Genomic DNA, 72,089 nt, shown 5'->3' with positions numbered 1-72,089 from the left:
AAGTCCATTAGACCAAATATGAAACATGTTTGGGAAATCTTACATATACAAATCAAAATTTCAAAGTTCTCTAATGTTTCCCAGGTTTTCCTGAAACATTAGTGTCTGACTCAGTTTTGAGCATATATTGAACCTAACTAGATTGTTATACTGAACCAATATTACCAGGAAGGTAAGTTTTTCTTATGCATGTGCTAATATTCTTCTAAAACAAGGAATGTTGTAAAGAATTCTATAATAGCAGTTCTTTAATATAATTTAATTTTTAACTCTATTCACTATGGACAATCCCTCCTTTGAAATTATTTCAAATCTTAAAGTATGTTTTTTGCAAGCATATAAAAAAGATCAATTTTCTAACTTACATTATAATGAATTTTTAAGAAGGCAAATAAAGTTTCCATTTTTTAGCTTAAAAAACTTAAGACATATGTGAAGTTAAAGCTTTAGATATATTATCAAATAGAGTGAATATAGAATGCAAAAAAAAATTAAAGTAGCATTTATAATGATAGGTATAAAATAAAAAGAAAAATAGATTAGTAAATAAAGACATGTATAATTTGATAGCATGTATTTACAAATACATATATATATGTAATATATGGAGTGCTGTTCAGAAAATGATTTTCAAATGAAGGTTCTTATGTAAATCATTAGTTTTAGCTCTATTAAAAGTAAGTGATAAGTAATAATTAACACTTTTTAAATGAACAACATGTTATATGCTTCATTCAGTCTGTTTGCAAAAAAATTAAGAAATATTTCATGCTTTGTCAGAACTACACACCATTTATAAATTCCATGGTCAAAAAAGGAGTTTGAGACAACATTGTTAAAAGTGATGAGAATTTGTAGAATAGTTATATACATGCCTCAACACACTGGGAACTGTAATTAAGCAACTCATGAAGCTAATAACAAGAATTTCTATAGAGGTAAAAGAAAGGTTTGGTCATAATTGCTTCCAGATGGTTTGAGGGGCTACACAGACCTAACTATAGAAGCATTGGGTTACATGACTGTGTTAGAATTTTAACATTGTGTTAAGAATTAAATCACCGGTTATTTCTTTAAACTTAGGAAAATTTTTCTTTTCAGCACAAACTGGAATCTAGTAAGAAGCTGTCAAATAAGAATGGAGAGCAGGTCAGACAATTAAATCCTTGAAATGGATGAATACTTGATTGAATTTTCAGTTGCGGGGGGCAGGGTTCTCCCTGAAGATAATGCCTTATATTTTCATCTTAATTTGTTTGATATTGATTCACCAGAATCAGAAATTTAGTGGCATGTAAAGAAATACCAGCCATGATGTATACAATCTATTAACCTTCACTTTTATGTTGAAAATTCAGTGTTTAAATTTAATGGAGCACATGTTTGAGGAGGAAAAGGGGAGGGGACTGGCCAATGAAAAAGTAGTAGAATTTCATTTCTTTTCAACCTTACTTTCCCTTTCTTTGAATTATAAAAGGAAGGGGCCAATATCAGGAGAAAAAGCTAGGAATCTTATTTTCTGTTCACTGAGTGGACACTACCACCTGCTAAATGTCTCCATTCCTTCCCCCCTTTCTCTTATGATTTCTCCTAGCATTGTCGAGTGCATGCCTATGTGTATGCACATCTTAGACTGACAGGACCTCATATGTGTCTTCTTGAAGAATACAGTCTTCATGGTTATGAGGGAATGGATGTATAATGCCGTGCTGATACCAGCCAAGTAATATAATGTGCTGCCGTTAGGAACATTATTCATAGTTGATGAATACATACCTTTTCTAGTGAAACACATACATTTCAGAAAGAAATGCATAGATCATTTGCTGAAGCACATTTATTATAGCGAAATGTGTACCTCAACTAATGAAACACATAGATCATATAGTAAAATGATTATATTTCTTTTGAGTAGATTTAACCATTTATGAATGTTTGCGGCCAAAACAGTTTCAGTGAGTAGACTGAAACTGATCGAACTATCTGTCCACTGGGATTATTTCCAAAATCATTCAAACTTTTCTGATGGCCAAAACCCAAACATTTTTATGCATCTGGGTAGACTCAAGCCACAACTGTAGATGGGAAATTAACAGATTATCTCTATTAATAGTTTTATTTATATATTGTCTAAAACTATGCTATGCAAGTCTATGAAGAATTATATGTTCCATTTGAGCAGAGAGAAGACAAGGAGTAGAAAGAAAGAGGATTGCTGGTTTATTGTTTATCCTCTCAATGTAATTAAGCACATGTATTGTTTTACAATTGAATTCTGGGTCCTGAATACCACATGATACAAATGACCTTCACCTTCAACAACTAATGTTAGGAGAAACTAGAAACAGGTTGTGAGTCAGTGCCCTAGCCCCTCCAGGGTCGGCAATAAACTATCAATTCCCACTATATAAATTTAGTTAGCTCTAGCTTTCTATCACTCTAAGGAATAGAATAGATCAAATACTTTGTTTATGACTAAAGAATTCCATAGTACACCCAATTCTGAACATAACCCTAACTCAACAGGGCTGGGAAATGGATATGAATTCCAGGTTCATGTTTTAGGATGGACATAATTCACATATACACATATCGCACTGAAAAATTTCAGTCATTGACCTGATTTGTATCATTACAGTGGATAGTACATGCCTGCATCAGTCTCAGTAGCACTCAGAGCCTTTCAAATAAGCAAACACTGGCATAGTGGGGGCATGAGGATGGGAGAGATGTTCATATATTACTATGTGTACTTTGTTATGCCTGCCTCTCTCCTGTTCTCTTCCTTTTGGGTTAAGTCAGAGTGAAGGAAGTAAAGAGAACACTTAACAGTCATATTAAGGAAATAATTAGAAATGTGAAGGAAGTAAAGGAATACATAAAATCTGAAAGAACATTTCCTTTTTTTAACTCCACATATTGACTGAGAAATCTTAGTTTTAAATTTATTTGACTGTCTCCATTCCATTTATGATCAGAACCCAGCTCTTCTGCCTCTTCAGCACTTTCTTTCTGTGAAACGAATACTATTATAAAAAATAAATTTTCGCTTAGTTGGCATTTGTAAAAGTCCAAACAAGACTTTGCAAATATTGCTGTGGTCACTTAGCTAGTTATTTTGCTTAAGCTGCACAAGGAGAATATGTGAGAATATGCTTCCAATCCTTTATCAATCACTGTTTTGATTTGTTTGTTTTTATTGTTTTCTACACTATCCCCTCATTCCTTCGACACTCGAGGTGACAAAGACAGAATTGGATAAATCATAATATTAGGTAGTGTTTGATGTGTTTGTTTTTCACTGAGATACAGGACTTTTCCTTAAGTTATAGAAGCTTATTTAATTATTCAGTGAACCTTCCAGTGAACCTAGGATTTCACTATATAATTTATGTTTCCTGATACAATTCAACAGTATAATCTTATGATTTATGTGCTTCATTTATAATTTGACCATTTCTCTATAATGCATGTTTTTCTACATGATTTATGAACTTTATCCCATAATGTATGTGTTTCATCATATGATATATGTATTCATCAGCTATGTATTATGCCCCTGATGGCACTTTCCTAGAAAGGAAGGTAGAATACCCTAGCCTTAGAGCAAGTCCTGAGGTTAATTGCAACCAATTTACCTTCCATGAAATTACACTTTTCATCTTCCCAATGCTATGAAATGAGCATGCTTAGCATGGCATTAGCAGGGAAGCAAATATGCTACAATTGTTTTTTATTCTCAATGAACATATGTTCATATGTATATATATTCTCAATGAACATATACATATGTATATGTATGCAAATATGTTACTGCATAAACATACATGTGTATGTATGCATGTATGTGTATAGATGTATTGTGTATGTAAATATGCATATAAATGTATACTTGCATAGATATATATGTAAGTAACAATAAAATTCCAGTGAGGTCAGAGTTTTTTCCTTCTTTGATTTGCATTAAATTTTTTTTTTAAGGATAATTTACTATCACCTTTCTGCTTTAGCTTACTGTTAGGTAAAGGGTGTACTTCACAAAGATTATAACAAATCCATCCTGATCTCCAACGAGAACTTTTGAAAAAAATAATTACTTTAGAAGTAAGATGAAATACCTGAAGGAAAATTTTGTGTATATCAGTTAGTAGAAGTCCCCACCATATTTCTTGAAATTCTAGTCTGCATCATAATGTCTTTCTTGACAAGTGTCTGGAAATATGGGCAAAAATCCAAGCTTTATACATTGGGGAAAGGGTCTTGTGGCCTGGATTAACTAGATCGGCAGTTTATATTGATTACTTCTTAACTGTAGCTCAAACTTAAATGTTTAATTATCAAAGCTATTCTGTTTAGCTCTTGACTTCATTTTTTTCATAATATTTATTTATATAACCCAAAGTCTTAATCTTAAATTTGAAAAATTGGTATTAATTGCTGTGATGCACAAACTCTGCTTTTGATTCAGTAAAGAGGCTTCAATTCTTTGTTTTTAGTTGGACATTACAGAGGAAGAAATTTTAGGGGAGGAGATAAACAAAAAGGAATCTGTAGTATTATGTTCCGTTTTCTCAATAGGTTTGGAAAGTTTTACATATGCTTTATAAATGTTTCAACAATCCATGTGAACAACAGTAACAATGCATACAACCGTAAACATTTACCTCTCAAACTTCTATCAACTGAAAACCATAATAAAAAACATATATTCAGTAGGATGGTTACATGAATTTTTTTGGCTCCAAAGGTCCAAAGATTGAAATTATCTCATATTATATTTTATCCAATCCAAAGTTATTGTCAAAATACTAATTACCAATAACTAACTACCAAATTACTAATCCCACTGCAAATATCACTATTGATTCCTAAAACTCAAAGGGAAAAATAAAGTTTGTATATTCTTTTGATTTGAATCTGTTCCATTTCACACATGTTCCCAATTTAAACTTTAAGCATTAACATCTTAAACTGGACGAAAACTGTATAATTGCTATTATAGTATATATGAATAAGTTCAAAGCAAAGATGAAAAAATATTGCATTTTTTGGCTACAGATATATAAATGAAAAAAAAAAAAGGATATACCATTACTAACCAACTTTTTCCCTTATTTTTTAACTAGGGAACTGGCTTTAAAAAAAAAGGCACTAATCACTCCTTAGTGAAATATCCTTCTGAAATATTGGTTTTTCTCAGTCCAGCTGGATCGATTTCAACACAGGCTTTCATCACATCTAATTGTCAGCAGAGGTTTCTTAAAAATGGTGCCTGTTTGGTTGAGTTATTAACTTGGGAAGAAAGCATATTTTCATTATTTGCATTCATTATTGTTCTATTATTATTCATACAGCTTTTTTAAAGTACAATGACCATTGCCTACCTGTAAGTTAATCCTAAATATTATCCACAAAGCAAAATGATACATTAGAAACTCAAATATAGAAACATTTCTTGTTGCCCTGCATTCTATTCTTAGTGTGGAAGTAATGGGCATTTTTAAAAATTTTGTTTTGGAGTTGGGGATCCAATCATTGCACCTTTTAAATTTGTTCTGTATAAAATAAAAAAGAAGAGACAATCTGAAAGTTAGGGTGACATGGAGTCAAGCCCTATCTCTGAAATATACTGGCTCTTTGATCCCAGCAAGGAATTTAATCTCTCAGTATTCTAGAGATTTTCTAAGACAATAACAGATAAAGTTTCAAAAAAATGTTCCAATTGGCATTGGAATTGGCCGAAGGAATCATTTCTCCAGAATTACAAGTTCAGGCCCTATATATACGTTACAAAATAAATCAGGATAGACTTGCCATAGTTTCTGAATCAAAAGAAGAGGTTTAGAGTTTTTGTTTAATGTAATATCATGATAAAAAAAAAATTTAGAATGTCCAAACTCTGACTCTCTCTTGTCTTCCCTTCTACACTGCTCATTTATGCTTCAAGTTCATGGACTCTTGCTCCTTTTTTTATCAGTATTCCAAACACTTTTCTCCAATGACACTAATAAAAACTGGAAAATCATGGTTTTCTGATAGATCAAAAAAACTATTAAATTAATCATTGATAGCAAACAAAACCTGAACCAGAAAAATATTCTAACCAATGCTGTTTACCATTTTCAAGAACCACAGTATCCAAATGGAAGCAGGATTTTCTATAGTTACAAGGCTAACTAGATGTTCTTATTTGCATATAGATACAAAGGTGATCTAGAATTCTCTATATGCAGATGACATTGTGCTGATTGCATTAACCAGAGAAATTTTCCCAGGCTTCTCAAATCATATTTCCAAAATTACAGAAAAATATTTGGCCTAACCATCCACATAAGAAAAAAGAAGTGGATGATGTATATCTATTTTGCAGACTTTGATATGCAGTTAGATGGTCATGACATAGGGCTAATCACACATATCTATCTTTGATAATCATTCTAGATGGATAATGGCTTGTTCATAGAATTGAAAAGATAAGAGAGAGCAGGTTAGAATATATTTGGGAAATTTCATAGTGTCTTTATTTAATGACACCAAACTTCTTCCTGAAACAAAGACCATTCTTTTAATACTGACATTCCTCCAGTTATATTATATGACTGTGAAATTGGAAAGCTACCATGGCAGAAAGCTAAAAGTGTTAGGTCATCCAAAGGACAAAAGAAAGATGAATGAAAAATGTCAGTTGGCTATAAGATATTGCCAACAAAGAATTACATAGAAGTGTTGTACAAATCAAAAAAACAATGTGTTCTCTACAGAAATCTTCTTTTTCAAGTTCAAGTCAGCCCCATTTTGTTCTGTACTCTGTGTCTGAAACATTGAAAGGTCCAGGTCATATAGCCAGTTGTTTTTGTTCTTTGTCTCACATTTTTTGAACAAATGACATCACTGATTAATGTCTTGACTTACAAGTGAATTGGAATTAAGTGAGACAGAGTTAAAGTCATCAGTCTTTCTTTTCTAGAGTCATCAAAATACAGTGACAAGATAAAATTTAAGTTGATTGGCTCAGGATATATTCAAAAGCAAAATTTCAATACTTATCTTCCTTACTCAGAAACCCATTCTAACTCTGTGCACTTTTCTCATCTCTTCCCTCTATCTTTAAAATTTGTGAATATTAAGATAATGTCTGCTCTAGGAGGTAGGCAATTGAGTGGATGGAGAGTAAAGTCTGGAGTCAGGAACCTCTAAGTTCAAATTTGGCTTTACATACTTACTTACTAGCTTAGTAACCATTGGGAAAGTCACTTAATCATGTTTGCTTAAATTTCCTCATCTATAAAATGAGCTGGAAAAGGAAATGACAAACTACTCCAGAAACTTTGTCAAAAAAACCCTTCAAAGGGTCAGGAAGATACTTCTGAAAAACAACTAAATGACAACAAAAGGATATAACACTGTTTAATTCTTTCTAATATCCTTATCCAGGTTGCCCTAATATAGATATAATTTTGAAAATTCATAAATTATATAATTAAAAATTATTTTAAAAATTATATTGATGGAACAATAAGAAGATAGTTTGCTTATTATTGATTTTTCTTGATAGATTTGGTTTTAATAGTAATAAGCCCTTTGAAAATTTCCCAAGTCTTTGATATCTTTTCTTACAAATATCTTGAGAACTAATCCCTCAATACACTCAAATGCCACCTCCATCAGAGACTTCTTTAATATATACATGGTTTAATCCAGTTGTTCTTCCTGTCTGTGAATTATTTAGTTTTATTTCTATCTTCTTCTCCCAACACATCTACTGTGATGTTAGGGTGAAATGTGATAATTCCAGTCCTGGATATAGAAAGCTTTGCTTTGACTGATCTGCTTGTATGCCTTTATTGTTGTTCTCAAAAAAGCTTGTTATAGTTGAAAGAATGCTAGATTCTGAATCAGAAATCTTGACTTCAAATCTCTACTCTGACTTATCAAATGTTTAATATTGGACAAACCCTTATTTCTCATCTATAAACTGAGGGGGTTAGACTAGATTGCCTCTGAACACCTTTCTTTTTTTTTTTTCAATGGATGATCCTGTGATCCTTCAAATTGTATATATTTGTGGCTTTATTTGTTTCAGTTTTCTTTCATGCTTTCTTTTTTCTTTCTTTCATAACTTCTTGATATTTTATGATATACTATATTTAATCTTCTGATAAAGAGTTAGAAACTAGACTTTTGATTTCATTTGATATAATGAAAATCCTCAGAAAGGAAAATTTCTCTCTCTCCCTCTCCTCTCTTTTCTTCTCTTCTCTCTCTGTCTCCTTTGTCTCTCTTTCTGTCTCTATCTCTCTGTCAATCTGTCTCTGCTTCTGTCTGTCTATATTTCTCCTTTAAACTTGTCCATCCTCAGATGCTTACAAGGTGCATGACTTTGGGTAAATCACTTAACTCTGCCTCAATTCCTCATCTATAAAATGAACTAGAAAATGAAATCACAAACTATTAAGTACATCCAGGATGGCCGAGTAAAGATGGGAACTTACTGGGGCTCTTGTAATGGGCTGAAACTGAGCAGATGCACTTGGACAGCCCAGAACTTAAGGCTAATTACTTATTGGACAATACTCTATTATCATATGCTTGGAAAATGGCCCACCCCACTATTCTGTGCTGGCTTGATCTGTTGATGTATAGAGAGATTGGAAGGAGGGATTAGAGGGTGGAGTAAGACAAGTGAGTATGACTCCTGGGGGAGTGAAGAAGAGGAGATTCCTGTGTCCATTCCTTTCATTTTGACCAAGAATAAAGACTAAAATTTTTGCTTATCCTGACTCCGGCTGATTTTAAAGTATCCAGGGTGTTAACTTGGTTCCCACAGGCTCTCAATTTTTTTTTCCTAAACAGCTTTAAAATAATGTCTCAAAATGAATTCTGGAGTGTCAGAATTAACAAAAAGGACAAGGTGAAGTAATTTTCCAGTCCAAAACAATTTAGAAGACTGACAACAAAAATCTGTCTTACTGGGGTTAAAATGGAATACAGTTCAGCACAGATAAAACCCTATGAAGTTAGCAGCAGGTCTCAGAAGATGACTGAATTGGCACTTGCAGCTTCTAGAACTCTCAGTTCCCACAGATGGTAAGGGGACTGGACAACTCACCAGAAGGAGATTGCATGGGACCTTTTGTGCACTGGATGCAGTCACTCTGATGCATTGTCACAGTCTCAGGACAAGGAATAACACCAGCACACTAAAGCATGCATCCACAGGGAATGCTACCTTGATCACAGGTCTAGAGCAACAACAACAACAAAAAAAGAGTACATGTAGTTGCTCACTGATCAAAGCATAGGCCAGGAGAGCAGTTACCACACCTCTCCTTACATCCTATCACTTTGCAAAAAATGAAAACCTACCAATCCCAGGAACTAAATCTGAAAACAGCAGTACAAAAAAATCTAAAACTTGGCATAGTGCTACTTATATTTTGGGAGGAAAGCTCAACTTCAACATAAAGTTAAAAGTCAAGAAATATACTGAAAAAATAAGAAACAGCTACAAGTGTTTTATTTCTATTGCCATTTGAGGAAGGACAAGTTTAAAGGAGAAATACAGACAGACAGAGAGGCACAGATAGAAGGACAAGAGAGATAGAGACAGAAAGAAAGAGACAAGAGAGACAGGGAAGAGGGGGGAGGGAGAGGGAGAGAAGGAAACAATAAACGGGAAATTAGGATGAAGGGAAATAACTTAGTAATCATATCTGTAAAAAATATTTTGTAGCATGATTCTCTGAAAAAGACCTCATTTCTCAAATATATAGAGAAAAACTCAAATTTATAAAAATACAAATAAGTTTTCAATTGATAAGTGATCAAAGGATATGGGCAGTTTTCACATGAAAAAATTAAAGCTACCTATGTTCAAATGCTGTTTGAACTAATGCTGTTACTACTAATATTCACTACTGATTAGAGAAATGTAATTAAACAACTCTGAGGTACCACCTCATAATTATCAGATTGGCTAATATGCAGAAAAGGAAAATTATAAATATTGAAGGGGAAAATTGGGATACTAAACCATTGTTATTGTAGTTGTGAATAATGATTGTGTAAGACAATGTGGAATTATGCCCAAAGGACTATAAAACTATGCATATTCTTTAATACTGCAAAAATCCTATTAGGACTGTCTCCCAAAGAATTTTTTTAAAAGTTGGAGTGGACACTTATACATAAAAAAATATTTATAGCAGCATTTTTTTTTTGTGATGGCAAAGAATTGCAAATTAAGAGGATAGCTCCTTATTGGAGTATGGCTGAACAAGTTGTGGTATATGATTTTGATAGAATAATGTTGTACTATGAGAAATTATGAGCACTTTTCTTCTTTTTTATTAAAGCTTTTCATTTACAAAACATATGCATGGATAATTTTTTCAACATTGACCCTTGCAAATTTTTTCCCTGTTTCAAATTTTCCCCTCCTTCCCCCAACTCCCTCCCCTAGATGGCAGGTAGTCCAATACATGTTAAATATGCTAAAATATATGTTAAATCCTGCTAGAGAACAGGATAACAAGGGTCTTTAGTATTCTCATCAATGTGTACCCTGCATGCAATGCCCCATTTGCGTAAACAAGTATGTGTGAAAACAAATCTTGTGCAAACCTGACCTTGTGATCTGTAGCTGGTTAGTTCTCAGCACATTCTTGGGAACAGATGTTGAGGTCCTCGGGTGTATGTTTTTTCCTGGCTGACTAAAGGTCTGGATTATGTTCTGTTGACACATCAGCTCAGGCACTGAGCACGCACCACACCGAGATAACCTCCATTATCACAAGGGTTGGACTCTGAGATACACAAGCTATACTCATACTTGTTGCTGGATCATGTGAGCAGGAGCAAAAGAGACGGATATAAATACAGGACTGCAGAGAGAGAGAAGGAAGAAGCAAACATGAGAAGTAGACAGGACGAAGTAACCAAGCAATAAAGCTTCTTAACTGCATAGTGGTGTCTGTCTACTCTGTTGGATCCAGACACGTCCAAAAGTTGTAGAGGCGATGATAACTGTTAGGTAAGTGCTCAGACCTCCACTGTTGTCAACAGGTCTGCACCAGCCAAGGAATCCAACAAAATCCAATATATGATTAGATATTTATACAGTTATCTTGCTGCACAAGAAAAAATGGATCAAGAAGGGTTAAAAAAAAATCCTGAGAAAGAAAACAAAATGCAAGCAAACAACAAGAAAAAGGGTGAAAATTCTATGTTGTGTTCCACACTCAGTTCCCACAGTCCTCTCTCCGGATGTAGATGGCTCTTTTCATCACTGAACAATGGGAACTAGTTTGAATCATCTTATTATTGAAGAGAGCTACTTCCATCAGAATTGATCACCGTACAGTCTTGTTGTTTCTGTGTATACTAATCTGGCTCTGCTCATTTCACTTGGCATTAGTTCATGTAAATCTCTCTAGGTGTCTCTGAAATCATTCTGTTGAATGAATCCTCCATCGAGCATCTCATTCTTATTGGGAAAAGAGAAATTTTGATCTTGAACTTGAAAAATCATTAGAACCAGAAGTTAGAAAGACTTACGTGGGCAAAAGCAAGGAAACTAAGGGGTATGTTACTAATACAAATTGCCACATAATCTAGGATGGGAATGTGAAATTAAGAGTAGAAAATAAGGCTTGGCCATACTATGAAAGGCCTTGAAGCATTTGGACATTATAGGCCCATGGTCTCCAGATATTTTTCATTACATACCTTTAAGGTTAAAAAAGTGAGCATTTTCACATAAAATTTACATACATACACACACACACACACACACACACACACACACACACATTTATAAATTGTATGTGCTGGATTGTACCTAAATGGAGGCTGCCAGAACCATACTTACTAGTCTTCAATGCCCCACCACATACACACAGAGACAAGCCGATTGGGGGGTGCAGTCTGTCTTCATTTAGTCATCATATCAGTAGGGGTAGCAGGAAGCAAGAGTATGAGTTTTGCTCAGAGCTATCTATTTATGCTTCCTCTCCTTCCAGATTACCTGTGCCCAGCCCACTCAGCACTGTCATAGATAGAGCCAGAGGAAGGAGGAATATAGAGTTGAGTTGCACCCAAGGAGGAGATCTAGCAAGAGGACATGCCCCTCATCACCCCCAGAAACCTATAAAGTTCCTATAACTCCTTCAAAGTACAATCTTTCACCTCAGGGCCATTCCCCTTTTACTTCCCTAGGTCTCACCCTGCTCAGGCTGATGTGGCATACAAGCTACATGGCTTCTCTTGGAGAGAGGAAGGTCTCCAAATCCTAACAATTATATATACATACTATTGTACTCTTTTTTTTTGTTTTTGTTTTTTTACACAAATATAAAAATTTTAAAAGCTCATAATAATTTCATCCTAGGGAGTCACTTAAATTTATTGCATGTGGGAAGGGGAATAAAATGATCAGATCTAAATCTGATTTAAATACACACACACACATATTCACTTAGCTATAAGAATGGTAGAGTGAAGTGGGAGAATACTTGAGATAAGAGAGACTAATTAGACTGAAACATGGCACCAAGATTGTGAACCTAGGGGATCAAAAGGATGATACTTCTTTTGATATTAGTAGGGAATTTGGAAAAGGGTTGGGTTTAGAAGGAAAGATGATGTAAGAAAGTCTATGATACAGAATAACTCGTTGATTTATGCCAAGCATCTGTGTTTCATACATACGGTTTGTTTCACTCCAAATAAAAAGTGGGGTGATGTTCTTGCTGGTAACTAATTTCTCTATGCTATCCTAGGAATACTTGTTACATCCATAAAATGATGGGTGGGAGAAAAGGACAAGATTTTTATAATAGGATGTACAGGTTTTAGCTTCCCTTAAGAAGCCAACAGACTCAAAATGAGAGAAATTTATTAGCAGAGAATAGGAACAAAATAGGAGAAGATTGGAGGATACAAATATGGGTGGTTGTATTGAAGAAAAGTCCTATTATTGGCTATCATAAAAAGGGATTGGATCTGATCCATTGTCCTACCCTCCAAATTGTTAATCACATTCCCAAATGTTGGGGTCAGTTTTTGGCCTCCAATTTGGAAAATGTAGGAAGCCAATGAAAATTGAACAAGGAAATAGCATGTGCAGAAAAATTAACAAGTTGATGGTACAAAATTGACTGAAGACAGAGAAACTAGGTTTGGAGACCAGGGGAATAAGTTATTCTACTCTTTTTTTGTTGGAACTAAAAGTTAGAAAAAATGAAAAAAATTGATGGAATTAATTTCTTGTACTTGATAAAAAAAAAATTAAAAAGTTTGGCCATAACTTGCAAGGCTAGACTAAGGAAAATTAGTTATAATCAACATTTGAGTCACAGGAAATCATGACACTATTTCAAATAAGAATTTTTATTAATGAGGAATACCATCATTATCATTGTCATCAATCTATCCCTATCAGGTAAAATCTGGGTGCTATAAATGGCTATATAGAATTACTAAATTGTTAGCAGAATAAACATTTGGAGCTTCTGCCACTAAAATAATTGTGTCAGAAATTTAACCCATGTGCCTTTATCAGTATATTATTAGCTTCCAGAATGCAAAGTATAACTAGTATTATTTTAATACTAGTTATAACTAGTATAAACTAGTATAACTAGCAATGATAATGAAGATGTTGCATATCTTTTTGGAGATTCAAAACTTAATAGAGTTTAAGATTTTCCTTCATATAATAAGATTGACTTTGTTCTCTCTCTTTTTTTTAAGTCTTAATGTTATCTTTTGATTGCACACTATTAATACTTCTAATTTGATCTCTTTCTTTTCTGCCTTCCCAAAGAAGTATCCTCAGGACCAATGAAAATGCAAACCAACGTATCAACTGTTTTTGCCAGAATGTGCAATGTCCCATAACAAGTCCCATACCTCTGAAAATGTTTTCATCCTTATTTTAAAATGATGTTTTTAGTTATATTATGTGTAATGTCCATTATATAGTTTTAAATTTCGATAAATCTATTAGGTAACTACTTTGGATGGAGCTCTTTATTAGGTGTAATGAAACAATAATTACATAAAAATCTTAGGTTCTCAGAAATTGTAAGGAGCCTCAAAAGCTATCCAGTCCAGCACCTCCTTTCTATAACATTGTAAACTAAGATCACCCAGTAAATGTTTATAGATATCCAGTGAAGGAGAACTTAATGTCACTCAATGGAAGATGCTTGACAAGCCATGTGCATTGAATTCTGGAGCAATATGTTGTGGCCAATCCCCACGGTTTGTGTAAGAGACCAAAAAAAAAATGACTTTTAAAACAGATAAGGGAACAGGCACTAGAAGTGGTTGGGTATAGGCATGCTCTCATAACTTTTTCTTGGAATGTCCACAATTAAAAGAAAGAAACATTTCACCTTTTAAGTGGGCATTTTTGTCCATCTATTGTCTGGGTCCAACCTATCTTTCTGGTATGATTGCCTAAAATAGCTCAAACATCTTAATCCAGAGTACTCCTATCCCAAAAGCTCCATTGGGCTTTCTAATTTCTTTTGCTTTCCTTTCCTTTATAGCCAAAATGTTATCTCTAGTTTTCCATCTGATCTTTAGAATCCAGCTCAAACATCATCTTGTCAAACATCACTTACTGTCTCCACCTCATATAGGGGAAAAAAGCATTGTATTTGAAGGTAGAGGACTTAAGTGGATGTTATTCTATGAGTTATAAGTGTGCATAACCATAAGCAAGTCACATAATTTCTTGGTGCTTCAATTTAATAATTCATAAAATTAAAATGAGAGGAGGAGGAAAAAGCTAACCTAGGATATTAATTCTAGGAGCCAAAATGGTAAGCAGTAAATCTCTATAACTCTCCCTTGTTCACCTCTGGGCAATGATAAAATAGCCCCAAAACAGGTCCTGAAAATAGCAGAAACAGCAAGAAGATAGAGTGAATCAGCAGATCTTGCTGCATAAGAAAAATCAGATCAAAAGGGGGAAAATGAGAAGGTTAAAAAACAACATAAGCAAACAAACACCAGCAACAAAAGATGAAAATACTATGCTTTGATCCATATTTAGTCTTCATAGTTCTTTTTCTAGATGCAGATAGCTTTTTCTATCATAAGTCTACTGGATTTGCCTAGAATCAATTCATTGTTGAAAAGAGCCAAGTCCATCACAGTTGATCATCACAGATCTTTTTGTTGCTGTTTACAGTGGTCTCTTGGTTCTGCTCACTTCATTTAGCATCACTTCATAAAAGTCATTCCAGGTTTTCTGAAGTCAGCATGCTCATCATTTCTTATAGAATAATAATATTACATTACTTCCATATGCCATGACTTAATCAGCCATTCTCCAAATAATGAGCATTCATTCAATTTTGAGTACCTTATCACAATAAGAAGCGCTAGACATTTTATTATTGTTTTTAACTCTAAAAAACAGAATAGGAAAAAACAAAAGCAGAAAAGGAATACAAAACAAAAGAGAAATTGATATAGATTGTTTCCCCTTTTCCCCTTTTGTCTTTTCGGGGGGAGACTATGTAAACTGTGTCCCCCTTGGGAGGAAAGGTGTTCCTGACTCTCAAGCCTTCCTGGGCTCTCGAAGGGGCACACTCTTCCCCGGACAATTCCCAAAATAGGTAATCTCATTCAATTTTGAAATGAATTGCATTGAAAATCAGTTTCTCAGATTCATCTGGAGATTGGCTTCCAGCTCGGGACCAAAAATCAAAGAAGCCCCAAACCTCAGGATGCTAATAAAAGACAATTCTGAACCCCAAAGCTTTGCTAAATGCCCTTCCAGACTTAGGCCACTGGGTTTTTCTCAGTGTAAACCTTTGCTAATTCCTAACAGGAGTTTGCCCACTAAGAAAGCTGTTTTCTTAGCATAAATAAACCCATTCTTTGCCACAAAGCTCGTACTTGTACTCATTGGGGTTTGTGAATTCTCTCACAAAACCTACCAACAGCCAAGGGGGATCCCATTGCTGTTAGGGGATGTCTTACCCTCAATTCTCATACCCCAACTCATGAGTTCCCATATTTTCCTTACTTCCATGTAAATTTTTAAAATTATTTTCTCTGCATCTTTTTACTTAACCCCCTTGTCATCTTCTCCACCTCTCCCAAGCAGAATATAGTTAAGAAAGGATGTATTGATATATACATATATAAATAACATATATAGATAACAATGTATATACATACATACACTGACATATCCTATTCCTCCCCACTCCCCCCCCCATATATCTTTTCTAACCCTGGTAACTCTGCTTTAAATCTGCTCCTTAACTTGCCTTATAATTACTTAACTTCCCCCCACCCATGGATCCCTCCCTTATCTTCTTCAGATACACTTTGCTTCTTTGTCCATTCATCCCTCTCCTCTTATTTCTTTACAGATTTTGGAAGGTGCTATACCCTTCAGTGTATATATGTAGTGTTGCCTATTTAACCCATTCCTGATGGGAATAGGTTTGCAGAATTTGCCTCTTACCCCCTCTAATGCTTCTGTGTCTATTCTTCCTCTGCACCTCATTTGTATAACATAATTATTATTTTTCCCTAAAACTCTGCCCCAATCTATCTTTGGAATTACATCCAAAGGATTATCACACTGTGCATACCCTTTGATCCAGCAGTAATTCTCCTGGGTTTATATCCCAAAGAGGTATTAAAGGAGGAAAAGACACTCTCATTTACAAAAATGTTTGTGATAGCCCTTTTTTATAGTGACAAGAAACTGGAGACTGAGTGGATGCTCATAAGTTGGAGAATGGCTAAATAAGTTATGGTATATGAATGTTATGAAATATTATTGTTCTGTAAGAAACAGATCAGCAGGATGATTTCAGAGAGGAATAGAGAGACTTACAAGAACTGATACTAAGTGAAATGAGCAGAAACAGGTGATCATTGTACATGGCAACAACAAGACTATACAATGGTCAATTCTAATAGACATGGCTCTCTTCAACAATGAGATGATTCAGACCAGTTCCAATGATCTTGTGATGAAGAGAGGCATTTACACCCAGACAGAGGACAGTGGGAATTGAGTGTGGTTCACAACTTTGCATTTGCACTTTTTTGTTATTGTTTGTATTTATTTTCTTTCTCATTTTTTTCTTCTTAATTTGACTTTTGTGTAGCAAGATAATTGTATAAATATGTTTGCATATATTGGATTTAACATATATTTTTACCATGTTTAAAATATATTGCATTACTTGCCATCTAGGGGAGGGGGTGAAAAAAGGAGGGGAGGAAATTGAAATACAAGGTTTTGCAAGGATTAATGTTGAAACATCCATGCATGTGTTTTGAAAATAAAAAGCTTTAATAATAAAAATGACAAATCATCCCCCCAATAAATAAAAACTAAATAAATAAGATGTTTCCTGTTCTGTTCTATTTTTTTTTCATTATTATGTTTTGTTATTTCATGGTCTTTCCAGGACTTTACTGGTTTCCCCTTAGTCAATTTTAATTTTCAGAGAGTTATTTTTCATTTTTGATACTCTGTATTTTCTTTTCTAGTTGATTAACTCTTTTCATAATCTTCTTGTTTACCTTGGGTGGTTTTTATTTTTATTTTTTGTTTTTTCTCAAAGTCTCTCATTTGATTTTTGAATTTTTCTATGAATTCTCTCTGGGCAGGGAGCCATTTGTTACTCTTTGGCATAAAATAATCTTTTGTTTTACTTCTTATATTGTCTTATTATTACTTATATTGTCCTTCTCTGAAGAAGAACCCATCTTCCCTGTTACCATAGTAAGTTTCTATGGTTAATGTCTTTCCCCTTTGCCAGTTAATTTTTTAATAAGATGTATTAGTATAAATACCTATAAACATGGGGTGGGGGATGATGTCTTTAGTTACACATCAGCTCTCCCCTTTGACTTGGAACCCCAAATCAAAAGCTCCATTGTCTTGGAAGTACATGCAGTACATGGGAACAGCAGTTCTCATCCAAAAGCTTCTGATCTCATAGATGTTATGGTTTGTTCTTGCCCAGGGTCCTATCTTGGCAGCAGGTTGGGTCTGGTGTTCCTACTCATCTGAGATTCACTCAGTCTTCTGGTACTTAGACCTTCAATTGTGGTTCCTGCTGAGCCTCCAGTAAACCCCAGCTACCCCAGAGGCTAGCACCTGATAGGTGCTACAATGAAGATGTTTACACTTAACACTGATTAAATTCTGGCCTGAGGCCTTTCTTCAAATCTTCTTAGGTTGTGCCAAGAAGAATCTGATTCTTCCCCAAGTCTTCTTAATTTTTCAACAATTTATGTTCACCCTGAGATGCACATTTGTTCTATATATGAGGAAAACTGGAAAGTTTAAAGTTTGCCAATATTATCTCCCCTCCCCCCCATCCTTTCAGAATTCTCTTGTACAAACATTTTTGCACATTTTTTTTTTTTTTTTTTTTTAGTATTGATTCTGAGGGAAGCAAAGGAGAGCTCAGGAAATTTCCTATCTACTCTTCAGCTTCTTGGTTCTGCCCCTCTTGAGAAAAAATTTCTAGCTACCATCTATCTAGATATTATTTCCTTTTAAGTCAAATCTGATAAGATTAAGGTTCAAACAATAGTCATTCCCTTCCCTTCTTTCCATCTACTGCAGTATGTCCTTTGTGCCTCTTCATGTGATATAATTTGCCCTATTTTACTTCCCCTTTTTTCTTCTTCCAGTACAATCCCATTTTTTGACCCCTTAATGTTTTTCTTTAGATCATCATCACATTAAAGTTAACTCATGGCGGGGATGGAGGGGTGTGGAGTCAAGATGGCGGAGAAGGCACATGTGACTTTTTGAGCTTCTCTCATATCTTCACTATTAATTATAAAATTCAAGCTCAAAAATAGCGTTTGACTGGTAAAATTCACGATGATTGAAAGTGAAACAACTTACCAGCCAAAGATAATCTGGAAGATCACCAGAAAAGGTTTGTCCTGAGCAGCGAGAGCAGACCAGTGCAAGCAGGGATAGAACTAGAGGCTAGCATATTGAGCAAACCGGACAGGGGTGATCTCTATGGTTGTAAAATTTAGAGAGAGGTCTTTACCATAGGTTGACTGCTCTGCTTTGATTGCAAAGCAGTAGACCAGCAGATAAATTAAAGCCAAAGGTAGAGGGTACTCTAAAAAATATCAGAACCTGACATGATCTGGCTATACCAACCCAAAACCAAAAGTGAGCGAACCAACACAGGGCACAGTACAGCTGTACAGCCACATCCTGCAGCACGGGGCTTGCTTGGGAGAGTCAAAAATCTGCATGACAGGGGGGTGCAGCTCAGGGCAGCCTCTAATCTGCACAGTGAGGAGCTCAGCCTGGGGCAATAGAACTTCCACAGCACAACTGTGCTCCCCTGGGCAGAGACACTTCCCGTGCTGTGCGGGGCAGGGCAACTGCTAATACCCACAATGGATTTTTGCCTGGAGTAGTGACACTTTTGCTGCTGAACCTCTAGACCCAGGGCACTTGCTAATCTGCACAGTGGGGCTCTTAACACAGGGCACTTCCACAGCTTGGCCCATGCTACCAAGACCTGAGTCACTTCCGGGGTGGAGCTTTTCTCAGAGCATTCCGACAATAAAGCGGCTCTTTGCAGCCCATTGGCAGGATAGCTACTGTCCATAAACCTATCCCTGCTCTGCAGAAGAAGTTGGTAACGTCCTTGCCCTGAAGGCAGACCCTAAAGGCTTTTAAAAAATGAGTAAAAAAAAAATCAAAACAGCTTCTATACAGAAAAAGAGCAACCCCAAAGAGACTAATAGCAGACAGTCTCCAGCCAAAACCACAAAGGGGGATATAACCTGATCCCCATCACATGAGGCTCTCCTAGAAGAAACTATAAAAATATTAAAAGAGAGCTAGAAAAAAAAATGGGGAAAGGAAAGAGAAGCTATGTAAGAGAGTAACAACTTCCTGAAATGGGAATTGGAAAAGGTAAAGAACTCCCAGAAAAGTAGGATTTGTGAATTGGAAAAGAAAAAGAACTCCCAAGAAAGAAGGATTTGTGAATTGGAAAAAGAAAAAATGCAATTTTAAAAAATTACTGAAAAAGAAAAACATAATCTGGGGATATTAAGATGGCAGGAAATACAGAATTAGTAATTTTAACCATAAATGTTAATGGGATGAACTCTCCCATTAAGTGGAGGCAGATAGCAGACTGGATCCAAAGTCAGAACACTCCAATAAATTGTTTATTAAGAAACACATTTAAAGGAAGGACATACATATAGAGTAAAGGTAAAAAGTTGCAGCAGAATCTATTATGCTTCAGGTGAAGTAAAAAAAAAAAAAAAACAGGGGTAGCCATTCTTATCTCAGATCAAGCAAAAGCAAGAATTGATTTAATTAAAAGAGATAAGGAAGGAAATTATATCTTGCTAAAGGGTACCATAGATAATGAAGCAATATCAATACTAAACATTTATGCACCAAGTGGTATAGCATCTAACTTCCTAAAGGAGAAGTGAAAAGAGTTGTGAGAAGAAATAGACAGCAAAATTATAATAGTGGGGGATCTCAACCTTGTATTCTCAGAATTAGATAAATCAAACCACAAAACAAATAAGAAAGAAATTAAAGAGGTAAATAGAATATTAGAAAAATTAGGCATAATATATCATTGGAGAAAAAGGAATGAAGGCAAAAAGGAGTATACTTTCTTTTCAGAAACTCATGGAACGTATACAAAAACTGACAATATAGTAGGACATATAGACCTCAAAATTAAATGCAGGAAGACAGAAATAGTAAATGCTTTCTTTTCAGATCACAGTGCAATAAAAACTACATGCAACAAAATGTTAGGGGTAAATAGACCAAAAAGTAATTGGAAACTAAATAATCTCATCTAAAAGAATGATTAGATGAAACAGCAAAGTATAGACACAATTATAATTTCATTCAAGATAATGACAACGATAAGACATCATACCAAAATTTGCTGGATACAGCCAAAGCATTAATAAGGGAAAATTTTATATCTATATCTTTATATAGAGACATACTTGAATAAAATAGAGAAAGAGAAGATCAATGAATTGGGCTTGCAATTTAAAAAGCAAGAAAAAGACCAAATTAAAAACCCCCAATCAATTACTAAACTTGAAATTCCAAAATTAAAAGGAGAAATTAATAATATTGAAATTTAAAAAAAATTATTGATTTAATAAATAAAACTAAGAGTTGGTTTTATGAAAAAAACAAACAAACAATAAAATAGATAAACCTTTGGTAAATCTGATTAGAAAAAAAAAGAGTAAAATCAAATTGTTAGTCTTAAAAGTGAAAAGGGAGAACTTTCCACCAATGAAGAGGAAATTAGAGCAATAATAAGGCCCAACTTTATGCCAATAAATTTGATAGCCTAAGTGAAATGGATGACTACCTCCAAAAATATAGGTTTCCAAATTAACAGAGGAAGAAGTAAATTGCTTGAGTAGTCCCATTTAAAACAAAAAAAAATAGAACAGGACTTCCAGCCAAGATGGCGGAGAGGAGGCACACAGCTGTGTAGCTCCGCGTTTTCTCTCACTATCCATTTCATTACAAGCCTCTGAATTAATGCTTGACTGAAAAAAAAACCACAAATAGTTACCAAGAGAAGCCATCCTTGAGATTCACCAAGAAAGGTCTGTTTTTACTGGAGGGCTGGGACGGTTTTAGATCGGGCGCAGGCTGAGGGCAGCGGCAGTGAGAGCATGGGAGCAGACTGGAGAGGGGGTGGGGTGTGATCGCAGCCATCTCTGCAGGGAGAGCTTCGCTACAGGACTGGATAGTTTGCCCTGGCAGCAAGTCAGCAGCCCAGCAGAGAAGCTAAAAACACTGGGGCGAAGAATACAACCCCAAACAGCTGGAATCTCTCGGGACCTGGCCCCCCCTCCCCCACAGTGACTCAGCATGCTCTGGGATCTCAGAGCGCAGGCGCAGCACAGTAGGGCCAGTGCCTCACTGCTGCCCCCACAGTCTGTAGAGAAAGCTCGGTAACACCACCCAGCCCCTCCCCCAAAGAAGGACTCCAGTTTTTTTCTGTTTTTCTTTGGTAGTTTGTCTTTGATTCTTTGACATAATGAGCAAAAAATTGAAGAGGACTTTAACCCTTGACAGCTTCTATACAGATAGAGAGCAGACTCTAAATCCTGAGGAGATTAAAAACAGACAGTCTCCAGGTGAATCCCCAAAGGAGGAGATCATCTGTTCCTCAGCACAGATGAATCTCATGGAGGAAATTGAAAAGGCTCTCACAAGAGAGCTAGAAGAAAAATGGGAAAAGGAGAGGTAGGCTTGGCAAAAGAGTGGAGAAGTCATCCCACTCATTTAAAGACAGAGTGGATAAAGAATTAAAATGCTTGAAAAATAGGATCAGTGAACGGGAAACAGAAAATAGCTCTCTAAAAAAACAAAATTGGTGAAATGGAAAAAAATTCCACAGAACAAAAGAACTCAATGGGACAATTAGAAAAAGATTTTTAAAAAATGAGTGAAGAAAATACTTCATTGAAAATCAGGGTCGAACAAATGGAATTGAATGACTCAAGGAGACAAGAAGAATCAGTCAAGCAAATCCAAAAAAATCAAACAATGGAAAAGAATGTGAAATACCTTCTGGGGAAGACAACAGACCTGGAAAATAGATCCAGGAGAGACAATCTGAGAATCATTGGACTCCCAGAAAAGCATGATGAAAAAAAGAGCCTGGACACTATTTTCCAGGAAATTATCAAAGAGAACTGCCCAGAAGTCATAGGAACAGAGGATAAAATAGACATTGAAAGAATTCATCGATCACCCACTGAAAGGGATCCTAAAATCAAAACCCCAAGGAATATAGTGGCCAAATGCCAGAACCCTCAAACGAAGGAAAAAATAGTGCAAGCGGCTAGAAAAACCCAATTCAAGTATCAAGGAGTCACAATAAGGATCACCCAGGATCTGGCAGCATCCACATTAAAGAATCGAAGGACCTGGAATATGATATTCCGAAAGGCTTAGGAACTTGGTATGCAACCAAAAATAACTTACCCAACTAGAATGAGCATCTTTTTCCAGGGAAGAAGATGGACATTCAATGAAGTAAGTGAATTTCACCTATTTTTGATGAAAAAGCCAGAATTTAACAAAAAGTTTGATCTACAAATATAGAACTCAAGAGAAATCTAAAAAGGTAAAGATTAATCTTGGGAACTATATTTCGGCTATAAAGATGTATAAAGAATACATGTATATCTTGTTCTAGAAACTGATGTGGAAAGGACATTGTACCAGAAAAAGGGTAAAGTGGGGGTACTACATCTCATGAAGAGGCATAGGAAACCTATTATATCTGAGAAAAAGAATAAAGGGGGATGAATATAGTGGGTATCTTACTGCCTTCAGAATTGGCTTTAAGAGAAAAATTTTAGCCATATTCAATCTATGGTGAAACTTCTCCCACCTCATTGAAAAGTGAGAAGAGAAAAGTGAAAAGGGAAGGAATAAGCTAAGCGGAAGGGAATACGGAAACCGGGAGGGAAAGCGGTAAGATAGGGGGAGGAATTCTAAGGCAGGGGGAGGGATGCTGAAAAGGGAGGGCTGTGAGAAGCAAGTGGTGCTCACAAGCTTAATACTAGGAAGGGAGGTAAGGGGGAAAGAAGGGAGAAAAGCATAAACAGGGGTTAACAAGATGGCAAGTAATACAGAATTGGTCATTCTAACCATAAAGGTGAACGGGGTAAACTCCCCCATAAAGAGGAAGCAGTTAGCAGAATGGATTAAAAGCCAGAATCCTACAATATGTTGTTTACAGGAAACACACCTGAAGCGGGGAGATACATGCAGGTTAAAGGTAAAAGGTTGGAGCAAAATCTACTATGCTTCAGGTGAAGTCAAAAAAGCAGGGGTAGCCATCCTGATCTCAGATCAAGCTAAAGCAAAAATTGATCTAATTAAAAGAGATAAGGAAGGGCACTATACCTTGCTAAAGGGTAGCATGGATAATGAAGCACTATCTATATTAAACATATATGCACCAAGTGGTGTAGCATCTAAATTCTTAAAAGAGAAATTAAGAGAGCTGCAAGAAGAAATAGACAGTAAAACTATAATAGTGGGAGATTTCAACCTTGCACTCTCAGAATTAGATAAATCAAACCACAAAATAAATAAGAAAGAAGTCAAAGAGGTAAATAGAATACTAGAAAAGTTAGATATGATAGATCTCTGGAGAAAAATGTAAGGGAGACAGAAAGGAATATACTTTCTTTTCAGCAGTTCATGGAACCTATACAAAAACTGACCATATATTAGGACATAAAAATCTCAAACTCAAATGCAGTAAGGCAGAAATAGTAAATGCATCCTTTTCAGAGCACGATGCAATGAAAATTACATTCAATAAAAAGCCACAGGAAAGTAGACCAAAAAATAATTGGAAACTAAATAATCTCATACTAAAGAATGATTGGGTGAAACAGCAAATCATAGACATAATTAATAACTTCACCCAAGAAAATGAGAATAATGAGACATCATATCAAAATGTTTGGGATGCAGCCAAAGCAGTAATAAGGGGAAATTTCATATCTCTAGAGACCTATTTGTATAAAATAGAGAAAGAGAAGGTCAATGAATTGGGCTTGCAACTAAAAATGCTAGAAAAGAAACAAATTAAAAACCCCCAGTCAAACACTAAACTTGAAATTCTAAAAATAAATGGAGAGATCAATAAAATTGAAAGTAAAAAAACTATTGAATTAATTAATAAAACTAAGAGTTGGTTCTATGAAAAAACCAACAAAATAGACAAACCCTTAGTAAATCTGATTAAAAAAAGGAAAGAGGAAAATCAATTGTTAGTCTTAAAAACGAAAAGGAGAACTCGCCACTAACGAAGAGGAAATTAGAGCAATAATTAGGAGTTACTTTGCCCAACTTTATGCCAATAAATTCGACAACTTAAATGAAATAGAAGAATATCTCCAAAAATATAGCTTGCCCAAACTAACAGAGGAAGAAATAAATATCCTAAACAGTCCCATCTCAGAAAAAGAAATAGAACAAACTATCAATCAATTCCCTAAGAAAAAATCCCCAGGACCAGATGGATTTACATGTGAATTCTATCAAACATTTAAAGAACAATTAGCCCCAATGTTATATAAACTATTTGAAAAAATAGAGAATGAAGGAGTCCTGCTAAATTCCTTTTATTACACAGATATGGTACTGATACCTAAACCAGGTAGGCTGAAAACAGAGAAAGAAAATTATAGACCAATCTTCCTAATGAATATTGATGCTAAAATCTTAAATAAGTTATTAGCAAAAAGACTACAGAAAATCATCCCCAGGATAATACATCATGATCAAGTAGGATTTATACCAGGAATGCAGGGCTGGTTCAATATTAGGAAAACTATCAATATAATTGGCCATATTAATAATCAAATTAACAAAAACCATATGATCATCTCAATAGATGCAGAAAAAGCATTTGATAAAATCCAACATCCATTCCTATTAAAAAGTCTTGAGAGTATAGAAATAAATGGACTTTTCCATAAAATAATCAGTAGCATCTATTTAAAACCAGCAGTAAGCATCATATGTAATGGGGACAAACTGCAACCATTCCCAATAAGATCAGGAGTAAAACAAGATTGCCCACTATCACCGCTACTATTTAATATTGTATTAGAAATGCTAACTTTGCAATTAGAGTTGAGAAAGGTATAAAAGGAATTAGAGTAGATAATGAGGAAACCAAATTATTACTCTTTGTTGATGATATGATGGTATACTTAGTAAGCCCCTGAAATTCTACTAAAAAGCTATTAGAAATAGCTTATTTTGTATATTTATTTTGTATTTAATTTATACTTTAACATATTTAACATGTATTGGTCATCGTGCCATCTAGGGTAGAGGGTGGGAGGAAGGAGGAAAAAAATTGGAACAAAAGGTTTGGCAATTGTCAATGCTGCAAAATTACCCATGCATATAACTTGTAAATAAAAAGCTATTAAAATTTAAAAAAAAATAATAATAATCAATAGCATCTATTTAAAACCATCTATAAACATCATATATGATGGGGATAAACTGGAACCATTCCCAATAAGATCAGGAGTAAAACAAGGTTGCCCACTATCACCATTACTATTTAATATTGTATCAGAAATGCTAGCTTTGTCAATAAGAGTTGAGAAATAGATTAAAGGACTTACAGTAGGTAATCAGGAAACCAAATTATTCCTCTTTGCTGATGAGATGATGTTATACTTGGAGAAATCCAGAGATTCTAGTAAAAAGCTATTAGAAATAATCCACACCTTTAGCAAAGTTGCAGGATACAAAATAAACCTACATAAGTCATCACCATTCTTATACATCACTAACAAAATCCAACAGTTAGAGTTACAAAGAGAAATTCTATTTAAAGTAACTACCAATAGTATAAAATATTTGGGAATCTATCTGCCAAGGGAAAGTCAGGAACTATATGAGCAAAACTAAAAAACACTTTCCACACAGATAAAGTCAGATCTAACCAATTGGAAAAATATTAAATGCTCTTGGATAGGGCAAGAAAATATAATAAAGATGACAATACTGCCTACTAATCTATTTATTTAGTGCTATACCAGTCAGACTCCCCAAAAAAAACTTTTTTAATGACCTAGAAAAAATAACAACAAAGTTCATATGGAAAAACTAAAGGTCAAGAATTTCAAGGGAACTAATGAAAAAAAAAAATGAAATGAAGGTGGCCTAGCTGTACCAGATCTAAAATTATATTATAAAGCAGCGGTTACCAAAACCAAAAAAAGCAGTTATTTTTGGTATTAGCTAAGAAATAGATTAGTTGATCAGTGGAATAGTTTAGGTTCAAAGGACAAAACAGTCAATAACTTTAATAATCTAATGTTTGACAAACCCAAAGACCCCAGCTTTTGGCATAAGAACTCACTATTTGATAAAATAGTTTAAATAATAAATTTGATAAAAACTGCTGGGAAAATTGGAAATTAGTGTGGTAGAAACTAGGCATTGACCCACACTTAACACATACATCAAGAGAAGGTCAAAATTGGTTCATGATCTAGGCATAAAGAATCAGATTATAAATAAATGAGAAGAACATAGGATAGTTTACCTCTTAGACCTGTGGAAGAGGAAGGAATTTATGATCAAAGAAGAACTAGAGATCATTATTGATCACAAAATAGAAAACTTTGATTATATCAAATTGAAAAATTTCTATACAAACAAAACTACTGCAGACAAAATTAGAAGTGGCACAATAGATTGGGAAAACATTTTTACAGTCAAAGGTTCTGATAAAGGCCTCATTTCCAAAATATATAGAGAATTGACTCTAATTTACAAGAAATCAAGCCATTCTCCAACTGATAAATGGTCAAAGGATAGGAACAGACAATTCTCAGATAAAGAATTTTTTTTTTTAATTTTTATTTAATAATTACTTTATATTGACAGAATCCATGCCAGGGTAATTTTTTTTTTTACAACATTATCCTTTGCACTCGTTTCTGTTCCAATTTTTCCCCTCCCTCCCTCCATCCCCTCCCCTAGATGGCAAGCAGTCCTTTATATGTTGGATATGTTGCAGTATATCCTAGATACAATATATGTTTGCGGAACCGAACAGTTCTCTTGTTGCATAGGGAGAATTGGATTCAGAAGGTATAAATAACCTGGGAAGAAAAACAAAAATGCAGATAGTTCACATTCGTTTCCCAGTGTTCTTTCTTTGGGTGTAGCTGCTTTTGTCCATCATTTATCAATTGAAACTCAGTTAGGTCTCTTTGTCAAAGAAATGCACTTCCATCAAAATATGTCCTCATATAATATCGTTGTCGAAGTGTATAATGATCTCCTGGTTCTGCTCATTTCACTTAGCATCAGTTCATGTAAGTCTCGCCAGTCCTCTCTGTATTCATCCTGCTGGTCATTTCTTACAGAACAATAATATTCCATAACATTCATATACCACAATTTACCCAGCCATTCTCCAATTGATGGGCATCCCTTCATTTTCCAGTTTCTAGCCACTACAAATAGGGCTGCTACAAACATTTTGGCACATACAGGTCCCTTTCCCTTCTTTAGTATTTCTTTGGGATATAAGCCCAATAGAAACACTGCTGGATCAAAAGGTATGCACTGTTTGATAATTTTTTGGGCATAATTCCAGATTGCTCTCCAGAATGGTTGGATTCGTTCACAACTCCACCAACAATGCATTAGTGTCCCCGTTTTCCCGCATCCCCTCCAACATTCATCATTATTTTTTCCTGTCATCTTAGCCAATCTGACAGGTGTGTAGTGGTATCTCAGAGTTGTTTTAATTTGCATTTCTCTGATCAATAATGATTTGGAACACTCATGTGTGTGGTAATAGTTTCAATTTCATCCTCTGAAAATTGTCTGTTCATATCCTTTGACCATTTATCAATTGGAGAATGGCTCGATTTCTTATACATTTGAGTCAATTCTCTATATATTTTGGAAATGAGGCCTTTATCAGAACCTTTAACTGTGAAGATGTTTTCCCAGTTTGTTGCTTCCCTTCTATCAGATATAGAAATTGAAACTATTTCTAGCCATATGAAAAAATGTTCTAAGTCATTATTAATCAGAGAAATGCAAATTAAGACAACTCTGAGATACCACTACACACCTGTCAGTTTGGCTAGAATGACAGGGAAAGATAATGCGGAATGCTGGAGGGGAAAACTGGAACACTGATACATTGTTGGTGGAATTGTACATACATTCAGCCATTCTGGAGAGCAATTTGGAACTATGCTCAAAAAGTTATCAAACTGTGCATACCCTTTGATCCAGCAGTGTTACTACTGGGCTTATATCCCAAAGAGATTTTAAAGAAGAGAAAGGGACCTGTATGTGTAAGAATGCCCTCTTTTTAGTGGCCAGAAACTGGAAACTGAATGGATGCCCATCAATTGGATAATGGTTGAATAAATTGTGATATATGAATATTTTGGAATGTTATTATTCAGTAAGAAATGACCAGCAAGAGGATTTCAGAAAAGCTTGGAGAGACTTACATGAACTGATGCTGAGTGAAATGAACAGAACCAGGAGATCATTGTATACTTCAACAACAATACTATATGATGATCAATTCTGCTGGATATGGTCCTCTTCAACAATGAGATGAACCAAATCAGCTCCAATAGAGCAGTAATGAATTGAACCAGCTACACCCAGTGAAAGAACTCTGGGAAATGAATATGAACCACTTCATAGAATTCACAATCCCTCTATTTTTGTCCTTCTGCATTTTTGATTTCCTTCACAGTTTAATTGTATAGTATTTCAAATTCCAATTCTTTTTGTACAGCAAAATAACTGTATGGAGATGTATACATATATTGTATTTAACTTATACTTTAACATATTTAATGTGTATTGGTCAACCTGCCATCTGGGGGAAGGGATAAAGGGAAACGGGAAAAATTGAACAAAAGGTTTTGCAATTGTCAGTGCTGAAAAATTATCCATGCACATATCTTGTAAATAAAAAGCTATAATAATAAGTCAACTTATACTCATACTTTCTGTCTATGTATATTCCTTTTGCATGTCTTGACAAAAATAGCGTTTGCAAGAATAAGAATGTAAAACAACTTAACTTTTAAATAATCTTTTTTTTTGTTTTTTATTTTTTTATGCTTCTCTTGAATCTTGTATTTGAAGATCAAATTTTCTCTTCAGATCTAGTCCTTTTATCAAAAATCATTGAATATCCCCCATTTGTACATCATCCCCTCCAAAAGATAATGCCCAATTTTGTTGGGTAGTTGATTGTTGGTTTTAGTCCAAGCTTCTTTGCCTTTCAGAATATCAATTCTTGGGCTTCTGATCCTTCATGTGGAAGCTGCTAGGTTCTGCATTGTGGCTTTTCTAATATCTGAGTTGTTCCTTTCTGGCTGCTTGCACCATTTTCTCCTTGATATGACAATTCTAGAATTAAATTACAATATTCTTTGGATTTTTCATTTTGAAGTCTCTTTCAGCAGATTGGTGGATTTTGCATTATTTTGTCCTCTGTTTCTTGGATATCTGACCAGTTTTCCTTGATGATTTCTTGAAAGATGATGTCCAGGCTCTTTTTGCCTCAATAGTTTCAGGTAGACCAATAATTCTTAGAATTACAATCCTGGATCTATTTTGCAGGTCATTTTTTTTTTTCAGTGAGATGTACATTTTCTTCAATTTTTTTCTTTTGTTTTGTTTTTATTTGACTGATTCTTTTTTAAAATTTATTTTAATGCACATTGCTTTATGAATTATGTTGGGAGAGAAAAATCAGAGCAAAAGTGAAAAACCATGGGAGAGATAAAACACACACACAAAAAATGAAGTGAACATAGTATGTATTGGTTTACATTCAGTCTCCTGAGTTTTCTTTTCTGCATGCAGATGATATTTTCTGTCTAAAATCTATTGGGAATTACTTCAGATAACTGAACCACTGAGAAGAAACAAGTCTTTTGTAATTGATCATCACACATTTTTGTATTCGTACTTCTGCTTGTTTCACTCAGCATCAGTTCATGTAAATCTTTCCAGGCCTTTCTAAAATCAGCTTGTTCATCATTTTTATAGAACAATAATATTCCATTATCTTCATATATCACAATTTAGTCAGTCATTCCTCAATTGATGGGCATCTACTTATTTTCCAAATCTTTGCTACCACAAAAAGAGCTGATACAAACATTTTTGTACATGTGGGTCCTTTTCCCTCCTTTATGATTTCCTTGGGATACAGACCAAGTAATGACTCTTCTGTGTTAAAAGGTATATACAGTTTTATACCCTTTTGAGTATGGTTCCAGATTACTCTCCAGAATGGTTGGATCATTTTGTAACTCCACTAGTAATACATTAGTACTTTCCCAAATCTCCTCTAACATTTATCATTATCTTTTCCTGTTGCCTTAGCCAATCTGAGATCTGTGAGGTGATAACTCAGAGTTGTTTAATTTTGCATTTGTCTAATCAATTGTGATTTCGATATTTTTTCACATAACTATAGATGACTTTAATTTCACATTTGATTCATTCTTGATGTCTCATTGAGTCATTCACTTCCATTGGTCCAATTCTAAATTTTAGTGAATTTTTTTTTTTACCTTTTTTACCTCTTTTTTTCATTTGGCCAATTGAACTTTAAAAAGAATTATTTTTTCCAGTGGATTATTTTTCTATGTAGCAATTTATATTCACCTTTGATACTTTACATGTAAACATTTTGCATTTCTGGCATCTTCTGGTTTTGCATTCTTTTCTTCCCTGTTGCCATAGCTTTCTCTGGTTGGGGCTTTTTATACTCTTGCTCTCTTTAAAAAGTTGATTACAGGTCTCATGGAAGTACAAGGGAGAAGAATGGCATATGTGAGATTGTCTTGAACTTCTTTTGCAGGGAGATAGGAAACTTTCCATGTTTTCCATGCTGGGGCTGACATTACTGCTCATTGTTCCCGTATGTTTGGTTGAAGTGGCTTAGTTCTTCCTCTTATACTGGAGTTTAGGGCTCAAAATTGCCTTCTGATGACTCAGAGTGGGCCTCCTAAGCTATTGAACCTTCTGACTTAGGATGGAGGGGGGCTAACATTGCTGGTCAGTAAGTAAATAAAAGACTTTACTGCTAGATTCCAGTCATGCCTATGCAGGAAGTGTTCACTCCCCACTCCAAGTGAGTCAGATTTTTCCTGTAGTCTTTCCAAGATCCAAGATTAACCTAAAGTTAACCTTAAGTAAACTCTGAAATTTTGTGGGTTCTGTCATTTCAGAATACATCCAGAAGCTTGATCTAGCATTGATTTCAAGGGAAACTAAGGAGAGTTCAGGGCTTTCTTGTCTTTTGTCCATCTTGTGTAAAGATAGTTTCTAAAAAGCATTTGACATAGTACAACACCCATTCCTAATTGAAAAAAAAATCAAAAATAGAGAGCATATGAATTAATGGACTGTCCCTCAAAATGCCAAATAGTATCTATCTAAAACCATCAGCTAGCATTATTTGCAATGCGAATAAGCTAGACTCATTCCCAATAAGATCAGAGATGAAACAGGTTTACTCATTATCAGCATTATTATTTAGCATTGTATTAGAAATGTTAGCTTTAGCAATAACCAAAAAAAAAAGAAAGAAAGAAAGAAAGAAAGAAATTGAAGGCATTACAATAGATAATGAGAAAAGAAAACTATCACTTTTTGAAGATGACAGAATGGTGTATTTAAAGAATCATAAAGAATCTGCTAAAAGAAAAACTACTACAAATGACTAACAACATAAGTTAAATTGCAGAACATAAAATATCTTTATGTTGCCAATAAAGCCCAGTAATAAGAGATAGGAAGAGAAATGTCATTTAAAATAACTGTAGACAATATAAAATATTTGGAACTCTTCTTGTAATGGGCCAGAACTCTGGAGTAATACACTTAAGGCTCAGTATAATTGAGTTAATCCTACAACAAGGTGTGAACTCAGTGGAATGGAGGAGACAATGGTTATCTAGTTTACATATATATATTTAGTACTTAGCATGGTGATTAGTATTTCTCTAGTTCAGTATGATTGATTTAATCTTATGACAAATAATGGTTCCCCAGTGATATAATGATTTATACTCAGTATGATGAATTGATTTAATTGTAATAGAGCATATAAACTGGGGACAAATTCAGCCACAGAAGAGAAGACTTGATCAGCCTCATGGTGGCTCTTCTACCTTCATCACTTCTCCACTAAGACCAAGGACTCAGGCTGGTTCCCGAGATCCTCCAGAAAGCTAGTCTAGACACTTATATTTTAATCAACACCAGTGTGGTAACTCTAGAAAGCAAGGTTATGTTTTATCACCCCCAAATTGGGGGCTCTAGAAAGCAGGACATTACATTTGGATGTGCAGGCTGCTGACTGGTTGGCTGACTGAGACTGCTGGTGCAGACTGGAAGACTGAAGGTGATAACAAAGACTTTGGACTTTATTCCTGACTATTCTTGTGGTGATTATTCTGCTGAAACCAAGGCCTATTTGGAGGACCTCCAGAAAGCTAGCCAAAACATTAAATTTTGGTGCCCAACATGGGGGTAAAGATTTTACACTCAGCAGTTCGACTGACAGGATCATGACTTCAGTGGAGAAGTCCTCATGATCTGGAAATAGGGTGAGTACAAAAATAGACAAGCAGAAAACTCTGGTAAGGGTTAAACTAGTGTTTCAGCTGAAATGGGACAAATGCTTAGAAAAGAGCCTTCCCCACCCTAGGGGAAGTGTGTAGAAACCAAAGTTAGGTTAATAAAATGGCAGTTTGATTGCAACCTGGGAGCAGATCATTGGACTCTTAGAAAAATTAAAGTAGATATCTCCTTGGTTCTCTAAGGAAGAAAAATTTGAGTTGGATAAGTGGAAACAAGTGGGAGAGCAACTAATGAAATTTTACTATGATAATGATCTTAATTCAATTCCTGAAGAAACATTCTATATATACAACATAATACAATTGGCTTTAAGGAATTACATAAGTTTTAGAATAAGGAAAAAGAAGAAAGAGGAAAAGGGGGATGGTACTGACAAAGCAGCTAAAAAGCATGAAGAATTAGACAACAAAGGAGTTAAGTAGAGTGCTGATCAAATTAAGGAGTGTGGTGCTTCACAGAAGGAGTCATTAGGGCATTCTCCATTTCATGACCCTCTCTTCTCAATTTCCCCTTCTTGGGTGGAGGAAGGAGAAGGAATGGGAGGGGCAGTGACACAATCAGCACCACCCATGCAGCAGCTTTGTCCATCCTCTAGGAGACAATTACAAAGGCCACTAATTAAAGCTAAAAATGAAGGACAGGACATATCTGATTTAAAAATAGAAATGTACCCTATGATTGAAGAATCTGACTCTTCAGGTCAAGGAAAAAAATACACTCCATTTAATTTAGAAATTATCAAAGATTTGAAAAAGGCTTGCACTCTTTATGGGTCTACATTGTCTTATGTTAAGATGATATTAGAGAATTTGGCTTTTGAAGTTTTAACCCCTAATGATTGGAAATCTATATCAAGGACATATTTAGAACCTGCACAAAACTTGTTGCAGCTTTCTGAGTATAGTAAACTCTGTAGAATACAAGCCCAATGAAATAGGCAACCTGGAGTTCATAAACCAGTCATTTTTGATCAACTAGCAGGTTCAGATCTTTATACAAACACTTTAGCACAGATTAATTACCTTATAGCAGCATATAAACAAATTGCTGCTGCTGCTATTAAAGCATGGCACACCCTCAGATAGAGGGGAAGCCTTCACAAAAATAGCACAAGGTCCAAATGAACACTTTGCTGATTTTGTGGGATGTCTGCAAACAGCTATCATATGAACAATTGGTGAACATATAGCAAGATAGAAATTGTGATAAGATAACTTGCTAAAGAAAATATTAATGAGGTTTGTAGAAGAAGTATACTAGCTCTAGACAAGAATGCTCCTTTAGAGGAGATCATAAGATGCTGTGCCACAGTGGGAACAAATACCTTTTATATACAGGCTATGAGGAAGACTTTTCAAGATCTGAACATGGGAAGACAGGGTCCCTTTTGGGAAGAGACTTCCAGAGAGACTCATCAATGCTTTCAATGTGGTAAAGTAGGGCATTTGAAAGCTCAATGTTGGCATAGAGACAGAGTGAGAAGATAGGGTGAGGGAACAAGACCCCCAATCCTATGTCCAAAATGCAGCAGAGGCTTTCATTGGGCATCAGAATGTAGATTGACTAATGGAAATCAGAGGTGGGGCCCAGCTTCAGGGCTCCAGGCAAAAAACAGATGGGGCCTGATGGCAACGGAGGTTACACCTAGAGAGTCTTTAGAAATTCAGTACTCCAATATGGATCAATCACCCAATAAGCAGCCTGATGGGAGAAAGGGATTACAATTGGGGAGAATACAGGTTTTATAACCCATCAGAAGTACAGTGTCCAGTGTGAACAGTTCCACTATCTTTAGATAATCGCCAGGTTATGTGGAAAGATCCAGAAAGGGGTGAGTAGAAAGGACCAAATAGATTAACTGCTTGGGGGAGAGGGTTTGCTTTTATCTCTACAAATGGAGAAGGAATCAGATTGGTACCAACAAGCCATATATACACCTTGTCCATTGGAAAGAGACAGAAAAAGAGAAAAATCTTGAAACAAATGAGAAAACTCAAGAAACATAGGGTGGTTCCATCTCTGACTACATGTTCCATTGAAACATGTTAACATGTTCCACTGAAACATGTTAACATATTAATATGACTGTTAACCAATGTGTATGGTAATTGACTCATGAACATCAAAAAATGTTGATAAGACTGTGATAGAACTTCAAAACCCGCAGGAATCATTGGATTCCCTGAGATGAAAAGTTGTTGATAAAACTGTTGCAGCACTTAAAAACCTTTAGGAATCATTGGATTCCCTAAGACATGATAAGATTGTTGCAGGACTTCAAAATCTACAGCAATCATTGGATTCCCTAATACATGATGGGACTTTTGCAAGATTTCAAAACTTGCAGGAATCATTGTATTCTCTGAAACGTGAAGTAATGGACAACAGATTGGTTTTGGATTATATCTTGGCTGCTGAAGGAGGTGTATGTGTGATTGTTATTTATATACCCTCCTTCTAGGACTTATGGGTATGTATATTCATATTGTTGATTATATCATTATGTTGATTCATGTTGTTTGTTACATCACTACTAGCCTGAGTTATATTACCATATGCTTGTATAATACCTCCCAGGCTGATGGATTTATGTATACCTGTTTCAAGTGAGACCCTTCAGAAACCTGCAAACAAAATCTGGTTTGACTCCCCATTCTCTTTTGGTGTTTTCATATACCTTCTTGAGAAGTCAGAGAGGGAGTGATCACCTCCTTTGTGGGGTTCTCCCCTCCCTGAGAAGTCAGGGAGGGTGGACCACCTATGTTCTAAAACAAAAGAAATCGGGAGATATAATGGGCCAGAAATCTAGAGAAATATGCTTAAAGCTCAGTATGATTGATTTAATCCTACAACGAGGGGTTAACTCAGTGGAATAGATGAGGCAATGGTTCTCTAGTTTACAGATATACTTAGAACTTAGCATGGTGATGTAATGGTTATCTAAGTTCACACATAATCAGTGTGCTGTAATGATGTAATTACAACAAGGTATATAAAAGCCAACAAGGACTGGAAGAGACATTCCATCTCCCACCATCCTGGTAGTTCTCCTACCTCCTGCATTCCTCCACTAAGATCAAGGCCCATCTAAAGGTCCACCAGAAAGAGGCAGCCCCAGGGGAAAGAAACAGATTGTGAAAAAGATAATAAAGACTTTGGACTTTATTCCCAACTATTCTTGTGGTGATTATTCTGCTGAAACCAAGATCCATTTGGAGGACCTCCAGAAAGCTAGCCAGAATATACTACCTGCTAAGACAAAGCCAGCAATTATATGAATATAATTACAAAATACTTTTTACACAAATAAAATTAGAACTAAACAATTGCTCATTGGTAGGTTGTGCTAGTATAGTAAAAATGAAAATTATATCTAAATTAATCAATTTATTCAATGTCATATTAATCAAAGTGCCATAAAATTACTTCTTAGAGCTAGGAAAAAAATAAAATTCATGTGGAAGATCAAAAGTCAAGACTGGCAAGAAAAGTAATAAAAAAATGCAAAGGAAGCTAGATTAGCTGTATCAGATCTAACTATATTATAAAGCAACATTCATTAAAACCATTTGTTACTGGTTCAGAAATAGAATAATTGATCAGGGGAATAGGCTAGGTTCACAAGGTACAATAATAAACCCAAAAGAGAAAAACTATGTAGAGTAAATGTGGACTGAAGCATAATATTTTCATGTTTTTGTTTGTTTGTTTCTCATATTTTCCCCCTTTTTGTTTTGATTATTTTTTGATACAGCATGGCAAATATGGTAATATGTTTAAAGGAATTCCTCACGTTTAACTATGTTGGATTGCTTGCTATCTTTGGGAGAGCTGAGTTGAGGGAGTAAAGGAGAAAAAAGTTGGTCCACAAAATTTTACAAAAATGTCTGTTGAAAACTATTTTTACATGCATTTAGAAAAATAAAATGCTATTTAAAAATAAATAAAAAAGTTAAAAAGAATGTTTTTTGCAAAAAAAAAAAATTAACTTACTTCCTTCAACCAGGGGTGAGTTTTTACTAAAACCTCCATTTTTAAAGGGTCCCAGATTAGCCATGGAATTAATGGCTAGTTAACCCATATTTCTCTATTATTCTCCTTCACAAATTATCTCTCTTGTCAGCTCCCCCTTTATGTATTTTTCTCATTAAAATATAAACTCCTTGATTGTAGGGACTATCTTTCTTTTGCTTGTAGTTGCATCCCCTTTAGCATATTAGCATAGTCCTTAGTGGCTGTTTGACTGACTCTAAAGTCTCTTTGGGATCAACTAAATGTCACTGACTAAAGTATCAACTCTTAGCCTTAAATCCACCTCAGAAACTCTATACTTCAAACTATACTCAATTGTTCTCCAAACTCAGTTCTTGATTTCTAAGCTTGTAGTTATACTATTTCACTTCAGCTGGGAGTAACTTTAAACAGGTAAATAAACTAAAGTATATACATTGGAAAATTCTGAAATATGAATTTTATATTTATGTTAGCTATCATATATAAGAAATGATCCCTTTTTTCAAAATCAAGGGAAATTCCCCAATAGATAAATCAGCAATAGAATAAACAACTTTCAAAGAAGAATCACATATTCCAGCAAATTTTCCAAAGATGACAAAGTAAATGTTTGGAAATCTATAGAAAGATAAATTTGTTGCTATAACATAACAAGAACTGAAACCTAAACAAAACAATCTGTGAAATAATTGAGAATTATGTGAAAAGGAAACTAAAATGTTCATATTCTTTGGCCCAATTATCCTAATACTAGTCTTATAGATCTTAGATGTGAGAAACAGAAAGAAGATTCCATAGATCCCAAAAGATCCATAACAGCTCTTTTCACAATAACAAAGAACTAAAACACACAAAGAAAGAAACAAAGTACATGTCCACTAATTTTTGTAAATTGCTAAACAATTATGGAATGTGAATGGATATGGATAAATCATAGAATCTAATGTATATGAGAATATTAGAAACTATGGCAATACTATCATGAAACAATGAAATAAACTGAACCAAAAAAGCAATATGTACTATTTCTGTGAAGATGTAAATAAAATTTAAAAAGAATAAAGTTAAACAATAGTGTATAATTTTAATAACCAAACAAGAGCTCAGAGAAGAGAAAATGAAATCCATCTTCCTTTTTCAGTGAAGAATTGGAAGAATATGGCTTTGGAATATTGAAAATACTGTTAGACATTATCAATGTGTTTGTTTTATTGTTTAATTTTGTTGTTGTTATAAGAGAAACTTTAGGTGGTAGAGGATGGGAATGATATAAATTGATAGGTAGATAATAAGTAGATAGATATTTAGGTATTCAGAAACAACTGTGTTCCAAAGACAAAAAATTCTTAATATCTCAAGAGTACAATATGCCACTCAAATGTCACTATCTGCTATTTCTTATTCCCATTACATGATATATCTTTTACCATTTATATCTGTCCTACATAATTTGTTTTTTTTGTGTGATTTTATTATATGTCATCATCAGTTTAATCCTACAACCTACATGTACTGCCATTCTTCATTCTGTTATCCTTTAGGTTACGTGAAATTTTGATTTTTCTGAGATCTTGATGCTTTGTGATTCATGATATTAACTAGAAACTACTGTTGGTAAGTGTTGGAATCCTTACAAAGTGCTAATTTAGCATTATATTTAGCAAATCCTCTAGCTCACTTATGTATTTAAGTACTAATTGGAGTTCACGCATTTGGGAGATTTCAGGGTTTAGTATGAGATATCCGAATTCACACCTCTCTTAATCCCTGTCTCCAGAAGGAGGAGTCAGCCTTTGGGAAATCATATATAAAGAGGCTCTTAGCTTCGGGTTAGTGAGTTTTACTTTGGAACATTCCCAGGAGTTGGAGAGGAGCACTCTGGGACAGACACAGAGCCAGAAGCCCTCTCTCAGAGGCAAGATAGATTCACCTTTGTGCTGGCTGGAGGCTGAAGAAAGCAGAGGTAGAAGCAAAGGACAAAGCTGCAAGAGCTTTTAGAACCAAGGGGAGAGAGAGGCCTCTAAGAAAAACTAACCGGGGTATTTTGGAGGAAGCAATAAAAGATCTGAACTTTTAGCACCTGCATTTGGGTGATTATTACTTTTAACTGAAACTAAGGCTGCCTCCAGAAAACCTCCCCAAGAAACCTGCTCCCAGAGAGGATCATTATATTTTAAAGAAGAAAACCACAGTTAAGGAAAAAGATTGGTGGAACAATAGCTAAAACAGTATAATTAAAAGTATTGTACACTTTTTCCAAATAGTATCTAATCAATTTTTTCCCATAATAAATCAGTTCTAGGCCCAGCTCATTACCTATCTGCATTATATTATTGTTATTGTTGTTTTGTGACTCCTTTTTGTGACTCCTTTTGGGGTTTTCTTGCCAAAGATAGTAGAGAAGTTTGTAATTTACGCCTCTAGCTCATTTTATATATGAAAAAAATGAAGTAAAAAAGGTTAAGTGACTTGCCAAAGGGACATGTCACTAGCAAGGATCTAAGGCCAGATTTGAACTCATGAAAAGTTTTCCTGACTCCACACCTGGTATTTTAGAAACTTGTGCTACCTAGCTGTCCCCAAACAACAACAACAAAGTATATAGAGAATTTACTCTAATTTATAAGAAATCAAGCCATTATCCAACTGATAAATGGTCAAAGAATATGAACAGCCAATTCTCAGACGAAGAAATTGAAACTATTTCTAGCCATATGAAAAGATGCTCTAATTCATTATTAATCAGAGAAATGCAAATTAAGACAACTCTGAGATACCACTACACACCTGTCAGATTGGCTAAAATGACAGGGAATGATAATGCGGAATGTTGGAGGGGATGTGGGAAAACAGGGACACTAATACATTGTTGGTGGAATTGTGAATATATCCAGCTGTTCTGGAGAGCAATTTGGAACTATGCTCAAAAAGTCATCAAACTGTGCATACCCTTTGATCCAGCAGTTCTACTTCTGGGCTTATAGTCCAAAGAGATACTAAAGAAGGGAAAGGGACCTGTATGTGCCAGAATGTTTGTGGCAGCCCTCTTTGTAGTGGCTAGAAACTGGAAAATGAATGGATGCCCATCAATTGAAGAATGGTTGGGTAAATTGTGGTATATGAATGTTATGGAATATTATTGTTGTGTAAGAAATGACCAGCTGATTTTTTTGTACAGCAAAATAATGGTTTGGACATGTATACTTATTTTGTATTTAATTTATACTTTAACATATTTAACATGTATTGGTCATCTTGCCATCTAAGGGAGGGGGTGGGGGAAAGGAAGGGAAAAATTGGAACAAATGGTTTGGCAACTGTAAATGCTGTAAAATTACCCATGCATATATCTTGTAAATAAAAAGCTATTTAAAAAAGAAATGACCAGCAGGATGACTACAGAGAGGCTTAGAGAGACTTACATGAACTGATGGAAACATCCGAAGGGCTCCAAGCCTCTAAACCGGCTTTGCCTTGAGAAGAACAAGAACGCCAACATTTGAACTCTAACATTTGGCGCCCAAGCGTGGGAACTAAGGACCCTACTTTCACTGAAGAAGTCTCCAGTGACCAGGAACTGAGTGAGTACAACCTTTTTTGGCTGAAATGGGACAGATCCTAGGTAAAGATTCTCCATCCCCCACCCCAACCCCCCCAACCCCAGCCCCACCCAGGAGTGGTGCTATAGAAAGCCTGCTTAAGCTGATAGAAGATCAAGGGCTACTTGTAACTTGGGGACAGGCAGCTAGACTTCTGGCTACATTAAAACGCACCTCCCCTTGGCTCTTAGAGGAAGAGAAAATCTCTCTAAAAAACTGGGCATTGGTTGGTCAACAGCTCTCCGCATATTACAATGAAAATGGTCCTCGTTCAGTTTCCATTGAAGTATTCTTTTTATACAATACGATACAGATGGCCTTAAAATACCGTACTTGTTCTAGGAGAAAAGGAAAAAAACTCTAGGAATAGCCAAAGGGGGAAGCCTGAGATAAAGGAGGAAGACAAAGAACAGATTAATGGCCATATCCCCACAGGGCAGGGAGACTTAAGTGAGGCTCAAGGGTGGGGTGAATCTGAGGCAGTCTCAGCCCCACCTGAGGAGCAGGTAATTGACTCTCCTTCATCAACTCCACCCTCCGGGATGGAGGGAGGAGGGGTAGTGGGGGAGGCAGTGACAGCACCAGCACCTCCCCCCCAGTATCCAGCACCTCCCCCCCAGCATCCAGCACCTCCCCCCCAGCATCCAGCACCTCCCCCCCAGTATCCAGCACCTCCCCCCCAGCATCCAGCACCTCCCTACCAGCATCCAGCACCTACCCTCCAGCATCCAGCTGCTCCTATGAGTAGATTGCAAAAGGGACTAATTAAGGCCAGAGAAGAAGGGAAAAATGTATCAGAATTTCAACACCACATTTTTCCTGTAATTCAACAGTTTAATTCTTCAGGTCAAGAAAGTAGAAGATACTCACCTTTTGATATAGAAATCCTCAAAGACCTGAAAAAAGCTTGCACTCTTTATGGGGCTACATCAGCTTATGTTAAGATGCTATTACAAAATTTGTCTTTTGAAATCTTGACCCCTAATGACTGGAAATCGATAGCAAGAATATGCCTAGAACCTGGACAGAACTACTTGTGGCTTTCTGAATATAGTGAGCTCTGTAGGATACAAGCCCAACAAAATAGTCAAAGTGGAGTTCATACGGCAATCACCTGTGACCTACTAACAGGTACAGGTCCTTATGCAGATGTCGCAGCACAAATTGGTTATTCTGTAGCAGCATATCAGCAAATTGCTGATAATGCTATCAAAGCATGGGCTTCTCTTCACAATAAAGACGACAAGGGGGGGGGCCTTCACAAAAATAACACAAGGGCCAAATGAACCCTTTGCTGACTTTGTGGGACGTTTGCAGACAGCTATCATAAGAACAAATGGAGAAAATGCAATAACAGACATTTTGATAAGGCAACTTGCTAAAGAAAATGCTAATGAGGTTTGCAGAAGAATTATACTAGGACTGCGCAAGGATGCTCCTTTAGAGGAGCTCATAAGACGCTGTGCCACAGTGGGCACAGGTGCCTTTTATAGCCAGGCCATGATGCAGACTTCCCAAAATCCAAACATGAGAAGACAGAGTCCCTCTTGGCAAGGGACTTCCAGAGAGACTCGTAGATGCTTTCAGTGTGGAAAAGTAGGGCATCTGAAAGCTCAATGTTGGTATAGAGATAGAATGGGAAAACAAGGTGGGAGAACAAGACCCCAAACCCCATGTCCAAAATGCAACAGAGGCTTCCATTGGGCCTCAGAATGCAGACAGATTCAGGGAAACAGGATGAGGGGCCCAGCCCCAGGGCCCAAGGCAAAAAACACTTGGGGCATGATGGCAGCCAATAGTGCACCCAGAGAGTGCCTAGAAGCCCAGTACCCAGACATGACCAATCAGCCAGAAAGTCATATGATGGGAGAAGGGGATTACACAGTCAACCAGCCAGGAAGCAACCTGATGGCAGAAGGGAATTACAATTGGGGAGAATAGAGCTGTATGCAGCTGGGACAACTGAGATACCCCCTGGAGAGGTGAAATCTGTTCCTCTCCAGCCTTTGGATCCCCTACCTCCAGGCACAGTAGGCTTGACCATTTCACCTCCTTGTGTGTACAAAACAGTGTCCATCCACACACTGATGTGGGAAACTGGGGAATGTGTAGATAATATCCCAGTCACTAATACAGGTAGATAATGTGTGACTTATCACCCAGGAGACGTAGTAGCATCAGGTTTACTCATACAGAATCCTAATAAGCAGCCTCGTGATAGTCACCCAGGTTCTGACTCCAGACCACAAAATCCAGGAATATACTGGACAGCAGCAGTAACGGCTAACCGACCTATGCTCACTATCTATAGAAATGGCCTACCATTGGAAGGATTGGTAGACACAGGTGCGGATCGTACAGTTATTAGAGGTGCCAGTTGGCCCAGTCACTGGCCAAAGATTAAAGCAGATACCTATATGTCTGGAGTAGGAGGATCAATAGCAGCTGAAGTTAGTGCTGCCCCTATGAGATGGACTTTTGAAGGCAAAACAGGAGTTTTTACTCCTTTTATAGTTGAAAAAATCCCCATCAATCTGTGGGGAAGAGACATTTTACAACAATTGGGGTTAAAAATGAGTACTTCGGTTTTTTAAGCAGGGCTGCTGTTGAAGGCCTGCCAACACTTTTTCACCTGTTCCTATCCAATGGAAAACTGATACACCAGTGTGGATAGAACAGTGGCCCTTAAGTAGCGATAAAATTCAGGCCTTATTAGATATAGTACAGGAGCAGCTTGAACAAGGGCATTTACAACCTTCTCTAAGTCCTTGGAATTCACCAGTGTTCGTTGTAAAAAAGAAATCGGGAAAATGGAGGATGCTCACTGATTTAAGAAAAGTGAACGAACAGATGGAAACTATGGGAACTCTTCAGCCTGGACTTCCATTTCCTACTCAGCTTCCTAGAGAATGGCCTCTTTGGGTTATAGACATCAAGGATTGTTTCTATTCCATTCCTCTGGATAAGGAGGATATGAAGAGATTTGCCTTTTCGGTGCCCAGTGTCAATTTAGCTGAGCCTTATAAAAGATATGAATGGACGGTTTTGCCACAGGGAATGAAGAACAGTCCCACATTGGGCGCCAAATGTTAGAGTTCAAATGTTGGCGTTCTTGTTCTTCTCAAGGCAAAGCCGGTTTAGAGGCTTGGAGCCCTTCGGATGTTTCCAAATCCAAAGGTTCTGTCCTTCAGCCTCTGCCTCTGCTTTCTTCTGCCTCCAACCAAGACAGAGATGGAAGGTCTCTCTTATCTCCTTCTGGGGAGCCCAGCCACCAACTTGCCGCGGAGAGAGGGCTTCTGGCATAGCTCCACTGAAATCCATCAAAGTGTTCTCTGCACCAGAGTCGTTCCTCTCGAGTCCAGCGCGATCAGCCAGCCAAGAGGAAAAAATGTATTCTGCCATAGATCCCTCATCGCTGGCCTTTTATCTGCCTCTTCTGAGAGAATGGGATTATGGGTTTTCTCCCATAGTGCTCTCTGGCCCAATGAGCTTTAAGGGAGGTGTGGACTCCCTTGAAGTTAGAAAGTCTACTTTGTGAAGCTAGCATACTTGTGGACTCCAATGAGTAAAGGTGGGAACACAAGCCTTGTCTTGATTAGTTCTACTTAGTACTTTGTTTCAGGTTCTGGCCAAAACATCTTCTTGTAAGATTAGATCAACTCTAATTGGTTAGCAGTTAGTAAGGATTCCAACAGGAAATGAATATAAACTGTTTGCATTTTTGTTTTTCTTCCCGGGTTATTTTTACCTTCTGAATCCAATTCTTCCCATGCAATAAGAGAACTGTTCAGTTCTACACACATATATTGTATATAGGATATACTGTGACATATTTAACATGTATAGGACTGCTTGCCATCTGGGGGAGAGATTGGAGGGAGGGAGAGGAAAAGTCGGAACAGAAGTGAGTGCAAGGGATAATATTGTAAAAAAATTACCCAAGTGTGGGTTCTGTCAATAAAAAGTTATAATTATGAAAAAAAAAAGTCAGCACTTCTCTCCCTTCAGGCCATGAAGGTGGATTTCAGTAGCTCAGAAGAGAGCTCCAGCAGTAGCAATGAAGTGGTGAACCCTGAAACCCAAAGACAGGCAAAACCCACAAAGAAAGTTTCACAAGTTGATACTCCTCCAGGAAAAAGGGCCCCTGTCACTCCTCTCTCCACTAAGGACACTCAGGGGAGAGTATCTACTTCAGCTCCCTGGAAATCAGGGTCTGTTCCCCTCCAGGCCAAAGCAGCAGGACCTGAAAGACCAGAGGACACTTCTGAAAGCAATAAGGGGTCAGAGAATGAAGAGGAGGTAAAGCCATCTGTGCAAATCCTCCAGGGCAAAGCTGCTGAGAAGCCAGCAGCCCCTGTCACCATTGTAGAAAAGACATCATCAGAGAGCAATCAGGACACAGAAAGTGGAGAACTCCCAATTCCTCAGGGGCAGATAAAAACTGCTATGAAAAGTACCCAAATCAATACAACCTCTAGAAGAAAGAGCAGGAGCATACCAATCTCAGGAAAACCTGTACCTTCCTCCAAGGCCACAAAATCCCGAGCCAATAAGCCCAGAAGAGCCTTCTGATAGCTGCAAGGAATGTGAAAATGAAGATGAGATCATCTCAATGCAGATAAAAACTATAATGAAAACTCCTGAGGTCACTGCAACCTCAGCAAGAAAGAGCGAGCCTGTACCAGTCCCTAGGAAGTCTGCGTTTCCATCTCCCCAAACCCAGTGGGACCTCTGGCCCAGGGCACTGGAACCTCAGGGTCAGAGGAGAGCTCCAGCAGCAGTGACAAGTCTGGAAGCGAATTGGTGAGCTCTGCATCCCCTGAGCAGGTTTCATCAGGGAAGAAGGATGAGAAAGCTGGAACTGTCAAGAACAATGTAAGGAAAGTATCTACTGCATTGCCAGACAAGCAATTGGCTGCACCTGATCCTACCTGGAACTAGAAATCCGAGAGTAACAATGGAGAACTGCCAACTGCCCAGGTGATTAAAAACCCTCTGATTTTTGTCAACCCCAAATGTAGTCCAGCTGACAAGGCTGCTGTCGCCACGAAAGCTGGGACAGTTCCCAGGAAGAGACAAGTATCAGAGAGCAAGGAACAAAGCTCATCTGAGGGTGAGAATGATGTGACCCCTAATACCCAATATCCAACTCTTCCTACAATAAAGATCAGCATGGTGAAAGTGCCCCCCATGTGCCAAAAGACAACTTGTTTACCCAACACTGACCAGCCTGAAGTTAGTAGTGAAGACTCCACTAGTGAATCTGCCTCTGAGGAGCAGGGAACAGTAACCTCCCAGGCTGTGAGTTTGCCACCTTTGATCGAGTCCAACTTAATTGATTCCTTAAGCAAAATTCCTTTGTACAGTCAGTATGCCAGACAAGGAATCCAGCCTCTGCTAGAAGACCTCTACCAAAGGACCACTTGTGACAAGAACAAAACAGCTAAGCAGGACAAGAAATCTAAGTTTGCTGAGGGGACCCAAGCCACAGCTAACCAAGACAGCATTTCTATGACTGCTAGCAATGGTACAAAGAATGATAAAGAAGACCCAGATGCAATCAGAGCAAAGCAGACACAAAGTCTAGGTCTTTCCCCCAAGAGCAAAGCTTCTGTGAAGACAGAGAACCCTGAGGATTCTAGTGAAGACGAAATTATAGAGCCTTCCCAGCTACAGAAGACACCTACTGCATTGCCAGACAAGCAAATGGCTTGAATATCTCCAATGACCAATTTAAAAAGCTCCTCAAGGATTAGTAACCAAATGTCTCTGCAGCAAGATCACACACACTATTCAAATACATTTAAGTTTCCTAAAGAAATTCAATTGTGTGGCTGGCTCCAGCTATATGTCTCCTAAATGAGAGAGAACATGGAAGACTTTTCCTTTTGGGAAGGTGCCATATCAAAAGCAAAGACCTGAAGCAGTTGCCTCTGCAGGCCCAGTTCAGCCAGCATCTTCCAAAGAAAGGCCTCAGGATGACAGCAGTGATTCTAAGATGGACAGTGAGATAGGATCAATAGAGAATCCTCACCAAATGGGAAAAGCACTTAAGATCACTGTCTCCGGCGTCAGATGATAAGAAAGGGGTTCAAACCAGGAGCAATCAATTGTAGAACTACTTCGCCCAAACAGGGGAACAACTGTCAGAATCCCATGCAGACTATGGCTCCTTCCAACCTCCTTTCTCTAATTCAGCACCCGGTTTCAAACGTTAATGAGAACTCAGATCTTAACAGTACATTCTTCGACTCCAAAGCCTTGGGAATAACAATTCTCAATGACCTGCCACAACTAGAGAAGAAGAAAAAGAGCACTGAATCCCTAAAGCCAGGCAGGGGGAGCAAGAAGTCAAAATCAAAACGAAAACTGACTGAGGAGGGCCCTGTTGCTAAAGCCCCCAAGAGCAAGAAAAAGAAGCTGATGGGGGAAATCCATAAGGATGGGGAGACTTTACAAAAAAAAATTAAAAAACCCTGGAGCTTCCCAGGTGGGAAAGAAAGAAAAAGTCAGTAGTGATGCTAAAGAAAAGAAATCAAAAGGGCTGCATCACTCCAAGAAGAACAAAGGGAAGTTAGATGGAAATGTTACAGTCACAGTGGGAGAAAGTAGAGAAATGCTAGGTACCAAGACCAAAAAAGCAAAGAAGCATAAAAAGAAATCTGACAAGAAGAAAAAGGACAAAGACAAAAAGAATAAGAAAAAAAAAAGAAGTCCATTTTCAAGATCCTAACACTGCCTCAGTATCCCTCAAGAAAGAGAAGAAAAAGAAAAAGAAAATTAAACAAGTAGACTAAGAGGCATAAAGGAGCAGGATTTTTCTAGCCAATTCTTGAATGTCTATGCCAACCTCTCCCACCTGGGGAAAAAAAATCCAATCAAATCCCAGCCCCCGACCTATGAGCCAGTGGATCCAGCAGGAGCACACTAGGATAAATGGAAAGGAGTGCGCTGCTCTCAAATGTGTCCCTAATGAATTGAATGATTTCCATAGAGATTACACCTAATATATACATATATACACACACACACACAGTGTTTTTTTTTTAAATGAGACTCTATCCTTCTCCTGCTGACATTTCTGTTTCCAAAGGCCTTTGGTATTCCTCGACTTGAGAAACTTCCCTTCCTCATTTTGCTTGGAAGATCTGGACAGTGCTACTGCTGCCGCGGCCATCAACAGGCACAGAGTGGGCTCCTTCTGCTGGAGTTTGGCTCACACAGGCTTCACTTGAGGGGTTTTCCCTGTCCTTGTTATCTTTTTACCTAACTTGTTTATAAAAATCTGCTATTAAAAGATTGGTGTGGAAGAAAAAAAAATAAATGTATTGGATGGGTTATCTCTTCCTCTGATTTCAAACTACTGAAATATCAGTATCTAGCAAATTAATGAGCATAGACAACTACATTCTATAGTTATTGTCATCATATTATATGATATTCACATAGATAATCACTACTTTCAGGGCTTTTAAGAGCATCAGAATTAGTTTGTTTTGTTATTTCTAACAAATAATATAACTTATACTGTGTGCTAAATCCATTTATCAGCCAATGAGAATGTTTAAAAATGTCATCTCAGAATATTGCTTATATAGGACTATGCTTCCTTCTGAAAAGGTTAAACATATTCTCTCAAAACTTGTAATCTAATTCAAAACCAAATAATACCTTTATGAATTACTGACCAAGCATCTAAGGTCCAGTTCCTGTAATAGTAGCAAAACAAAATAAGGTAAATCAAAATCAGACTTTTTTATTTTGAATAATCTGAATAATTAGCAAAGTAATATCTGTGAAATTTATCTTAGTTTTCCAAATAAACGTATTTTTTGTTATTTTCCGTCATTTAGTTATAAGATTATTTTTTCAGATGTTATGAAAGTTGCTTAATTAGTCTCCTCTTACAGAGTAGGAAAAGTTTGGAATTTTCTTTTAAATCATGATAATATTTAATCTCATTATCAGAAAAATCATAAATTAGAATTCAAACTATGTCTTTTTTTCTGCTGAAAATTTCAGTATATAAAAAGGTAGGTCCTTAAAATCCCAAAATCAATAACATTCACTTAGCCTATTAATTCAGAGAGTAGTATTTACTTCTTGTGAAAAACTGAAGAAATTATAATTATGTAAATTATGTCAAAATCTTTTTCTAGCATTGTGAGATTTCAGGAGAGTACAGCAGAATATTGGCCCATTGTGAGTATCATATAATGATAAGATACAAATCATGGCCACACTTCAAAAAATTTGGCAATCCAATTTCAACATTCAATATTATATAGGCTTAGAAATTCAGTTTTAATTAGTGCACCTAAGTGTGTATTATCCAAAATATATTCACATTTCATAGTTTAAAGTGAAATTAGGAAAATCTCACAGTAACCTTTCAATAATGATAATATAACAGCTCATATTTATGTAAAACTTACTGTTATAAAAAATTTTACATATTAGTTTAATTCAATGCGATGAATAATAGATTATTTAATGCTTACAATATACTAGGTGTTGTACACATGCCTACAAATAATTATATATATGACTCCATAGACATTTCCTACCTTTGGGAAAATCACATTCTATTTATGGGGCAAAATGACATATGAAAGAGAATAGAGGGGAAAAATGGGGGAAAGTAGAAGAAAGATAAAGAGTTAGATAGAGATTTAGTAGAGGAACCAGAAGAAAAGTAAAATAGACAGTCTGGGTAATTCCTGAAATGGTGGTGCTGGTGGGAATTCTCATTCATAAAAGGAGAAGCACAGCAGCGTGGCATCTCCACAATATGAAAGGGCTCTTGGCACATAAACAAAAAAGTTCTCAGAGTCAGAATTGGAGTCAAAAGAAGTATGGTGTTAGAACAATAAACAACCTCAGAAAACATTGATCCCAAACATTTTATTTAAAGAGTAAACTGAGTCCCAGAGAAATAAAGGGATTTTCTTAAGATGACATAGGTTATAAGCAGCTGAATCAAGGCCATTTTTACTATACCATGTTGTACAATTCACAAATACCACATTTATGTGGCAACTTTATAAGATGCATTGGGCTAAGGATAAATTATCTAATTTTATCTTATTGATACCTCTGTGATGAAGGTCACATAAATATTATGGTTATTTATTTAAGATTTTGCATCAAAATTCATTGGGGAAATTGTTTTATGATTTTCTTTCTCTATTTAGACCCTACCTGGTTTGGCACCATCTCTGTATCAGAAAAGGAATTTGATAGGACTCTCTCTTTCTCTGTTTTTCCAAACTCTCTGCATGGTATTGAAATTAATTATACTTTAATTGTTTGGTATAATTCACTTGTAAATTCATCTAGCCCTGGAGATTTTTCTTAGGGATTTGATTAACAGCTTGTTCAATTTCTTTTTTCGAAAATGGGACTGTTTAAGTAATGCATTTCCTCCTCTGTTAATCTGAGAAATTTATTTTTGTAAATATTCCAGGCACTTCACATAGATTATCAAATTTATTGGCATACAGTTGGGCAAAATAGCTCCTAATTATTACTCTAATTTCCTATTCCTTAGTGACCAGTTCACCCTTTTTATTTCTGATACTAGAAATTTGATTTTTTCTTTTCTTTTACTAATCAATTTAACTAAAGGTTTATCTATTTTATTGTTTTTTTTTCATAAAACCAACTCTTATTTTTGTTTATGAGTTTAAAAGTTTTCTTACTTTCAATTTTTATCTCCCCTTTTATTTTCAGAATTTCAAATTTAAAATTTAATTGGGGGGTTGTAATTTGTTCATTTTCGAGCTTTTTTAGTTGCATGCCCAATTCATTGATCAGTTCTCTTTCTCTATTTTCTCTATTTATTGAAGTAAGCGTCTTGAGATATAGAATTTCCCCTAAGAACTTCTTTGGCTACATCCTATATGTCATTCTCCTGGATGAAATTTTTGATTGTTTCTATGATTTTTTTTTTGTTTCATTCATTCATTCTTTAAGTTAGATTACTTTCCAATTGCTTTTTGGTTATTTTTCCCTGACACTTTATTACATGTAATTTTTATTTTATCATGATCTGAAAAAAAGAGATTTAGTATTTCTGCCTTTCTGCATTTTATTTTGAGAGTTTTATGCTCTAATATATAATCAAATTTTATGTGGATTTCATGTACTTCTGAGGGGAAAAAATGTATATTTCTTTCAGTCTCCATTCAATTTTCTCCAAAGATCTATCGTATCTAATTTTTCTAAAATACTATTTACTTCCTTATCTTCTTTTTTATTTATTTTGTGGTTCAATTTATCTAATTCTGATAGAGAGGTTGATATTTCCCTAGTATAGTTTTACTGTCTATTTCTTCTTGCAGCTCCCTTAACTTCTTCTCCAGGAATATGCATAGTAAACTACAAAGTAATATCAATATTATTAAATTATATTTGGTACCATTTAGCAAGATGTAATTTCCCTCCTTATCTCTTTAAATGAGTTGTATTTTTGCTTTTGTTTGATCTGAGACTGCTCAGATTGCTACTCCTGCTATTTTTACTTCAGCTGAAGCATAATCAATTCTGTCTAGCCTTTTATCTTTGTATGTATCACTGTTTTAAATGTGTTTCTTGTAAACAACACATTATAGGATCCTGGCTTTTAATTCATTCTGCTATCTGTTTCTATTTTATATGAGAGTTCCTCCCATTCACATTAACAGTTAAAATTACTAACTCTATATTTGCCATCATCTTATTTCCCCCAAGTTATACTTTCTTTTTCCCTTTCTCTCTTTTCCTTCTCACCAGTGTTTTGCTCCTGACCACTACCTCCCTTTATCTGTTGCCCCCTTTATAGCCCCTCTTTCTTTTTTATATCTTTCCCCTTCTACTTCTGTTTTAACTTCCATTAGCTTCCCCCTTTCCTCTTTCCTCTCCTATTTCCCTATAGGATGAGACAAGTTTTTCTATCAAAAGAAATATGTCTGATATTCTCTCTTCGAGTCAAATCTAATGATATCAAGGTTTACACAATGCTCCTCCCCTTCTCTTCTTTCTCTCAAATATAATAGGTCTTTTTTGCCTTTTCATATTATGGAATTTACTCTATTTTTACCTCCCCTTTCTTCTTCTAGTTCAATTCCTTTTCCATCCATAATTTCTTTTTTATATCATCACAATAAAGTCAAATTATACCTACACCCTCTAAGTATACCCCTAACAAAGATACTTTTCTTTAGTATTAAACATATCATCTTCCCATATAGCGATATAAACATTTTAATCTTTAAAAACCAATTTTTTTCTTCCCTTTTTGTTTCTTTATGCTTCTCTTGAGTTCTGTATTTAGAGATCAATTTTTTTTCCAGCTCTGGTCTTTTCATCACAAATAATTGAAATTCTCCTATTTCACTAAAAAACATATTTCATATGTTCTCCTGAAACATCATGCTTGATTTTACTGAGTAGTTGATTTTTCACTGCAGTCCAAGTTCCTTTGCCCTTTGAAATATCATATTCCAAGCCCTTTCATCCTTTAAAGTGGAAGCTGCAAGGTCCTGGGTATTTCTGATTGTGTCTTCTTGATATTTGAATTATTTATTTCTGGATGTTTGAAGTATTTTCTCCTTGATATGATAATTATCCAATTTAAATACAATATACATTGGGTTTTCATTTTAGGGACTCTTTCAAGAGGTGATCAGTGAATTCTTTCAATGCTGTTCTAGGACATCAGGGCAGATTTCTCTAATAATTTCTTGAAAGATGTCTAAGTTCTCTTTTTCATTATAGTTTTCAGGTAGTCCAATAATTCTTAGACTGTCTCTCCTGAATCTAAGTCCCAGGTGAATTTTTTTTTTCCTGATGAGGCATTTTACATTTTCTTCTTTTTTTTTAATTTTTTTGTTTTATTTGATTGATTTTTGATGTCTCATTGAATCATCCACTTCTATTTGTTAAATTCTAATTTTTAATGAATTATTTTTTTTCAATTTTCATTTTTGTCTCCTTTTGTATTTAGCCTATTGAAATTTTAAATGAATTGTTTTGTTCATTGGATTTTTTTCCCCCATTTCACCAATTCTAATTTTTATGGAGTTATTTTCTTTTTACATTTCATCAATTCTGTTTTTCAAGAAGTTGTTTTCTTCTTTCTATTTCACCAAATTATTTTTAAGGAGTAGTTTTCTTCATATAAATTCTGTGTTTCCTTTTCCAAACTATCAGACAAAGCTTTCATTTTCTTTTCCATTTTTCTTATAACTGTTAAGATCTTTTTAAAAAATTTTTTCAAGAGAATCTTTTGAGTTAAAGAACAACTCATATCACTTTTTGAAGCTTCATTCAGAATTGTTGTATGTTTAGTATCTTCAAGATTTGAAGGCTGTTCTTCCTTATCTCCATAATAACTACCTATGGTTTGAACTCTTTACTTTTTTGCTCATTTTTAAAGATTGAAGTTTGAGAGACTGCTGGATGTTACAGCAGATAGAGTGCCAGTCCCCTGAAATTAGGAGAACCTGAGTTCAAATCTGGCCTCAGACACTTAACACTTGCTAGCTGTGTGACCCTGGGCAGGTCAACTAACCCCAATTGCTTCACACCCATATATATAGTTTGAGGTCTGCTCTTAGAGAAAGGGGAAGATTGTTCCAAGCTTTCTCTAAAGGCAACAGTAGCTTTAAATTGCCCTACTGCCAGTGTTGCAGGCTTCCTGTGCTAGGTGGCTATGGTTAAATCCTACTTTTTATATCTGTGTTCAAGTTCTCAATATTTGCTTTCTTTACTTGAGTTGGAAGTCTCACAGCTAGTCTGCTGATTCACTAGCTTTGGAAGGACAAAGTAACCAATGCTGCTATATTTTAGCTAAGAAGCTCTCATTACATTCCTCCTGTGCAGAGATATCTCTCTACCTTGGACCTCCCTGTGCTTTGCCTACAAGAAGGGCCATCTCCTTTCTTGCCTAATTGAGTCAAACCTTTCCTGAACTTCTTACAAAATGCCTTCTGCTGGAAATGTGTTACACTCCAAATATTTGTAAATTCTGTCACTGCAAAACCCATTCAGAGGGTTGATCTGGTATTGATTCTGAGAGAAGTCAGGAAGAGTTCAAACCTATCTATTCTCAGACATCTTGGCTCCACCGCCCTATATAACAATTATTATAGCCTCCAGTTTCTAGATGAGTCTAAGATTAACTAAATAATTTACCGTGGTCATTCTCCCCTAATTCCAAATCCAAAATTCTTTATTTTTTTTTTTTACATTTGGGTGGCATCTATTCCCAACAAATTTCTTAGATAACTTTAATGAAATTAGAAATGTAAATTAATTAAACTAGAATTGAAAAATAAAATAATAATGGTAACAAGATTTAAAAACTTTAAAAACATAGAAATTAATGAAAGAAGTCAAAATCATGTCAAAACAGAATGAGGGACACATTATCCATATAGTTCTGTCTGCTATGTCACCTAGACCCTTAAAATCTTTCTATGGTAAAAACAGTGATAGGTTAAGTGACTACACCAGAGTTTTTGTCAAAAGCAGAACTTGAACCCATCACTCTGACTCTAAAGGCTGACCCTCTATCCCAGTGGTTCTCAAAGTGTGGTGCAGTGAATCCTGGAGGGTTTCTGAAATCCTTTCAAAGGGTCTACAAATTCAAAATTAGTTTTTTTTTCTATTTATGATAAATATCTATTATGTAACCCATATAAACAAAAACTCTTTGGACATATTCTCAATAGTTGTTAATACTGTAAAGATACTGAGAAAAAAATTTTGAGAACCACTGCGTCTATCCACTAGAAAGTTATTCATTGTTTTATTTGGTCTAAGTAACACCACTGACTGTAACTTTCATGAGAATGCACTGAACTGAGCTACCTTATATAACAGACCTGTTCAAAGAAGTAACAGCTTCAAAAGAACCTTGACAGCATATCTACTTCCTCTCAGTCTTCAGTGTTATTTTTTTGTCCATAATTACTTGAAGAAGAAAATCAAGACAAAAAAGTAAGTTTTGGGAACCAAAAGGACAAATTCTTGAACTGGACCTCACTCACACTTCACTTTGATTAGTCCATTCAATAAAACCATGTGTTATTTGTGAGTGAGTTATCTGCACTCTTTAAGAACAACCATGTGTTGTAGAGTCCTGCTCCATTAGTGAAGGAAGTACAGCAATAAATGGACATAAAATGTCACTAGCTATTTAGAGCACTTTACAACTAAAGAAATAGAGTAGGTTCTCTCTTTGCCAGGAAAAAAAAAAAGTAGTGAGAAGGTTTGGGCTTATTAAATGTTCAGAACTAAGTTTTTAAGCTCCCTGGTTGCTTTTGAGGGGCATTTTGTTTCCATAGTTTAAATACCTCGTAAAGATGACATTTTTTTAAGGAAAAAATGTGATTGTTCACCCCATAAATGGGACACATAGGGGAAAATATGAAGGAAAAAAAGTCAAGGAGAATCTGATCAAATCACATTAGAAAACAAATTATCAGATCAAATCATAGAGAAAGTATTGGAATTCAAATCCTGATTCCAAATCTACTGTTCCTTCTACCCTTAAATCAACATCCCCCAAGAAGTGTTACTGGATTTACTTCAACTAAGATAAAACAGTCAAGTGGAAAGAGTACTACAGGATTTCAAATCAGAGGACCTCAGTTCAAATCCAAGCTCTGCCATTTAGGACCTATTAGACGCCATAGAAATAACAGTAAATCCTGGAACCTCATTTCTCTAATCTAGAAGGGGAAAGAGAAAGGAGAGAGAGAGAGAGAGAGAGAGAGAGAGAGAGAGAGAGAGAGAGAGAGAGACAGAGACAGAGAGAGACAGAGAGAGACTGACTTCTAAGGACGCTTCAAATGCTATAGACCTAGAATTGGTTGACCACAATTCCGCTATTGGATTTTCTTTTGCCAATTAGATGTATCTTCCTTCAAATTCCATTTTCATCTGGCAAACCTTAACTGTTAAAACCAGGGACTGTCAAAAATGTAAGCAGGAAGGAAATATTTAAAAGTCACATGCAAACAAACTGCTAAACCGTAAGCAGCTATGTACAACACAGCTCTCTTTACACGAGACTTGGGAGGTATTTTACTGAACTGTCTGTGAAAAAGCTATGTAAAGCTAGGGGATTGAGGGAGTTGAAGTGAAGAAGCAAAAAAAAAAAAAAAAAAAAAAAATGTAATGCTTCCCAGAGTGGTCTAACTCGGCTCCATCCCCCAAGGCGCCTCCCTCTCCCTCTCCTCCCCAATCCGCCCTCCCCGCAAGTCTCCTCTAATGAGAACGCATTAAGCCTTTCTCAATGCCCTGATGTGCTCTTACATTGCAGAATCCTTGCATTGCAATGCACAATGCAGTCTGAGGATTTCTAACATTATAAAGAGAGAGAAAATGCTTTCTAGACAGCTCACCCAGCCCCTCCCCAGCGCTCAGCAGGGATTTAAGTGGGTCTACTTCTCCTGAAAGTAAATGCATGTTTTTGCCCCCAACTAAAAGGGACTTTTCCCTGTTTCCTGTTCACAAAGACATCTGTATATTCTTTGGGCATCTTACTTTTACATTGTGGACAGAATTTGGAATCGTAGACCACACACATCGTTTATGCTCATGGTTTATAATAGCGTCACATATTATTCCCTCACACACATTGCCCATTATTTTTAAGCTCCTCAAGAAGATCAAAGAAATATGTAATCCAGCAATAAGGTCTGTGATGGTCCAAATTATATTTTCAAGAAATAATTCCATAATTGAATCTATTTTATTTACTAACTCACGTATGTATCAGGATGGAGGTCAAATGTTAAATTGTCAGAAATAAACAACAACAAAAATATTCTACCACCACCACTCCAGTCAGCTGTTTTTCGACTGATGTAGTAGTTTTATGTAAGTAATTAAATGGAAAGCAGGATTCCAAAACAATTTCCAAGGATAGAGTGTGTATTTAGTGAAAATTCAGTCAGATCTTGCTCCCAGTTGGGGAAAAAAAATATTTACTCTATCCTCACTGGATTGACTGTCTGCTACATAATTTTTCTGATTTTTAAAGAAAAAAATTTCCAGACCCCAAGCAGCTAATCAGGTAAGATCACGTCTCTGGTATGACTAAGGGTTAAATGATGCCAGTAGGAAACAAATCAATTTCACAAGAAGGTGAAACTGCTTAACTCCAGTTCAGCTGGTGGAGAAAAACTATCTCCATAGTGAGGGCCATCTGGCAGTAGGTCAAGTTCAAAAGCACTGATAGATTAAAAACCACCGTTCACCCTGAGGCCAGCTTTAAAAGAAGAAAAAAAGTTCCCAAAGTCTAAATTCTCTTTTTCCTCACCTTTTTTTTAAAATAGTATAGGATAATCAGTGTTTTCTTCTCATGTGGTCATTTATCTTACTACCAGAAACTACATCAACTACACCCCTTTCTAACAATCATTCTTCCAAGTGAAACTTGAGGTTCTGAGAAAAGTGGTTGACATTTGATTTACCAGTTTTTCATCAAGAGCCTTTTTCAGATGGGACTTCATGGGGAAAAGGAGAGATGTTCTGTACATGTTCTGGATTCCAAATGGAAGAGAATTCATTAACTGAATCTGAAGCAGAGCACCTAGGTCAAATGACAAGGGGCATACCTTCAGTAATTACTTTATTGTCTTGTTGTAATGCTACCTTGTTTCTGCAGAGAAAAGGAGGAAATATTACCTCCTTTTCAGTCAAAAAAAAAAAAAGCTTTATCTATTTCAGATTAAGTACACCACCAACAACAAAAAACAAAAAGAGGTAAATTCAAGGGCGAGAAGTGAGGGGGGAGAATCAAGTAGATTCCAATTCAATTTTGTCCAATTCCAATTCAAGATTGTCATTCCAATATACCATGGTTGGCTGGATTTTATACTTTTTAATTGCTTTTAGGTTTTCTTTTTTGTTTGTTTGTTTGTTTGTTCTAGTGTTGCAGCAGCTTCAAATTAAGGGAAACAAATAGGGCATTTTGAAAGGTATGTTTTTTTTTTTTAAGTGATTTTTAAACAGTGAAAAAAGGGAGGATTTAGAATAGTCTCACTGAAGAGATGAAGTTGGAACCTTTGTACACAGAAAGGCTTAGTTCTGAACAATTCCAAGAGGTGGTATAGTATAATATGAGAAAATCTAGATTTGGGGTTAATAGGACTTGAGATCAAATTCAGTTTTATGTGACCTGGGACAAATTATTTAACCATTCTTTGAACCAGATACTCTTTTATAAAAAGGAGGGGTTAGGCTAGGTGGTATTTAAAAGCTCTTGCTGCTCTAAAAGTATGCTCCTATGATCACTAATAGAAATGAATACTTTGCTACATATTACAAGTGAATTCTTGGATATGTCACTTAACTTCACTGGGTCCCATTTGCCTTATTCATAAGCAGAGAGGCCTAGATTAAATGATCTCTAAGGTTCTTTCCTCTTCTAAATCCCAGGATCCTCATACCAAGAACTAAGAGTTTAAATGGCCAATCTATTGTCTTTATCACTTTATCACCCTTACCACTCTTAGCTGGTTCTATATAATTGTGGAGGGGAGTATGGGGAAGCAAGCTATTAGCTCTGGGTCACACTTTTTCTACCCCTAAAGATTAATCCTAGTTGTTTTTTTTTTCCTTTAATGCATTTGCAATCTATTGTCACTGCCAGCCAACATAACCAATTATTTGATACATACCAGCAGTGGAGATCTCTTATTTGATACACACTCCTAGTGGGAAACTACTAAAACAGTTTCAGCATCTTAGCATCCTACCCATCCCATTATTATAGTATGGAAACTTGTCAATTGAATAGGATCATAACTAAGTAACCTAATCTGATTCAGTTCCTTCTGAACTCCCCTCTAATGAAGAGTGTTGGATAGGATCTCAGAAGGACCATCATAAACTATTAGATAATTCAGAGCTGAGACATTTATTTCTTAATCCTACTTTTTTCCTACTTGTTAAAAAGAACCTCTTTTTTGCTCACTTTTCAAGATTCTAAAATGAAAAGTAAATTAAACTTGCTTCTTTGCCTTCTTAGTAAGATTTGCTGTTTCTTTCCCACTCTTTCTTCCTTTAGGCTATTTATTTCTTCTTTCCTTCCTTTCATCTTCCCTTCCTTCTTTCTTTCTTCCTTATTCTCCTTTCCTCTCTCTTTCCCTCCCTCCCTTCCTTTTTTTCTTTCCTTCCTTTCTTCCATCTTTTCTTTGTTTCTTTCTTTCTTTCTTTCTTTCTTCCTTCCTTCCTTCCTTCCTTCCCCCACCTTCTCTTTCTTTTTTGTTCTTTTCTTTCTTCCTTTCTTCTTTCCTTCCTTCCTTCCTTCCTTCCTTTCTCTCTTTCCTTTTTTTTCTTTCTTCTTTAGTAGACTAGGCACAATATTTCTAACACAGGACATACCTAACTGGACAAAATTCCTTTTTAAATTTACCAAGTTTTAAAAGAAAAGAAATCATATCTGCTTTTTTTTTCATCCCTCTTTCATTTGACATTTCTACAAACTTGAAATTAGTCATTGAAAAGTTAACAGGCATTTTTGCAGATAAGCCTTTTAGGCCAATTGAAATGTTTGACATCCTTTAGTTGGTAAAGCAGACAAGCAAAATTCCAAGTCCTAATTGGCAATTTTAATTGTTCCATACTAGCAAAGCAGGTGGGGGCTCCTGACAAAACCTCAATTTGCCTCCTCTATAAAGATCTTGAGATATGGCCTCTATTTGATGAGCCTTAACTCATCCTAGTATTGTTGCATAGTTTCTTTTAGCTCATAGATATATCCAAGAAAATATGTAGTATTTAAATGCAATTTCATGAGTATAAATAGGCTTTTTCTCTAGATTATTGAGAATTATTAGAACTCTTTATGGAATGCACACAATTTATATGGAGTCCACAAGAAGAAAATAAGCCTTTGGGTCTTTTTATTGAAGTTCCCTTTGTTGTCTGAATGTATTTCATTCTTCTGTCAAAGTGTGTCCACTCTAACCTTTCCTTTCCAACTGTTGGCATCTCTCCAGTCTCCAAAATGCCTGTTTGACTCTCATCTGACACCTTTATCTGACAAAGTCACAAGACTCCTTTCTGTAATGAGCAAGCATTTCTTTCCCCTCAGAAAAGTAATTTTAAAAAAATGTTTAGATTTTTGTTTTTATGGATTTAACAGCATACATGCAATTTTTATCAGTTAAGCTTTTGGGGTGTAAGAGAAGGCAGGGAAAGGAAAAAGTACATTCTTTAAATTGTACTTGGTACTTCCTACTATACATACCTCTAAACATACCAAAAAAGGGGTAATAGAATCTTTAAAATTAGAGACTGAGATTTGCTCTTCTTCCTCTCCCATTGAAGGAAATTTATAAATAAAGATCTTTATTTGAATTGGCCATCGTTTATTTTAAAGCAAATCTGTTTGGAGCTCCGCTTCTTAAACTGAAGGAATATTTCTCTCCATTACAACAGCATTTGCACATTTATATGAGGAATAAAGAAAAAAGTGCATAGGACATGTGGAGGAAGCCTTCTCTCTTCCACCAGAGAAAGAAGAACTAAAAGGATTATAAAAGTTCAGATTAAAATGATATAAAATCTAGCATTTGGCTTCAACACCAGCGCCTTGGTCCTCTGAAGCTAATCTGTATGCACTCTGTGACCTCCTCACAGCGAGCCCTGCTAAATATATTATTCCCACGGGGGCTTTCACTGCTGCTTGGTGTCAGAAATCAATATGTATGAGGCGCGTGGATGGGAATTTCTAATAGATCTGCCTGGCCCTGTGCTGCTTTTCAATATCTGCCTTGGACTATTAGTGCCGGCTCGGTGCCTGTGAAATAACCGAGATAATCTTTTAAGGTGCACTGTTAAGGTGGAACCTAAATGTTGCTGTTTCAATTAAAACAAAAATTATATTCATAAATCAGTTTGTTCTATGTAATGTTGCATTGCTACTCCAAGTGGCTGATTAGAAATAAGGTGGGGATTATAGCATTAAGGATCTTGCCTTGATAAATCTAGAGATAGGCAGTATATACGTGTGTGTGTGTTATGACTAATGAGTATATTATTGGGGAGTTGGATAGGTAGGATATGAAAAAGAATTAGTGAAAAAAACACTTTCCTATGGTGGGACGTTATTTATTTGACTTGGTCACTCTCAAAGAGGAGAAAGAGAAACAGGAGAAAGAGGAAGAGGAAGAAGAGGAGAGAGAGAAAAGAGGTGGGGGGGGGGAGAAAGAGACAAAGAGAGAGAGATGGAGAGAGTACCAGTGATATATAATGACTAAAACCATTTTACCTATATTAGATGAGATTATCATTCTCTCTGCCTCTCCATTTTAGTATAATTTATTCACATTAAAATTTTTGCATGGGTGATTTTTTTTTGATAACCGCACAAATTAATTTTTATCACCAATTTGCAATTATGTTATATCATCATTTGTATTTATAACAGTATAGCTATTTAAAGATAAAAGTGAGCATGGAGGGGATTCATTAGTGGTCCATTTTCCCAACCTTCATTGATTAATAAATATTCTATTCTTCAATGGCACACTAGTGTAAACCCAGTGCAGAGAGAGAAGAGAGACAGAGAGAGGGATGAGAAAAAGAAGGAAAGAGGTGAAGAATAAAGGGAAGTATGAGGGAAGACAAAGAAAGAATGGGGGACAGAGAGAAACAGGACAGAGGGGGGGAAGCTCAAGTCTGAGCGGTGTATAAGCAATGTAGCATTTTTTTCTTTTTCTTCTTTCCCACTCTTTGTTTTCAGTTCAATGCACAGAGGAAACTGTTTCAGTTCAGTGCACAGAGGTGCAGCTGTATAAAAGCAATAACTTGCAAGAAGGACCTTTTATCATTATTATTATTTGTGGGGGTGGGGAAAGAAGGAGTCATCAATCCATGCATGCATTCATCTGACTTCACAATCCTGCAAGACTGAGTTCACATCCTTGCTAGATATGACATCTAGAGAGCCATCACCCAGGAGTATCATTTTTAGCCACATTTGGCTCTGTTGCCCTTGTGAGGTTGTCACCCTACCAAAGGTTGAAGAATTGGCATATAGCCCTGTATTTTTCCCCTTTTGCTGCACACTTCACTTAGCATAGCACAATCCATCTGACAATTCTCTGAAACCCCCTTGACTGCTTGTCTCATCTTATCTAGAGTTAGTTTGTGAGAAGTAGTATTTCTATCAATATATGGCACCCATAGTCACCAATGTGGGGTCCAGGTTGAAAATAATAAAGGGAAAGACATGAAGCAGAACAGGACCAGAAACTGTGAGAGTATTTCAAATTCTCTTAAAGTTTCCAAATATGTTTAGTTTTTCATCATTGTGATATCAATACAATTGCAAGGGGACCTTTGTTCATTTAAGCAAATTTTAATTTCTTCACCTTTGTTCCACTAAGTTGGGAATTCTTAACTTAAGTTCTATGAACTTGGAACTTTTCATACTTGTATACTTATATTTCACTATAATTAATTTGAATTTTATGGTCTATAAGTAATTTTGTGCATTTAAAAGCATTATTCTGAGAAAGGTTCCATAGGCTTCATCAGACTGCCAAAGGATTTCATGGAGCACACACACACACACACACACACACACACACACACACACATACACAAAAATTCTTTTCTGCTGCTGCTGTATGATTGCAACTAGCATTTCACCCCCCCATTGTACTTCCTCAGTAGATGCAGAAAACACATAGGTTGTTTGTTTTTACAGCTCTCTAACTGAAAGACTGAAAGAGGGAAGAATCCAAAAGAGAGAAAACTTTAGCAAGATTAAACTTCTGGTAATTCCTGGCATCAACTCACTGATGTTTGCATTAACACTGTTGGGATGTGAAGAAATTGCCTTGCTCTTTGAACCCAAATATAATATTGCCTTATAATGGCAAAAATCTATACAAAAAATCTTTTTTGATATGCTCAGTATATTTTGAACAAAGTGAGCCTATGAAATTCAATTCCATCAATAAATAGTTGTAGAGAACTTGCACTTTTATATCCTATTATATGACTTATTTGGTTGCTATTATTGTTCACAACTTTGGCTTTCTTCGGATGGACAGAGGTACATATAAAGGACTCCATAGGAAACATATATTTTGGGTAAAATCCCAAGATAAAGAAATACTATAAGCAAAACTCAATCTTCCCAATATGGTTTGTCTCACAAACAATTGTCTATTTGTAGAAATGACACATTTAACAAATTACCAACGAGAATTACATAAGATCTTGAAAAATAAAAAATCTGATTTTTCTGCAAATGATAAAAGCAATAATCCAAGAAACAGCTAGAAATTAACAACACAAATTGGAGGGAAAGGGTTTATTTTACCAAGGAGTCCAGTAATATGGAGGAATGTGGAGAAAAAGAAATGTGAGAAAACATTTGTAGTAAAAGAAATAAATGCCTCTGAAACTTTTAGGTATTTAGCAGGTAGGGGAGCAAAAAGTCAAAGAAAGATTTGGTACAAATACTATTACTGATAGAAATACCTGAAAAAAAAAATGTCCATTTGATGAATAGTGATCATCCTTATGAAAATCCTTTTTTTATTATGTGTTGTGGTGGTTTCTATCTTGGGATAGAAATTTATAGATTTTAATATGATATATTGCATTTAAATATGAGATATTTCCATAAAAGCTTGATCCTCACATAAATAACCATTCTTAAGTAATGAGCATTCTGATATCTATATAAACATTATCTACAAAATCTCCAGAATTCTTGTTCCTGAACATTTTAAAATATATATATATTTTTTAATAACTACTTCAAAATAATTGATTTCCTTTGTAATCCTGTGTATTTCATTTTATATCTTCAAAAAACATTATTCCAAGGAGAATACTATAGGCTTTTCCTAAACTGCCAAAAAGATCAATGACAAAACAAAATGAGGTTAAAAACCTGTTCTAGATATTTTTTTATCTCAGTATTATCAAGAGACTTTTGTCTTTGTGAATTAGTTTATTGTCATGCCAAATGGTAAAACAAAAAAAAAAATTCAGTTTTGTCTTTATAATATACAAGATGAATATGAATTATCTCATGAAATGATGCTAAGAACATTATAGGCCCAATCATATTTACAATTATTTTAACATGATGGTACTATTGGATACAGAGGCTTTTAAATGATTCAGAAAATAGCAACAGATGTTTTTGTATAGTGGGTCTGAGACTACATAAGTACATGGCATACTGATATATCAGCATTTTATCACCTTATAAAAGTAACTGTTTATCTATGTAAAAGGTGCTGCTATTCTTTTTCCAGAGGACATGGGACAATTGGCTAGAAGCTATAGTTAGGTAGAGATAGATGCAGGAAATGATATTCCTCTATTTGAGCTGACTAGCTCTTAATCCAACTTTTTTTTTTTCTGTCTCTCTATGCTAATGTTTTTTTCAGCCTCAGAGAAATGATGCTGAATGATTTGTGATGAGTGTGATAATGTAATAGATGGAAGGTGGGTGGAATATGAGCTAAAGAATAGATGGATGGATTAAAAAAAAAGATCTAGCTTCTGCAAAAGTGTTGTCTCCAAATTTAAGAATATAATCTTCTTGATGGTACTGATTCTATCTGCAAATAAATAAGGGGCATTTGATAAGTACACTCAATATGCAATATGAAACCATAAAACTGGGAGGGGCTCTGGAGAATATTTAATATAATGATATTATTTTACAAATGAAGAAATTGTGGTTTCTTCTTGATCATAAAGGTCAAGTGACTTATTCAAGGTCACAGAACTAGTCTGTGACCAAGCCGGGATTAATGCCCAATTCTTCTGACTTTTCTTTAAGTGCTTTATCCACTATATCATGGCACAAACTTCATGTCCTTTCTATTACTTGGACATATAAAGAGTCATGCACAACACCCCTTTTCTCTATTCAAATACACACACAAACACACACACACATACATGTACACTTCTTATTAAGTGCAGAACAAAGACCAATTTAGTCTTGCATTTAATGTCCCTGCTTCTACAATTTTATTTCAGTCAATCACTTTATATAAATTTTCCATTTTAACCAAATACCATTCATTATTCCTAGAGAATGCACATCATTGTCCACTCAGAATGTCTTTCCTCATTTCTCACCAATATTACAACTTTGTCCTTTCCTTCCAGATAAAGTTTTTTTTATTTTATTTTTGCATTGCCTTTTTTTTTACACCAACCAGAGCTTTTACAGTCTATTCTTGTCTCTGAGTTCCTATAGATTTCTGCAACTTAGTAAATTCTGTCTGATTTTGACATTTATCTATTGATGTATATTTCCCATTTACCTAACTAGATTATGAACCCATTAAAATTAGACATCATGCCTATGTCCCTTTCCTTTTCAGTTTCAGTACCTGACATAATTCCTAAACATGGTGAGCTTTCTTTATTCATTTGTTCTTGATAATGAAGTGCAATAATAAATAGAATGATCTTTATATGATAGTTTAGGGTATTCTGGTATATTTCTTGACAGCCCTTTTAATTATGCTCTTAATCTCCTCCTTCTACTTTCCCTCAACCAATTTTCCCTCTTCCCCTCCCTTCTTTATCAATATTCCTTCATTATTCATTGCAAGAGCACCATTGGGGATGAGGATAGTGGCATGGATGAGGACCCACCAAAGGTAATTAAGAATTGGACTAAATATTAATTGCAGAACCAAAAGTTTTCAGAATGGCAAAAAACCAGAGAGGTGGTCAACAAGGACAAGGGCAACAGAAAGCTTGAGAAGAATGGGAATAGAGAAAAGGCAGTGGGGATAGATTTGGCAATTAGGACCTTATTGATAACTTTGAAGAGAATCATTTTAATTGAATTATGATATTTGAAACCAGATTGCAAAGAGCTGAGAAGCCAGTGAGAAGAGAGAAAGTGGAAAATCTTTCTCTTGGAATTTGTGAAAAGAACAGATGTGGGGTGATAGTTTAAGAGGGCAATTGGCTTAAGTGAGATATGGGCAACTTTGTAGTTTACAAGAAGGATTTGACAGATAGGAAGGTGTACTATTCTCTTTAAAATGCAATATTCTCTTGTTGGGGCTTTCTTGGGGTCTCTCGAGGCAGCCTTCCTTTCAGTTCAGTAATCACCACAAGTGCAGCCAGGGATTAAAGATTAAATCCTTTATTTTCTCTTTCCAAGTCTTGTCTCATTTCTTGGGGCCTGGTTAGCTTTCTTAGAGGCCTGTCTCTCTCCTTGGTTCTGAGACCTTGAGCTTCTGCCTGCCTTCTCTGGCTTCTAAATCTCCTCGACTTACAAGGGTTTGTGCTTCAGCCTCTAGATACAACAAAGGTGGAAGATGGAATGAATCTGTCTCAGCCTCCGAGAGCTTCTAGTGTACTTGTCTTTTCTGACCCTGAGAGCATCTCCTTTTATGCCCCACACTGAGTACCCTAGGAAACCATTATTTGTTGTACCGTGTTTCCCCGATAATAAGACACTGTCTTATTATTTTTTTTTTTTTGGACAGAAAAACACCAGAGGGCTTATTTTCAGGGGAGGGCGTATTTTAATGAACATTGACAGCAATTTTAATAAACAGGTAAATGTGAACAAAAAAAAAGTACCTTTATTCAATAATGATCATGTCATCTTCTTCAACAACATCGTCATAAGTGTCCATACCCTGAATTCTGTCCTGGATGTCTTGTGCCTCTATTTCCTTCAGAAGAAGTGGACCCAATCTGTCATGTCCAGCAATATAGCTCTCTTTAAATGAACATGTCTTGTCCAGGTAACCTGCTCGTAGTGCCTTGGCGACACAGCTGTCAGTAATTTTATCCCATGACTTCTTTACCCAAGTCACGACTTCTTGCAGACAGGGCTTCACAAAGTTTCCACACTGATTTCTTTCCATTCTATTTTCAATGTAGTCATTGACTTCCATGCGCAAATGGTCCTTGAATGGCTTGTTTATTGCAATATCAAGGGTCTGGAGAAAGGCAGTCATTCCTGCAGGAATCATTACTTGATCTATTCTTCTCTCTGCAAGGAAGTTCTTCATTTCTTTAGCATGGTGAGTGCTGGCTGAGTTCTTCTTTTATCCTCCATCATGCCCCTTTTATACTCCATCATGTCCCCTCACTCCCGCTTACATACCGGGTTTTTATGTTGTCCTGCCTCAGCTCTCCTCCGCAGCACTGCTCTCAATGGCGCCAGCAAGCAAATCACTGGGGAAGAACAGGATGACACGCTCACTGCTGCAGCTCTGATTGGATGCAGTTCGGAACGCGGTGTATGTTTCACCCGGGGGGGAGGGGTGCATACAGAGGGTACCGTAATGTAGCGTGTAGCGTAGGGGATCAGCTTCATTACAGTAGCAATCTCAATAGGGCTTATTTTCGGGGGAGGGCTTATTTTAGAGGAATCTTACACAGTAAGGGGAGGACTTATTTTCGGGATAGGTCTTATTATTGAGGAAACACAGTAGCATTAAATCAATGCTAAACTAGATTTAATCATTGTCTCCTTAATTCCACTTAGTACCTCATTTCAAGTTCTGGCCCATAATATCTCCTTGCAGGATTAAATCAATCATACTGAACCATGCAAAATTAGATAATTATTGTCTATAAATTCCAGTGAGTTAGTACTTTGTAAGAATCCTTTGTTCAGAATTCTGGCCATAAAAGAAAGAGATTACAGTTTTAAAAGAGAGAAGATGGTTGTGAAAATCATCTGCTAAAAGGAATGAGAGGGAACTTTTTCTTTTTTTTTTTTTTATTATATATATTTTTTTAATTTTATTTTATTTAATAATAACTTTGTATTGACAGAATCCATGCCAGGATAATTTTTACACGACATTATCCCTTGCAATCACTTATGTTTCGTTTTTTTCCCTCCCTCCCTCCTCCCCCCCCCCCCCAGGATGGCAAGCAGTCCCTTACATGTTAAATAGGTTACAGTATATCCTAGATACAATACATATTTGCAGAACCGAACAGTTCTCTTGTTGCACAGGGAGAATTGGATTCAGAAGGTAAAAATAACTCGGGAAGAAAATCAAAAATGCAAATAGTTCACATTCATTTCCCAGTATTCCTTCTTTGGGTGTAGCTGTTTCTGTCCATCATTTCTCCAATGAAACTCAGTTAAGTCTCTTTGTCAGAGAAATCCACTTCCATCAGAACACATCCTCATACAATATCGTTGTCGAAGTGTATAATGATTTCCTGGTTCTGCTCATCTCACTTAGCATCAGTCCATGTAGGTCTCTCCAAGCCTCTCTGTATTCATCCTGCTGGTCATTCCTTACAGAGCAATAATATTCCATAACATTCATATACCACAATTTACCCAGCCATTCTCCAATTGATGGGCATCCATTCATTTTCCAGTTTCTAGCCACTACAAACAGGGCTGCCACAAACATTTTGGCACATACAGGTCCGGGAGGGAACTTTTTCCCCAGACAACAGTGTTTTCACTGAAAGAAATAGGAATCCAAAAGTCATCTCAAGTAAACTAATCCTCTCAAATAAACATTAAGCATCTACTTATATGCAAATCTTTGTGCTAAACCTAGCGATACAATTAAAAAGACAGTCCCTACCCTCAAGTTTAATCTAAAAGTAGAGACAACACAGAAAAGGAAGTAGGAAACTAGGATGAGAGGGAACCAGATAGTAACTAGTGTGAAAGGCATTGTGTCCCATGCAATTGAAATCAGACAAATCAGCACATGCTAAGTAGAGTCGTCTACAATTTATGTCTGCCCTGGCATGACCTACTCCCAGTGAAGCTATGTTTTATGTATAACAATTTCCTTTTCTAAATTTTTGTAGACCATCCCATTAGGGATAGAACTCAGAATTTTGTCAGGTGGATCAGAATCTCAGAATTGGAAAGGAATTCAGAAATCATCTATTCAATAAATTCAAATTAATTGGTCAACAGTCAGATATATCATTCCTTTTCCTCTGTTTTTGCAAATCAGGACAGCATTTTCTATTTTTTAGTAACATGGCATTTCTACCATATTTCACATTTTCTTTTGTTTTTAAAAATAATTGGTCAATTTCAGTAACTTGACAATGTAGTCCAAGCAAACCTGGTGCCTTGAACTTACTGAAAGAAGATTGTCTTATGCTCTTATTTTTAGTTTTAACTAACTGATAATTATTTTTATCAGTATTATGCCCTTAATTAAGAAAAAGTACCAAAATAAAACATGAATAATTTGATTTTCTCTAAGATCTTTATCCTTTTGTCTTCAACCCTAAGCAGATTTTTTTCTCTTTTATGTCAGATTCATTTGTGCTTCTCTTTGCATAGCTTAATTATACTCTTCTTGTCCCTTTTGGCTAACTTCAACTAGAAAATTTTGCAAAAATGAATCCTAATCTTTTTTTTAATGAATTTTGAATCTTTCATTTGTTTTTATTTTCACTTTTTAAAGTGTACTAAAAGCCAGCCTTTTTTGCTCACAAACTACCACAAAAAGTCTTTTAAATTTTCATATCACTCTTCCTATTACACAATTCTGTCAATAAACATTTTTTTCAATTTACTTATTTATTTGTTTTTAGATTATAAAGGTATATTTATTTTTACATATTTCCATATGAGTCACAGGGGAGAGAAAAATAAGGATAAAGGAAAAAAAGAGAAAAAAAAAGTAAGAAGAGTATGTATTAATCCACATTCAATCTTTAGAGTGCTTTCTCTGGATGTGAATGGCGTTTTCTATATAAAGTTGATTGCAATTGTGTTGGATCACTGAATTACTGAGAAAAACCAAGTCTATCATACTTGATCATCACAAAATCTTCTTGTTATTGTATACAATGTTTTCCTAGTTCTCCTTGCTTCACTGAGTATCAGTTCATATAAATTTTTCCAGGCTTTTCTAAAGACTATTCATCATTTTTACAAAACAATAATATTTATATACCATAACTTATTAAAACATTGACCAATTGATAGACATTCATTCATTTTACAATTCTTTCCCACCACAAAAAGAGCTGCTACAAACATTTTTGAAAATATACCTCTTTTATGATTTCTTTAAGATACAGACTCAGTAATGGCACTGCTGAATGAAATGTTATGGCCAATTTTATAGATGTTTAGTCATAGTTCCGAATCTTTCTCCAGAATGCTTGAATCCCTTCACAACTCCACCAACAATGAGGAAGGATCCCAGTTTTCCCCTCCAACATTTATTATTATTTTTTCTCATCATCTTGGTCAATCTGATAAGTAAAAGATTGTGCCTCATAATTGTCTTAATTTGCATGTCTTGAATCAATAATGATTTAGAGCATTTTTATATAATTAGAGATGACTTTAATTTATTCTGGTGAAAATTTTTCATATCCTTTGAGCATTTATGAATTGAGGAATAACTTGTATTCTTATAAGTTTAATTCAATTTATGCATATTTTAGAAATGAGGCCTTTATCAGAAGCATGCAAATAAAAAAAAAAATTTCCCAGATTTCTGCTTTGCTTCTAATCTTGACTGCATTGATTTTATTTGTGCTAAATCTCAAACAAATATAATCAAAATTATCCATTTTGCATTCATAATGTTCTCTATTTCTTGTTTGGTCATAAATTCCTCTGTTTTTCAATCATCTGATAGGAAAGTATTTCTTGCTCTCCTAATTTACTAATTCTATGATCCTTTATGCCTAAATCATGAGATTATTCTATTTTATGAGCCTAACACATTCCATTAATCACCATATTATTTCTTAGCCAATGCCAGAGGGTTTTGATAACTGCTGCTTTATAATAATTTGAATTTCTGCACTATTACACCCATATCCTTTGCATTTTTTCCCTTGATATTCTTGACTTTTTTAGATGAATTTTGTTATTGTTTTTGTAGCTCTATTATTTGTGTAGGAATTGTTTTGCAATTGTATCTTTTGCTGGGACTTTATTGGTAACATAGAAATGCTGATGATTCATGTGGACTTATTTTGTATCCTGCAACTTTGCTAAAGCTGGTAATTGTTTCAAGTAGATTTTGGATGATTTTCTAGAATTCTTTTAGTATACCATCATAATATATGATGGCAATTTGATTGATATGGCACTTTTATTACGTTGGCCTACACATGAGCAATTGACATTTTTCAAGTTGTTTAGATATGACTACAATTGTACAAAATGTGTTTTCTAATAGTGTTTACATACTTTCTCCCTTCGCCTTGGCAGGTAAACACCCAAATATTTTATTTTGTCCGTACTTACCTTAAGTGGAATTTCTCTTTCTATCTCTTGCTGCTTGACTTTCTTAGTACCACAGAAATGCTGATGATTTGTGTGGGTTTATTTTATAAACTGCAACTTTACTAAAGTCATTAACTGTTTCAAGTAGTTTTTTGCTTGATTTTCTAGAATTCTCTAAGGATAAGTCATCTACAAAGATTGATAGTTTCTAAGGCAGTGGTTCTCAAAGTTTTGTTCTCAGTATCTTCATGTTGTTAAAAAAAAAACTATCAAGGATCTGTTCAAAGAGTTTTTGTTCACATGGGTTATATTTGTAGCTATTTACTATATTAGAAATAAAAAAAAATAATTTTGAATTTGTACACCCTCTGAAAAGGTTTCAGACACTCCAACAAATTCTTAGGACTACACTTTGAGGAACACTGTTCAAAGGATACAATCATATCATTTGCAAAGAGTGATAATTTTATTTCTTCATTGTTAATCCAATTCCTTCTACTACTTTTTCTTGTCTTATCATTAGACTAACATTTCTAGTACACTATTGAATAATAGTGGTGATAATGGACACCCTTGTTTCAATCCCTGTTTTATTAAAAATACTTCTATCTTCTCCCCATTACATGCTTGTTGGCTTTAGATAGATCCTACTTGGACTTCCGGCAAAGATGGCGGAGAGGAGGCACACTGCCATGTAACCTCCGCGTTTTTCTCTCACTATCCATTTCATTTCATGCCTCTGAATTAATGCTCGACTGAAAAAAACCATACAATTAGTTACCAAGAGAAACCATCCTTGAGACTCGTCAAGAAAGGTCTGTTTTTGCGCGAGGGCGGGGATGGTTATTAGATCGGAAGCAAGCTGCGGGCAACAGCGGCAGCGAGAGCATGGAAGACGGCTCAGAGCCGAACAGAGCGGAGACGGGGTGGGGCGTGATCGCAGCCGTCTCTGCGGGGAGAGCTTTGCTACAGGATTAGACACTTTGCTCCGGCAGCAAGTCAG

The 72,089-nt window shown here is 35.7% G+C and overlaps 1 protein-coding gene across 1 annotated transcript; it reads left to right on the top strand.

Annotated features, from left to right (window-relative positions):
* Nucleotides 1–46,947: 46,947 nt before the first annotated feature.
* Nucleotides 46,948–47,892, top strand: LOC127541450 (treacle protein-like). The gene is given in 2 exon segments (XM_051966709.1): nucleotides 46,948–47,318; nucleotides 47,320–47,892. Coding segments are annotated over 2 exon segments (657 nt in total). The 3' UTR covers nucleotides 47,606–47,892.
* Nucleotides 47,893–72,089: the final 24,197 nt, after the last annotated feature.

Source organism: Antechinus flavipes, chromosome 6 (genome assembly GCF_016432865.1).
Source record: "Antechinus flavipes isolate AdamAnt ecotype Samford, QLD, Australia chromosome 6, AdamAnt_v2, whole genome shotgun sequence".
Taxonomy (NCBI): Eukaryota; Metazoa; Chordata; class Mammalia; order Dasyuromorphia; family Dasyuridae; genus Antechinus; species Antechinus flavipes.
The sequence above is the reverse complement of the archived record's forward strand: the minus strand, read 5'-3'. Positions and strand labels throughout refer to the sequence as shown.